This window comes from Dunckerocampus dactyliophorus, chromosome 10, assembly GCF_027744805.1.
Source record: "Dunckerocampus dactyliophorus isolate RoL2022-P2 chromosome 10, RoL_Ddac_1.1, whole genome shotgun sequence".
Classification (NCBI taxonomy): domain Eukaryota; kingdom Metazoa; phylum Chordata; class Actinopteri; order Syngnathiformes; family Syngnathidae; genus Dunckerocampus; species Dunckerocampus dactyliophorus.
Genome location: NC_072828.1, coordinates 869142 through 935000, shown reverse-complemented (window position 1 = coordinate 935000; position 65859 = coordinate 869142). Strand labels below are relative to the sequence as shown.

At 29.5% G+C, this 65859-nt stretch overlaps 1 protein-coding gene across 1 annotated transcript; it reads left to right on the top strand.

Annotated features, from left to right (window-relative positions):
• The first annotated feature begins 5348 nt into the window (after positions 1-5348).
• LOC129189054 (uncharacterized) lies at positions 5349-39644 on the top strand. Its single transcript, XM_054790329.1, has 7 exons — positions 5349-5622; positions 36465-36599; positions 36791-36997; positions 37161-37280; positions 37472-37657; positions 38077-38202; positions 38394-39644. Exons 1-7 carry the CDS (start codon positions 5574-5576, stop codon positions 38675-38677), a joined length of 1107 nt encoding a protein of 368 aa, XP_054646304.1. The 5' UTR covers positions 5349-5573; the 3' UTR covers positions 38678-39644.
• The last annotated feature ends 26215 nt before the right edge of the window (positions 39645-65859 follow it).

Genomic DNA, 65859 nt, shown 5'->3' with positions numbered 1-65859 from the left:
GGACCTAAGGGAATCAGGCACAAACAACTTGTCCTCCGGGCACCCGTCAGGGGGCATGGTCCCCGTGTTGGCTTCCGAGACCTTCCTCTCCACCTCCCACTGGAGAGCTCCAAGTACCCAGGCCACAGGCACAATGGTGTCCGGAGTCGTGTCAACCTCCGCCGGGCCGTAGACCCTGGAAAGTGCGTCAGGCTTCACGTTGCGGGACCCCGGCCTGTAGATGATGGTGAAATTAAATCTTGTAAGAAACAGTGCCCAGCGGGCTTGGCGAGAGTTGATTCTGTGGGCGGCTCTCATGTAGGCTAAGTTCTTATGGTCGGTGAGTACGATGAAAGGTGTGGCTGCGCCCTCCAGCCAATGTCTCCACTCCCTCAGCGCAAGAACGATACCTAGCAGCTCTCTGTTCCCCACATCATAGTTCCCCTCTGCTTTGGTGAGGCGACGCGAGAAGAATGCACATGGGTGGAGCTTCTGGTCGACCGGGGACTTCTGGGAAAGGGCCGCTCCCACTCCTGTATCCGAGGCGTCAACCTCGACAAAAAATTGAGCAGACGGGTCGGGGTGAGAAAGAACGGGAGCAGATGTGAACAATTGCTTAAGCTTAGTAAAGGTTCTTTCAGCCTCAGGGGACCAACTAAATCTTTGATTAATGGATGTTAGCCTTGTCAGAGGTTCCGCTATGGAAATAAAGTTCCGAATAAACCTTCTGTAAAAATTAGCGAAGCCCAGGAACCTCTGTAAAGGCTTTCTTGCTGTGGGAGTTGGCCACTCGACCACTGCCTGAATCTTGGCGGGGTCGGCCCTAAGTTTGCCACACTCCACAATGTATCCTAAGAATGAAACAGAACTGGTATGAAAGTCGCATTTCTCCGCCTTGACGTAAAGTCTATTCTCCAGAAGGCGTTGGAGTATCTGGCGGACTTGCTGAATATGTTCCTGTAGGTTGTGAGAAAAAATTAAAATGTCATCAAGGTAAACGAAACAATGCTTATTTATAAGGTCGCTAAGCACATCATTAATTAAATTCTGGAATACGGCAGGTGCGTTAGTTAACCCAAAGGGCATGACCAAGTACTCAAAGTGTCCCATGGGAGTACTGAAAGCAGTCTTCCACTCATCCCCATCCTTAATAAGAACCAGATGATATGCGCTCCTAAGATCTAATTTGGTAAAAAAAATTTGCGTTATGTAAAGAGGCAAACACTGAGTCCATGAGTGGCAATGGTAATCTCGTTGAGACCGCGGTAGTCGATACAAGGATGGAGCGATTTATCCTTTTTCTCGACAAAGAAAAAAACGGCCCCCAGTGGAGACGAGGAAGGTCTAATAAGTCCCGCTGCTAATGATGAAGAAATGTATTCTTGGAGTGCAGAGAACTCCGGTCCGGAAATATTATAAAGCCGAGAATTAGGGAGCGCAGCGTTGGGTACTAGATTGATCGAGCAATCGTAGGGGCGGTGCGGGGGCAGGGACTGAGCCTGGTCCTTGCTAAAAACCTCACTAAGATCATGATAACAGCTTGGCGCATTCCCGAGGTCAATCTTTTCAAGGGACTTAGCACAAATGGAATCACTGCTTATGGCGGAGCGCAAACAGACGTTATGGCATGATGAACTCCAATTAGATATGCGGCTGTTGACCCAGTCACTAGTGGGGTTGTGACGTTTAAGCCAAGTGAGGCCGAGGACGACTGGGGCGTCTTGTGAGGGAATAATAAAAAATCTGATTTCCTCATGGTGGTTACCAGATAATTGTAACGCAACTGCTTCAGTTTGGTGCGTGACGACAGCGAGTTGGTTCCCATCAAGGGAACGAACCTCCTTAGGGGCTGGCAGTCTGACGAATCTTAGACCTAATTTCTTAGCCAGGTCAGTGTCAATAAAGCTGTCGTCCGCGCCAGAGTCTACTAGAGCAGTAATGGAACGCTTAGTTCCCCCCCCAGATATAATTCCATTAATTTGGAGTCTCTGCTTAGCGTAGCAATCATCCATAGGAGTGTCCACATACTCACAGTCTGAGCTCGGGTTGCCCTTCTTCTCCATGGTATGAGACGGGGTGTCAGCGCGCTGCTCCTTGTGGTCACCGTCCGAACAGGGCGTGGGGCGACGAGAGGGACTTAATGGACATCTAGCGATGTGATGATCTGGTTCCCCACAGTAGAGGCAGAGGTGAAGGCGGCGCCGGCGAGCCCTTTCCGCGGCGTCCTCCTAGTTGCATAGGCACCTCTCCGGCGTCGGAGCCAGCATAGAAACTGGCGACGTGTGTAGAAACTGGAACTCCGGCTGGCTTGTCCTCCTCGTGGGACTCGCGGTCTCGCTCCCTCAAGCGATTATCCAGGCAGATTGTTAAATCAATTAAGTCATCCAGTGTCTTGGAGCGTTCGCGCACTGCTAGCTCGTTCTTTAATCATGGATGCAATGCTTTACGAAAAATCCCGCGTAATGCGGTGTCGTCATATCCACTCTCGGCCGCTAAGACTCGGAACTCCACCGAGAAGGCAGCTACAGAGCGTCCCCTTTGCCTTAAGTCCAGCAAGCGGTCAGCTGCTTCACTTCCCCTTATCGGACGATCAAAGACTTTACGTATTTCCGACAAAAAATAGGGGTACGAAAGACGTGCGGCGGGCTTAGCCGTGCTTATGGCAACCGTCCATGAAGCCGCTTGGTCGGTTAGCAAGCTCATAATAAAGGCTATTTTAGCTGCATCCGTCGAGTAGGTCGAAAGCTGTTGGTCAAATACTAAAGAACGCTGGTGTAAGAATTGGCTACAAGACATCGATTCACCCGAAAAGCGTGGAGGATGCTGAATGTTGGGTTCGCGAGCGGGAGGTGCGAGCGTCTCTACTGCTGCGGAACTCACCGGAGGAATAGCAGGGGAGAGTGGAGGAGGTGCTAGAGGGCCGACGGTAAGTGCTTGCTCTAAGCGTTGGTCAATTGAAACAACACTGGAGGCTAGCGCGGTAATAGCGTCCATCATCTCGCGTAAAGACTTGTCGTGGCTCCCCACTAGCTGTCCTTGATGATTCAGGGAGGAGCGCAGGTGCTCCAGATCTGCGGGTTCCATATTGGCCAGTTATTCTGTCACGATAGGCTGTAAGCCAAGTGTTGGAACCCAAAATGCAGAAGGAACAAGCGCTGGGTGAAAAAATGTACGTTTATTACCGCAGGTAATAAATATACAAAAATACAACGAAAGAAAAAAAACACAACTAAGAAGCTCAGGGCTAAGGCCAAAAAGACTAACAAAAAACACTGCAAGGCAGGAAGAAAAGACACACGCAATAACTCAGGAAGCTGTAGCAAAAATGGCATACAGAGCAGGAAAATACACGATACTAGAAATCACAATGGCAGCAAGGTAAAGAGTAATAAAGACCAGTTGGGAGCCAGGGAAGGAAGGTGCAGGAAGCAGGGTTGGCAAAGGAATAACTGGCAACTGGTTGTGGTCTGACAGCAGCTGATAAAGGCCCAGGTAATTGGTCACAGGTGATTCACATGAGTAATTTGGGGTATGGTATGCACTGCAACAGTATTTCTTTTATTGATGCAAATATATGCTGTATCATGTGGGATGTTTGTGTCATGAGATCCAATGTCAAACTGCACTGGCACCACATCATTAGGTACACCTGCACAATATGTGCTTCTTAAACAACAAGTGACTGATTGCAAAGAAAAAATGATCCTATTTTTGGATCGGGATGTTTCGCCAGTCACAAGACCCCCCATCTACTGAACTGGACTTTACAGTCACTGATCTCCTTCAGATGACAGCGTCTACACAAGATGTAGTCTACATGTGTGCTCCTACCTCCACTCTTATAGGTCACCCTATGTTCCTGCCTCTTCTGGAAGAAAGTATTCACTATAGCCATTTCCATCCTTTTTGCAAAGTCAACCACCATCTGTCCTTCTGCATTCCTCTCCTGGATACCAAACCTGCCCATGGCCTCCTCATCCCCTCTGTTTCCTGCACCAACATGTCCATTGAAGTCTGCACCAATGACAACTCTCTCTCTTCTAGGTATGCTCTGCATCACTTCATCCAAGTCCAACCAGCATTTCTTCTTCTCCTCCAGCTCACATCCTACCTGTGGAGCACACCCACTAACAACATCGACCATCACACCTTCCATTTCTAGCTTCAGACTCATCACTCTATCTGACACTCTTTTTACCTCCAGGACAAGACAATAAGATACTCATGACCTTTACACTGCTAGCTTATTGAGCTACTGGTGACCTCTGACACTGCTAGCTTATTGAGCTACTGGTGACCTCTGACACTGCTAGCTTATTGAGCTACTCATGACCTTTACACTGCTAGCTTATTGAGTTACTGGTGACCTCTGACACTGCTAGCTTATTGAGCTACTCATGACCTTTACACTGCTAGCTTATTGAGCTACGTGTTTCCTGGTGTTGACTTGAATTTCCTGGTGTGGATGTTTGATGTGATCGTGAGGACTTCTGATCCTGCAAACATTCATGGTTCAAATGTCTCCTGTTTGAATGGAATCACCAACTAAATGGAATATTTCATCTTTTTATGACTCATTTCTTCTTTCAGGACATTCTTCTCAGCCACGTCGGCCTTTTTGGATGTTTTGGAAGAGATCCATTTCAAAGTGGATTATTTTGGTTCTGATGCGGCCCACATCATTTTGAAGCGGAAGTGGAAATGATTGTTGTGAACGTGCAGGTTTCCTTCCATTGTCAATGATTGCAGTCCAGCTGTGGATGGATGGATGAGTTCATGTGCTAACATGTGGATGATTGATCTCATGGCATTTGTCTTCCACATTCACGTCAACAATCAATGACTTGGCTTCTCGACCACATGGACGCTAACGTCTTTGATGAAGCAAGTCATGTTTGTAGTTGCATCGCATAGAATGAAACATTAGAATTGGACAGGAAGAACAATCCAGCTAGCAAACATCCAACTTTGGAACAAACCTTTCTTATTCCTTCTTTGCGTTTGCTCTGAAAACACGGATGGAAAATAGGAGCGCTTCTTTTTCACTTTGGGCTTTCATGTCAAACACCGATAAACGAGTCACACGCCGAGTCGTCCGTGACCCCTTTTGTCCATTTTTACACAACATTGGAAAAATGATTTGTTGTCCGTTTCTTTGTTTTGCTCTGAAAAGAAGTCTTGAAAAAACAGGCCTTATTTTGTTTTTCTTTGTTTGCTTTTAATGTGAAAAGCCAATAAAGGAATGACGGGTGGATTCGTCCTTGATCCGTTTTGTCCGTTGTATAACCGTGCTTGTCCAGCGTTTCTTTGTCTTTGTGAGAAAAGCAAAGGAGTTTTTATTTGTGTGCTGGTGGCCAAGAAGCCTTCAAAGAGCATCTCAGCACTCAAAGCACTCGGCTGCCTTGTGATGGCATCACGTGGCGTTGCTGGAAATGATGCGGGACGATGAAGCCTATAAAAGGGACGTCACCGTCAGACACTCACTCTACTTCCGCCTGGAAGAGACCGACATCTCCGTTCTTCACGACCGATCATCCAACCGTCCTTCCTTCTTCCAGCCCGTTTGGTTCTGAGACGACTCTTCAGCGGACAAGATGAGAATGATCCTTCTGCTGGTGCAGCTGGCCACCTGCTGTGCCGTCGGTAAGACCAAGACGTCCTTTCAATGTCAGTAAGACTCGTCCAAAAGAATCCATCAGATCATAGTCACCTTGGATGAGTGCTAATGCTCGATTGCAGTGATCCACAACCCTCGGTACCGGGCCGTGGGCACTTGGTACCCGACAAACCATTTCCATGATTTATTGTGAAAAGTGGTTCTGGCACCTGACGCTTGTCCATTGTGGGTGTGCTAACTTTATCTCTACTGCTGCTGTCTTCTTTGCTTTGGTTGATTTGAACATGAAGGTTGCGATGGAAAACATCTCATCAATCATCCTTTCACACTCGTTCATTGTCATTCATACGTTTGTTGTTGAATAGCTTCTCCATCATTGGAGAGAATTGTGGTAACAAGGAAACTGGTTGATAGTTTGTAAATTGGTGTTTGTCTCCTTTTTTGAAAATTGGAACCACCCTGGCTGTTTTCATTTTGCTTGGAAATATTCCAGTCTGAAAAGATAAGTTACTAATCTGTTAACGGGTCTGCGATCTCATTGATGACCTTTTCATTGTTTCCATTTCCATTCCATGACAGTCAGTTGATGTTTTTGCCTTAAAATGGTTAACAATGTCAGTGATCTCCTTTTTGGTTCCAGCAGTGAGAAACATGGAATTAAGATTCCTATCAATGATATCATTCCCTTCATCAATTGGGTCTTGTTTTGGAATTTCTTCTTCCAGTTTTGGTCCAATATTTACAAAATAATGGTTGTAATGTTCCTTGTAAATATGAAGACTGGCAGATGATGACTGAGGCCACTGATGGTGTTGTTATCCAAGTCATTGGTGAATATATTATGGATGGGGGGGGGCACAGTGCTCTGGTATTCTACTTGCTCTGATGATTTTAGGATCCTAAACTCAAACTATACATTGTATCTGTGAAGTCGTCTATTTCCTTGCACTTGTTCAAGATTGAAGAGTTTTATTGTCATGTACATAGTAAAACAGCAGTTATACTATGTAATGAAAATCTTATTCTGTTCATTCTCCCAAGAAAAGAAAGAAAACACAAGAAAGAATAAGAACATAAGAAACATAAATACCAATAAATTAAGCAACAACAACAGAAGAGACATTAATACAATAAATAATACAAATAAATAAATAAATAAAGTGCTATGAGTGTGTGCGTGTGTGTTGCGTGTGGTGTGTGTGAGTGCTTCGTTGAGAAGCCTGATGGCCTGTGTGGGTTCAAAAGGTCAATATTGAAGTCTCCACATATGAAAATAGTTTTTGGACCTCCTGTATGTCTGTAAACGTTGTCTTAATCCAATCCTCAAACATTCCAATCTTTGACTTTGGAGTGCTGTACACACAACTTATTAACACATTTTTGCTTTTTTCTTTACAGATTTCCATTGTTATGCATTCTAAAATGTTATCAATAACAAATGACATATTCTTTACCATTTTGTAGTTCAAATGTTTGTCCACGTATACGGCCACACCTCCTCCATTTGCATTGTTCCTGTTTGCACACGTCATTTCATATCCTTCCAGCTCCAAGTCCATTCCTTTGTTGGCATTAATCCAAGTTTCTGAGATTGCTTTTACTTTGAAAGGTTCCTTGAATTGATTCAAATATTGTTTAATATTAGTAAAGCTAGCAGACATGCTTCTGCTGTTTATGTGGATGATGGATAACTTGTCGTTGTTGATGAAGCTGTTGTTGTATTGCTCCTCCGTATAATAACATATTTTATTATTAATTATATAACATAAACATGTTATATTATTATTATTATTATTATTATTAACTATATAACAACATAAACATGTTATATTATTATTATTAACTATATAACAACATAAACATGTTATATTATTATTATTAACTATATAACAACATAAACATGTTATATTATTATTATTATTAACTATTTAACAACATAAACATGTTATATTATTATTATTATTAACTATATAACAACATAAACATGCTATATTATTATTATTATTAACTATTTAACAACATAAACATGTTATATTATTATTATTAACTATATAACAACATAAACATGCTATATTATTATTAACTATATAACAACATTATCATGTTATATTATTATTATTATTAACTATATAACAACATAAACATGCTATATTATTATTATTATTAACTATATAACAACATAAACATGTAATATTATTATTATTATTAACTATATAACAACATAAACATGTTATATTATTATTATTAACTATATAACAACATAAACATGTTATATTATTATTATTATTATTATTAACTATATAACAACATAAACATGTTATATTATTATTATTATTATTATTAACTATATAACAACATAAACATGCTATATTATTATTATTATTATTATTAACTATATAACAACATAAACATGTTATATTATTATTATTATTAACTATATAACAACATAAACATGTTATATTATTATTATTATTATTATTAACTATATAACAACATAAACATGTTATATTATTATTATTATTATTATTAACTATATAACAACATAAACATGTTATATTATTATTATTAACTATATAACAACATAAACATGTTATATTATTATTATTAACTATATAACAACATAAACATGTTATATTATTATTATTATTAACTATATAACAACATAAACATGTTATATTATTATTATTATTATTATTAACTATATAACAACATAAACATGCTATATTATTATTATTATTAACTATTTAACAACATAAACATGTTATATTATTATTATTATTATTATTAACGATATAACAACATAAACATGTTATATTATTATTATTATTATTATTAACTATATAACAACATAAACATGTTATATTATTATTATTATTATTATTATTAACTATATAACAACATAAACATGTTATATTATTATTATTATTAACTATATAACAACATAAACATGTTATATTATTGTTATTATTAACTATATAACAACATAAACATGTTATATTATTATTATTATTATTATTATTAACTATATAACAACATAAACATGTTATATTATTATTATTATTATTAACTATATAACATAAACATGCTATATTATTATTATTATTAACTATATAACAACATAAACATGTTATATTATTATTATTATTATTATTAACTATATAACATAAACATGCTATATTATTATTATTATTAACTATATAACAACATAAACATGTTATATTATTATTATTATTAACTATATAACAACATAAACATGCTATATTATTATTATTATTAACTATATAACAACATAAACATGTTATATTATTATTATTATTAACTATATAACAACATAAACATGTAATATTATTATTATTATTAACTATATAACAACATAAACATGCTATATTATTATTATTATTATTATTAACTATATAACAACATAAACATGTTATATTATTATTATTATTAACTATATAACAACATAAACATGTTATATTATTATTATTATTATTATTAACTATATAACAACATAAACATGTTATATTATTATTATTATTATTATTAACTATATAACAACATAAACATGCTATATTATTATTATTATTATTATTATTAACTATATAACAACATAAACATGTTATATTATTATTATTATTAACTATATAACAACATAAACATGTTATATTATTATTATTATTATTATTAACTATATAACAACATAAACATGTTATATTATTATTATTATTATTATTAACTATATAACAACATAAACATGTTATATTATTATTATTATTATTATTAACTATATAACAACATAAACATGTTATATTATTATTATTAACTATATAACAACATAAACATGTTATATTATTATTATTATTAACTATATAACAACATAAACATGTTATATTATTATTATTATTATTATTAACTATATAACAACATAAACATGCTATATTATTATTATTATTAACTATTTAACAACATAAACATGTTATATTATTATTATTATTATTAACGATATAACAACATAAACATGTTATATTATTATTATTATTATTATTATTAACTATATAACAACATAAACATGTTATATTATTATTATTATTAACTATATAACAACATAAACATGTTATATTATTATTATTATTAACTATATAACAACATAAACATGTTATATTATTGTTATTATTAACTATATAACAACATAAACATGTTATATTATTATTATTATTATTATTATTAACTATATAACAACATAAACATGTTAGATTATTATTATTATTATTATTATTATTAACTATATAACAACATAAACATGTTAGATTATTATTATTATTAACTATATAACAACATAAACATGTTCTATTATTATTATTATTAACTATATAACAACATAAACATGTTATATTATTATTATTATTATTAACTATATAACATAAACATGCTATATTATTATTATTATTAACTATATAACAACATAAACATGTTATATTATTATTATTATTATTATTATTAACTATATAACAACATAAACATGTTATATTATTATTATTATTATTGTTATTATTAACTATATAACAACATAAACATGCTATATTATTATTATTAACTATATAACAACATAAACATGTTATATTATTATTATTATTAACTATATAACAACATAAACATGTTATATTATTATTATTATTATTAACTATATAACATAAACATGCTATATTATTATTATTATTAACTATATAACAACATAAACATGTTATATTATTATTATTATTATTATTATTAACTATATAACAACATAAACATGTTATATTATTATTATTATTATTATTATTATTATTATTAACTATATAACAACATAAACATGCTATATTATTATTATTAACTATATAACAACATAAACATGTTATATTATTATTATTATTAACTATATAACAACATAAACATGTTATATTATTATTATTATTATTATTATTATTATTATTAACTATATAACAACATAAACATGCTATATTATTATTATTAACTATATAACAACATAAACATGCTATATTATTATTATTAACTATATAACAACATAAACATGTTATATTATTATTATTAACTATATAACAACATAAACATGTTATATTATTATTATTATTAACTATATAACAACATAAACATGTTATATTATTATTATTAACTATTTAACAACATAAACATGTTATATTATTATTATTATTATTATTAACGATATAACAACATAAACATGTTATATTATTATTATTATTAACTATATAACAACATAAACATGTTATTTTATTATTATTATTAACTATATAACAACATAAACATGTTATATTATTATTATTATTATTATTATTAACTATATAACAACATAAACATGCTATATTATTATTATTATTAACTATATAACAACATAAACATGTTATGTTATTATTATTATTAACTATATAACAACATAAACATGTCATATTATTATTATTATTAACTATATAACAACATAAACATGCTATATTATTATTATTATTAACTATATAACAACATAAACATGTTATATTATTATTATTATTAACTATATAACAACATAAACATGTTATATTATTATTATTAACTATTTAACAACATAAACATGTTATATTATTATTATTATTATTATTAACGATATAACAACATAAACATGTTATATTATTATTATTATTAACTATATAACAACATAAACATGTCATATTATTATTATTATTAACTATATAACAACATAAACATGCTATATTATTATTATTATTAACTATATAACAACATAAACATGTTATATTATTATTATTATTAACTATATAACAACATAAACATGTTATTTTATTATTATTATTAACTATATAACAACATAAACATGTTCTATTATTATTATTATTATTATTATTAACTATATAACAACATAAACATGCTATATTATTATTATTATTAACTATATAACAACATAAACATGTTATATTATTATTATTAACTATATAACAACATAAACATGTTATATTATTATTATTATTATTATTAACGATATAACAACATAAACATGTTATATTATTATTATTATTATTATTAACGATATAACAACATAAACATGTTATATTATTATTATTATTAACTATATAACAACATAAACATGCTATATTATTATTATTATTAACTATATAACAACATAAACATGTTATATTATTATTATTATTAACTATATAACAACATAAACATGTTCTATTATTATTATTATTAACTATATAACAACATAAACATGCTATATTATTATTAACTATATAACAACATAAACATGTTATATTATTATTATTATTAACTATATAACAACATAAACATGTTATATTATTATTATTATTAACTATATAACAACATAAACATGCTATATTATTATTATTATTATTATTAACTATATAACAACATAAACATGCTATATTATTATTATTATTAACTATATAACAACATAAACATGTTATATTATTATTATTATTAACTATATAACAACATAAACATGTTATATTATTATTATTATTAACTATATAACAACATAAACATGTTATATTATTATTATTATTAACTATATAACAACATAAACATGTTTTATTATTATTATTATTAACTATATAACAACATAAACATGTTATATTATTATTATTAACTATATAACAACATAAACATGTTATATTATTATTATTAACTATATAACAACATAAACATGTTATATTATTATTATTATTAACTATATAACAACATAAACATGTTATATTATTATTATTAACTATTTAACAACATAAACATGTTATATTATTATTATTATTATTATTAACGATATAACAACATAAACATGTTATATTATTATTATTATTAACTATATAACAACATAAACATGTTATTTTATTATTATTATTAACTATATAACAACATAAACATGTTATATTATTATTATTATTATTATTATTAACTATATAACAACATAAACATGCTATATTATTATTATTATTAACTATATAACAACATAAACATGTTATGTTATTATTATTATTAACTATATAACAACATAAACATGTCATATTATTATTATTATTAACTATATAACAACATAAACATGCTATATTATTATTATTATTAACTATATAACAACATAAACATGTTATATTATTATTATTATTAACTATATAACAACATAAACATGTTATATTATTATTATTAACTATTTAACAACATAAACATGTTATATTATTATTATTATTATTATTAACGATATAACAACATAAACATGTTATATTATTATTATTATTAACTATATAACAACATAAACATGTCATATTATTATTATTATTAACTATATAACAACATAAACATGCTATATTATTATTATTATTAACTATATAACAACATAAACATGTTATATTATTATTATTATTAACTATATAACAACATAAACATGTTATTTTATTATTATTATTAACTATATAACAACATAAACATGTTCTATTATTATTATTATTATTATTATTAACTATATAACAACATAAACATGCTATATTATTATTATTATTAACTATATAACAACATAAACATGTTATATTATTATTATTAACTATATAACAACATAAACATGTTATATTATTATTATTATTATTATTAACGATATAACAACATAAACATGTTATATTATTATTATTATTATTATTAACGATATAACAACATAAACATGTTATATTATTATTATTATTAACTATATAACAACATAAACATGCTATATTATTATTATTATTAACTATATAACAACATAAACATGTTATATTATTATTATTATTAACTATATAACAACATAAACATGTTCTATTATTATTATTATTAACTATATAACAACATAAACATGCTATATTATTATTAACTATATAACAACATAAACATGTTATATTATTATTATTATTAACTATATAACAACATAAACATGTTATATTATTATTATTATTAACTATATAACAACATAAACATGCTATATTATTATTATTATTATTATTAACTATATAACAACATAAACATGCTATATTATTATTATTATTAACTATATAACAACATAAACATGTTATATTATTATTATTATTAACTATATAACAACATAAACATGTTATATTATTATTATTATTAACTATATAACAACATAAACATGTTATATTATTATTATTATTAACTATATAACAACATAAACATGTTTTATTATTATTATTATTAACTATATAACAACATAAACATGTTATATTATTATTATTATTAACTATATAACAACATAAACATGTTATATTATTATTATTATTAACTATATAACAACATAAACATGTAATATTATTATTATTATTAACTATATAACATAAACATGCTATATTATTATTATTATTATTAACTATATAACAACATAAACATGCTTTATTATTATTATTAACTATATAACAACATAAACATGTTCTATTATTATTATTATTAACTATATAACAACATAAACATGTTCTATTATTATTATTACCTATATAACAACATAAACATGCTATATTATTATTATTATTAACTATATAACAACATAAACATGTTATATTATTATTATTATTAACTATATAACATAAACATGCTATATTATTATTATTATTAACTATATAACAACATAAACATGCTTTATTATTATTATTAACTATATAACAACATAAACATGTTCTATTATTATTATTATTAACTATATAACAACATAAACATGTTCTATTATTATTATTACCTATATAACAACATAAACATGCTATATTATTATTATTATTAACTATATAACAACATAAACATGTTATATTATTATTATTATTAACTATATAACAACATAAACATGTTATATTATTATTATTATTAACTATATAACAACATAAACATGCTATATTATTATTATTAACTATATAACAACATAAACATGTTCTATTATTATTATTATTAACTATATAACAACATAAACATGTTCTATTATTATTATTATTAACTATATAACAACATAAACATGCTATATTATTATTATTATTAACTATATAACAACATAAACATGTTATATTATTATTATTATTAACTATATAACAACATAAACATGTAATATTATTATTATTATTAACTATATAACAACATAAACATGTTATATTATTATTATTAACTATATAACAACATAAACATGCTATATTATTATTATTATTAACTATATAACAACATAAACATGTTATATTATTATTATTATTAACTATATAACAACATAAACATGTTATATTATTATTATTATTATTAACTATATAACATAAACATGCTATATTATTATTATTATTAACTATATAACAACATAAACATGTTATATTATTATTATTATTAACTATATAACAACATAAACATGCTATATTATTATTATTATTAACTATATAACAACATAAACATGTTATATTATTATTATTAACTATATAACAACATAAACATGTTATATTATTATTATTATTAACTATATAACAACATAAACATGCTATATTATTATTATTATTAACTATATAACAACATAAACATGTTATATTATTATTATTATTAACTATATAACAACATAAACATGCTATATTATTATTATTATTAACTATATAACAATATAAACATGTTATATTATTATTATTAACTATTTAACAACATAAACATGTTATATTATTATTATTATTATTATTAACGATATAACAACATAAACATGTTATATTATTATTATTATTATTATTAACTATATAACAACATAAACATGTTATATTATTATTATTATTAACTATATAACAACATAAACATGTTATATTATTATTATTATTATTATTATTAACTATATAACAACATAAACATGTTATATTATTATTATTATTAACTATATAACAACATAAACATGTTCTATTATTATTATTAACTATATAACATAAAAATGTTATATTATTATTATTATTAACTATATAACAACATAAACATGTTATATTATTATTATTAACTATATAACAACATAAACATGTTCTATTATTATTATTATTAACTATATAACAACATAAACATGTTATATTATTATGAACTATATAACAACATAAACATGTTATATTATTATTATTATTAACTATATAACAACATAAACATGTTATATTATTATTATTATTAACTATATAACAACATAAAAATGTTATATTATTATTATTATTAACTATATAACAACATAAACATGCTATATTATTATTATTATTAACTATATAACAACATAAACATGTTCTATTATTATTATGAACTATATAACAACATAAACATGTTATATTATTATTATTATGAACTATATAACAACATAAACATGTTCTATTATTATTATTATTAACTATATAACAACATAAACATGTAATATTATTATTATTATTAACTATATAACAACATAAACATGTTATATTATTATTATTAACTATATAACAACATAAACATGCTATATTATTATTATTATTAACTATATAACAACATAAACATGTTATATTATTATTATTATTAACTATATAACAACATAAACATGTTATATTATTATTATTATTATTAACTATATAACATAAACATGCTATATTATTATTATTATTAACTATATAACAACATAAACATGTTATATTATTATTATTATTAACTATATAACAACATAAACATGCTATATTATTATTATTATTAACTATATAACAACATAAACATGTTATATTATTATTATTAACTATATAACAACATAAACATGTTATATTATTATTATTATTAACTATATAACAACATAAACATGTTATATTATTATTATTATTAACTATAAAACAACATAAACATGCTATATTATTATTATTATTAACTATATAACAACATAAACATGTTATATTATTATTATTATTAACTATATAACAACATAAACATGCTATATTATTATTAACGATATAACAACATAAACATGTTATATTATTATTATTATTATTATTAACTATATAACAACATAAACATGCTTTATTATTATTATTATTATTAACTATATAACAACATAAACATGCTATATTATAATTATTATTAACTATATAACAACATAAACATGTTATATTATTATTATTATTAACTATATAACAACATAAACATGTTATATTATTATTATTATTATTATTAACTATATAACAACATAAACATGTTATATTATTATTATTATTAACTATTTAACAACATAAACATGTTATATTATTATTATTATTATTATTAACGATATAACAACATAAACTATATAACATAAACATGCTATATTATTATTATTATTAACTATATAACAACATAAACATGTTATATTATTATTATTAACTATATAACAACATAAACATGCTATATTATTATTATTATTAACTATATAACAACATAAACATGTTATATTATTATTATTAACTATATAACAACATAAACATGCTATATTATTATTATTATTAACTATATAACAACATAAACATGCTATATTATTATTATTATTAACTATATAACAACATAAACATGCTATATTATTATTATTATTAACTATATAACAACATAAACATGTTATATTATTATTATTATTAACTATATAACAACATAAACATGCTATATTATTATTATTATTAACTATATAACTATATAACAACATAAACATGTTATATTATTATTATTATTATTATTATTATTATTATTATTAACTATATAACAACATAAACATGTTATATTATTATTATTATTATTAACTATATAACAACATAAACATGCTATATTATTATTATTAACTATATTAACTATTAACTATATTAACTATATAACAACATAAACATGTTCTATTATTATTATTATTATTAACTATATTATTAACTATATTATTATTATTATTAACTATATAACAACATAAACATGTAATATTATTATTATTATTAACTATATAACAACATAAACATGTTATATTATTATTATTAACTATATAACAACATAAACATGTTATATTATTATTATTATTAACTATATAACAACATAAACATGTTATATTATTATTATTATTATTAACTATATAACAACATAAACATGTAATATTATTATTATTATTAACTATATAACAACATAAACATGTAATATTATTATTATTATTAACTATATAACAACATAAACATGCTATATTATTATTATTATTAACTATATAACAACATAAACATGCTATATTATTATTATTATTAACTATACAACAACATAAACATGTTATATTATTATTATTATTATTATTAACTATATAACAACATAAACATGTTATATTATTATTATTATTAACGATATAACAACATAAACATGTTATATTATTATTATTATTATTATTAACGATATAACAACATAAACATGTTATATTATTATTATTATTATTATTATTAACGATATAACAACATAAACATGTTATATTATTATTATTATTATTATTATTAACTATATAACAACATAAACATGTTATATTATTATTATTATTAACTATATAATAACATAAACATGTTATATTATTATTATTAACTATATAACAACATAAAAATGTTATATTATTATTATTATTAACTATATAACAACATAAACATGTTATATTATTATTATTAACTATATAACAACATAAACATGTTCTATTATTATTATTATTAACTATATAACAACATAAACATGCTATATTATTATTATTATTAACTATATAACAACATAAACATGTTATATTATTATTATTATTATTATTAACGATATAACAACATAAACATGTTATATTATTATTATTATTAACGATATAACAACATAAACATGTTATATTATTATTATTATTAACTATATAACAACATAAACATGTTATATTATTATTATTATTAACTATATAACAACATAAACATGTTCTATTATTATTATTAACTATATAACAACATAAACATGTTATATTATTATTATTATTAACTATATAACAACATAAACATGTTATATTATTATTATTAACTATATAACAACATAAACATGTTCTATTATTATTATTATTAACTATATAACAACATAAACATGTTATATTATTATTATTATTAACTATATAACAACATAAACATGTTATATTATTATTATTATTAACTATATAACAACATAAACATGTTATATTATTATTATTAACTATATAACAACATAAACATGTTATATTATTATTATTAACTATATAACAACATAAAAATGCTATATTATTATTATTATTAACTATATAACAACATAAACATGTTATATTATTATTATTATTAACTATATAACAACATAAACATGTTATATTATTATTATTATTATTAACTATATAACATAAACATGCTATATTATTATTATTATTAACTATATAACAACATAAACATGTTATATTATTATTATTATTAACTATATAACAACATAAACATGCTATATTATTATTATTATTAACTATATAACAACATAAACATGTTATATTATTATTATTATTATTATTAACTATATAACAACATAAAAATGTTATATTATTATTATTATTATTATTAACTATATAACAACATAAACATGTTATATTATTATTATTATTAACTATATAACAACATAAACATGTTATATTATTATTATTATTATTATTAACTATATAACAACATAAAAATGTTATATTATTATTATTATTAACTATATAACAACATAAACATGTTATATTATTATTATTATTAACTATATAACAACATAAACATGTTATATTATTATTATTATTATTATTAACGATATAACAACATAAACATGTTATATTATTATTATTATTATTAACTATATAACAACATAAACATGTTATATTATTATTATTATTAACTATATAACAACATAAAAATGTTATATTATTATTATTATTAACTATATAACAACATAAACATGCTATATTATTATTATTATTAACTATATAACAACATAAACATGTTATATTATTATTATGAACTATATAACAACATAAAAATGTTATATTATTATTATTATTAACTATATAACAACATAAACATGTTCTATTATTATTATTATTAACTATATAACAACATAAACATGTTATATTATTATTATTATTATTATTAACGATATAACAACATAAACATGTTATATTATTATTATTATTATTATTAACTATATAACAACATAAACATGTTATATTATTATTATTATTAACTATATAACAACATAAACATGTTATATTATTATTATTATTATTATTAACGATATAACAACATAAACATGTTATACTATTATTATTATTATTATTAACTATATAACAACATAAACATGTTATATTATTATTATTATTAACTATATAACAACATAAACATGTTATATTATTATTATTATTATTATTAACTATATAACAACATAAACATGTTATATTATTATTATTATTAACTATATAACAACATAAACATGTTATATTATTATTATTATTAACTATATAACAACATAAACATGTTATATTATTATTATTAACTATATAACAACATAAACATGTTCTATTATTATTATTATTAACTATATAACAACATATAAATGTTATATTATTATTATTATTAACTATATAACAACATAAACATGTTATATTATTATTATTATTAACTATATAACAACATAAACATGTTATATTATTATTATTATTATTATTAACGATATAACAACATAAACATGTTATATTATTATTATTATTATTAACTATATAACAACATAAACATGTTATATTATTATTATTATTAACTATATAACAACATAAAAATGTTATATTATTATTATTATTAACTATATAACAACATAAACATGCTATATTATTATTATTATTAACTATATAACAACATAAACATGTTATATTATTATTATGAACTATATAACAACATAAAAATGTTATATTATTATTATTATTAACTATATAACAACATAAACATGTTCTATTATTATTATTATTAACTATATAACAACATAAACATGTTATATTATTATTATTATTATTATTAACTATATAACAACATAAACATGTTATATTATTATTATTATTAACTATATAACAACATAAACATGTTATATTATTATTATTATTATTATTAACTATATAACAACATAAACATGCTATATTATTATTATTATTAACTATATAACAACATAAACATGTTCTATTATTATTATTAACTATATAACAACATAAACATGCTATATTATTATTATTATTAACTATATAACAACATAAACATGTTATATTATTATTATTAACTATATAACAACATAAACATGTAATATTATTATTATTATTAACTATATAACAACATAAACATGTTATATTATTATTATTAACTATATAACAACATAAAAATGCTATATTATTATTATTATTAACTATATAACAACATAAACATGTTATATTATTATTATTATTAACTATATAACAACATAAACATGTTATATTATTATTATTATTATTAACTATATAACATAAACATGCTATATTATTATTATTATTAACTATATAACAACATAAACATGTTATATTATTATTATTATTAACTATATAACAACATAAACATGCTATATTATTATTATTATTAACTATATAACAACATAAACATGTTATATTATTATTATTATTAACTATATAACAACATAAACATGTTATATTATTATTATTATTATTATTAACTATATAACAACATAAAAATGTTATATTATTATTATTATTATTATTAACTATATAACAACATAAACATGCTATATTATTATTATTATTAACTATATAACAACATAAACATGTTATATTATTATTATTAACTATATAACAACATAAACATGCTATATTATTATTATTATTAACTATATAACAACATAAACATGTTATATTATTATTATTATTAACTATATAACAACATAAACATGCTATATTATTATTATTATTAACTATATAACAACATAAACATGTTATATTATTATTATTATTAACTATATAACAACATAAACATGTTATATTATTATTATTATTATTATTAACTATATAACAACATAAAAATGTTATATTATTATTATTATTATTATTAACTATATAACAACATAAACATGCTATATTATTATTATTATTAACTATATAACAACATAAACATGTTATATTATTATTATTAACTATATAACAACATAAACATGCTATATTATTATTATTATTAACTATATAACAACATAAACATGTTATATTATTGTTATTATTAACTATATAACAACATAAACATGCTATATTATTATTATTATTATTATTAACTATATAACAACATAAACATGCTATATTATTATTATTATTAACTATATAACAACATAAACATGTTATATTATTATTATTATTAACTATATAACAACATAAACATGTTTTATTATTATTATTATTAACTATATAACAACATAAACATGTTATATTATTATTATTATTAACTATATAACAACATAAACATGCTATATTATTATTATTATTAAGTATATAACAACATAAACATGTTATATTATTATTATTATTAACTATATAACAACATAAACATGTTATATTATTATTATTATTAACTATATAACAACATAAACATGTTATATTATTATTATTAACTATATAACAACATAAACATGCTATATTATTATTATTATTAACTATATAACAACATAAACATGCTATATTATTATTATTATTAACTATATAACAACATAAACATGCTATATTATTATTATTATTAACTATATAACAACATAAACATGTTATATTATTATTATTAACTATATAACAACATAAACATGTTATATTATTATTATTATTATTATTAACTATATAACAACATAAACATGTTATATTATTATTATTATTAACTATATAACAACATAAACATGTTATTTTATTATTATTATTAACTATATAACAACATAAACATGTTATATTATTATTATTATTATTATTATTAACTATATAACAACATAAACATGCTATATTATTATTATTATTAACTATATAACAACATAAACATGTTATGTTATTATTATTATTAACTATATAACAACATAAACATGTCATATTATTATTATTATTAACTATATAACAACATAAACATGCTATATTATTATTATTATTAACTATATAACAACATAAACATGTTATATTATTATTATTAACTATATAACAACATAAACATGCTATATTATTATTATTAACTATATAACAACATAAACATGTTATATTATTATTATTAACTATATAACAACATAAACATGTTATATTATTATTATTATTAAATATATAACAACATAAACATGTTATATTATTATTATTAACTATTTAACAACATAAACATGTTATATTATTATTATTATTATTATTAACTATATAACAACATAAACATGTCATATTATTATTATTATTAACTATATAACAACATAAACATGTCATATTATTATTATTATTAACTATATAACAACATAAACATGCTATATTATTATTATTATTAACTATATAACAACATAAACATGTTATATTATTATTATTATTAACTATATAACAACATAAACATGTTATTTTATTATTATTATTAACTATATAACAACATAAACATGTTATATTATTATTATTATTATTATTATTAACTATATAACAACATAAACATGCTATATTATTATTATTATTAACTATATAACAACATAAACATGTTATATTATTATTATTAACTATATAACAACATAAACATGTTATATTATTATTATTATTATTATTATTAACTATATAACAACATAAACATGCTATATTATTATTATTATTAACTATATAACAACATAAACATGTTATATTATTATTATTAACTATATAACAACATAAACATGTTATATTATTATTATTATTATTATTAACGATATAACAACATAAACATGTTATATTATTATTATTATTATTATTAACGATATAACAACATAAACATGTTATATTATTATTATTATTAACTATATAACAACATAAACATGCTATATTATTATTATTATTAACTATATAACAACATAAACATGTTATATTATTATTATTATTAACTATATAACAACATAAACATGTTCTATTATTATTATTATTAACTATATAACAACATAAACATGTTATATTATTATTATGAACTATATAACAACATAAAAATGTTATATTATTATTATTATTAACTATATAACAACATAAACATGTTCTATTATTATTATTATTAACTATATAACAACATAAACATGTTATATTATTATTATTATTATTATTAACTATATAACAACATAAACATGCTATATTATTATTATTATTAACTATATAACAACATAAACATGTTCTATTATTATTATGAACTATATAACAACATAAACATGTTATATTATTATTATTATGAACTATATAACAACATAAACATGTTCTATTATTATTATTATTAACTATATAACAACATAAACATGCTATATTATTATTATTATTAACTATATAACAACATAAACATGTTATATTATTATTATTATTAACTATATAACAACATAAACATGTAATATTATTATTATTATTAACTATATAACAACATAAACATGTTATATTATTATTATTAACTATATAACAACATAAACATGCTATATTATTATTATTATTAACTATATAACAACATAAACATGTTATATTATTATTATTAACTATATAACAACATAAACATGTTATATTATTATTATTATTATTAACTATATAACATAAACATGCTATATTATTATTATTATTAACTATATAACAACATAAACATGTTATATTATTATTATTATTAACTATATAACAACATAAACATGCTATATTATTATTATTATTAACTATATAACAACATAAACATGTTATATTATTATTATTAACTATATAACAACATAAACATGTTATATTATTATTATTATTAACTATATAACAACATAAACATGTTATATTATTATTATTATTAACTATAAAACAACATAAACATGCTATATTATTATTATTATTAACTATATAACAACATAAACATGTTATATTATTATTATTATTAACTATATAACAACATAAACATGCTATATTATTATTAACGATATAACAACATAAACATGTTATATTATTATTATTATTATTATTAACTATATAACAACATAAACATGCTATATTATTATTATTATTATTATTAACTATATAACAACATAAACATGCTATATTATAATTATTATTAACTATATAACAACATAAACATGTTATATTATTATTATTATTAACTATATAACAACATAAACATGTTATATTATTATTATTATTAACTATTTAACAACATAAACATGTTATATTATTATTATTATTATTATTAACGATATAACAACATAAACTATATAACATAAACATGCTATATTATTATTATTATTAACTATATAACAACATAAACATGTTATATTATTATTATTAACTATATAACAACATAAACATGTTATATTATTATTATTATTATTATTAACGATATAACAACATAAACATGTTATATTATTATTATTATTAACTATATAACAACATAAACATGTTATATTATTATTATTAACTATATAACAACATAAACATGCTATATTATTATTATTATTAACTATATAACAACATAAACATGCTATATTATTATTATTATTAACTATATAACAACATAAACATGCTATATTATTATTATTATTAACTATATAACAACATAAACATGTTATATTATTATTATTATTAACTATATAACAACATAAACATGCTATATTATTATTATTATTAACTATATAACAACATAAACATGTTATATTATTATTATTATTAACTATATAACAACATAAACATGTTATATTATTATTATTATTATTATTATTATTATTATTATTAACTATATAACAACATAAACATGTTATATTATTATTATTATTATTAACTATATAACAACATAAACATGCTATATTATTATTATTAACTATATTAACTATTAACTATATTAACTATATAACAACATAAACATGTTATATTATTATTATTATTAACTATATAACAACATAAACATGTTATATTATTATTATTAACTATATAACAACATAAACATGTTATATTATTATTATTATTAACTATATAACAACATAAACATGTTATATTATTATTATTATTATTATTAACGATATAACAACATAAATATGTTATATTATTATTATTATTATTAACTATATAACAACATAAACATGTTATATTATTATTATTATTAACTATATAACAACATAAAAATGTTATATTATTATTATTATTAACTATATAACAACATAAACATGCTATATTATTATTATTATTAACTATATAACAACATAAACATGCTATATTATTATTATTATTAACTATATAACAACATAAACATGTTATATTATTATTATGAACTATATAACAACATAAAAATGTTATATTATTATTATTATTAACTATATAACAACATAAACATGTTCTATTATTATTATTATTAACTATATAACAACATAAACATGTTATATTATTATTATTATTAACTATATAACAACATAAACATGTTATATTATTATTATTATTATTATTAACTATATAACAACATAAACATGCTATATTATTATTATTATTAACTATATAACAACATAAACATGTTATATTATTATTATTATTAACTATATAACAACATAAACATGTAATATTATTATTATTATTAACTATATAACAACATAAACATGCTATATTATTATTATTAACTATATAACAACATAAACATGTTCTATTATTATTATTATTAACTATATAACAACATAAACATGTTCTATTATTATTATTATTAACTATATAACAACATAAACATGCTATATTATTATTATTATTAACTATATAACAACATAAACATGTTATATTATTATTATTATTAACTATATAACAACATAAACATGTAATATTATTATTATTATTAACTATATAACAACATAAACATGTTATATTATTATTATTAACTATATAACAACATAAACATGCTATATTATTATTATTATTAACTATATAACAACATAAACATGTTATATTATTATTATTATTAACTATATAACAACATAAACATGTTATATTATTATTATTATTATTAACTATATAACATAAACATGCTATATTATTATTATTATTAACTATATAACAACATAAACATGTTATATTATTATTATTATTAACTATATAACAACATAAACATGCTATATTATTATTATTATTAACTATATAACAACATAAACATGTTATATTATTATTATTAACTATATAACAACATAAACATGTTATATTATTATTATTATTAACTATATAACAACATAAACATGCTATATTATTATTATTATTAACTATATAACAACATAAACATGTTATATTATTATTATTATTAACTATATAACAACATAAACATGCTATATTATTATTATTATTAACTATATAACAATATAAACATGTTATATTATTATTATTAACTATTTAACAACATAAACATGTTATATTATTATTATTATTATTATTAACGATATAACAACATAAACATGTTATATTATTATTATTATTATTATTAACTATATAACAACATAAACATGTTATATTATTATTATTATTAACTATATAACAACATAAACATGTTATATTATTATTATTATTATTATTATTAACTATATAACAACATAAACATGTTATATTATTATTATTATTAACTATATAACAACATAAACATGTTCTATTATTATTATTAACTATATAACATAAAAATGTTATATTATTATTATTATTAACTATATAACAACATAAACATGTTATATTATTATTATTAACTATATAACAACATAAACATGTTCTATTATTATTATTATTAACTATATAACAACATAAACATGTTATATTATTATGAACTATATAACAACATAAACATGTTATATTATTATTATTATTAACTATATAACAACATAAACATGTTATATTATTATTATTAACTATATAACAACATAAACATGTTATATTATTATTATTATTAACTATATAACAACATAAAAATGTTATATTATTATTATTATTAACTATATAACAACATAAACATGCTATATTATTATTATTATTAACTATATAACAACATAAACATGTTCTATTATTATTATGAACTATATAACAACATAAACATGTTATATTATTATTATTATGAACTATATAACAACATAAACATGTTCTATTATTATTATTATTAACTATATAACAACATAAACATGCTATATTATTATTATTATTAACTATATAACAACATAAACATGTTATATTATTATTATTATTAACTATATAACAACATAAACATGTAATATTATTATTATTATTAACTATATAACAACATAAACATGTTATATTATTATTATTAACTATATAACAACATAAACATGCTATATTATTATTATTATTAACTATATAACAACATAAACATGTTATATTATTATTATTATTAACTATATAACAACATAAACATGTTATATTATTATTATTATTATTAACTATATAACATAAACATGCTATATTATTATTATTATTAACTATATAACAACATAAACATGTTATATTATTATTATTATTAACTATATAACAACATAAACATGCTATATTATTATTATTATTAACTATATAACAACATAAACATGTTATATTATTATTATTAACTATATAACAACATAAACATGTTATATTATTATTATTATTAACTATATAACAACATAAACATGTTATATTATTATTATTATTAACTATAAAACAACATAAACATGCTATATTATTATTATTATTAACTATATAACAACATAAACATGTTATATTATTATTATTATTAACTATATAACAACATAAACATGCTATATTATTAACGATATAACAACATAAACATGTTATATTATTATTATTATTATTATTAACTATATAACAACATAAACATGCTATATTATTATTATTATTATTATTAACTATATAACAACATAAACATGCTATATTATAATTATTATTAACTATATAACAACATAAACATGTTATATTATTATTATTATTATTATTAACTATATAACAACATAAACATGTTATATTATTATTATTATTAACTATTTAACAACATAAACATGTTATATTATTATTATTATTATTATTAACGATATAACAACATAAACTATATAACATAAACATGCTATATTATTATTATTATTAACTATATAACAACATAAACATGTTATATTATTATTATTAACTATATAACAACATAAACATGCTATATTATTATTATTAACTATATAACAACATAAACATGTTATATTATTATTATTAACTATATAACAACATAAACATGCTATATTATTATTATTATTAACTATATAACAACATAAACATGCTATATTATTATTATTATTAACTATATAACAACATAAACATGCTATATTATTATTATTATTAACTATATAACAACATAAACATGTTATATTATTATTATTATTAACTATATAACAACATAAACATGCTATATTATTATTATTATTAACTATATAACTATATAACAACATAAACATGTTATATTATTATTATTATTATTATTATTATTATTATTATTAACTATATAACAACATAAACATGTTATATTATTATTATTATTATTAACTATATAACAACATAAACATGCTATATTATTATTATTAACTATATTAACTATTAACTATATTAACTATATAACAACATAAACATGTTCTATTATTATTATTATTATTAACTATATTATTAACTATATTATTATTATTATTAACTATATAACAACATAAACATGTAATATTATTATTATTATTAACTATATAACAACATAAACATGTTATATTATTATTATTAACTATATAACAACATAAACATGTTATATTATTATTATTATTAACTATATAACAACATAAACATGTTATATTATTATTATTATTATTAACTATATAACAACATAAACATGTAATATTATTATTATTATTAACTATATAACAACATAAACATGCTATATTATTATTATTATTAACTATATAACAACATAAACATGTTATATTATTATTATTATTATTATTAACTATATAACAACATAAACATGTTATATTATTATTATTATTAACGATATAACAACATAAACATGTTATGTTATTATTATTATTATTATTAACGATATAACAACATAAACATGTTATATTATTATTATTATTATTATTATTAACTATATAACAACATAAACATGTTCTATTATTATTATTAACTATATAACAACATAAAAATGTTATATTATTATTATTATTAACTATATAACAACATAAACATGTTATATTATTATTATTAACTATATAACAACATAAACATGTTCTATTATTATTATTATTAACTATATAACAACATAAACATGCTATATTATTATTATTATTAACTATATAACAACATAAACATGTTATATTATTATTATTATTAACTATATAACAACATAAACATGCTATATTATTATTATTATTAACTATATAACAACATAAACATGTTATATTATTATTATTATTATTATTAACTATATAACAACATAAACATGTTATATTATTATTATTATTAACGATATAACAACATAAACATGTTATATTATTATTATTATTATTATTAACGATATAACAACATAAACATGTTATATTATTATTATTATTATTATTAACTATATAACAACATAAACATGTTATATTATTATTATTATTAACTATATAACAACATAAACATGTTCTATTATTATTATTAACTATATAACAACATAAAAATGTTATATTATTATTATTATTAACTATATAACAACATAAACATGTTATATTATTATTATTAACTATATAACAACATAAACATGTTCTATTATTATTATTATTAACTATATAACAACATAAACATGCTATATTATTATTATTATTAACTATATAACAACATAAACATGTTATATTATTATTATTATTAACTATATAACAACATAAACATGTAATATTATTATTATTAACTATATAACAACATAAACATGTTATATTATTATTATTAACTATATAACAACATAAAAATGCTATATTATTATTATTATTAACTATATAACAACATAAACATGTTATATTATTATTATTATTAACTATATAACAACATAAACATGTTATATTATTATTATTATTATTAACTATATAACATAAACATGCTATATTATTATTATTATTAACTATATAACAACATAAACATGTTATATTATTATTATTATTAACTATATAACAACATAAACATGCTATATTATTATTATTATTAACTATATAACAACATAAACATGTTATATTATTATTATTATTATTATTAACTATATAACAACATAAAAATGTTATATTATTATTATTATTATTATTAACTATATAACAACATAAACATGTTATATTATTATTATTATTATTATTATTAACTATATAACAACATAAACATGTTATATTATTATTATTATTAACTATATAACAACATAAACATGTTATATTATTATTATTATTATTATTATTAACTATATAACAACATAAACATGTTATATTATTATTATTATTATTAACTATATAACATAAACATGCTATATTATTATTATTATTAACTATATAACAACATAAACATGTTATATTATTATTATTATTATTATTAACTATATAACATAAACATGCTATATTATTATTATTATTAACTATATAACAACATAAACATGTTATATTATTATTATTATTAACTATATAACAACATAAACATGCTATATTATTATTATTATTAACTATATAACAACATAAACATGTTATATTATTATTATTAACTATATAACAACATAAACATGTTATATTATTATTAACTATATAACAACATAAACATGTTATATTATTATTATTATTAACTATATAACAACATAAACATGTAATATTATTATTATTATTAACTATATAACAACATAAACATGCTATATTATTATTATTATTAACTATATAACAACATAAACATGTTATATTATTATTATTATTATTATTAACTATATAACAACATAAACATGTTATATTATTATTATTATTATTATTAACTATATAACAACATAAACATGCTATATTATTATTATTATTATTATTAACTATATAACAACATAAACATGTTATATTATTATTATTATTAACTATATAACAACATAAACATGTTATATTATTATTATTATTATTATTAACTATATAACAACATAAACATGTTATATTATTATTATTATTATTATTAACTATATAACAACATAAACATGTTATATTATTATTATTATTAACTATATAACAACATAAACATGTTATATTATTATTATTATTAACTATATAACAACATAAACATGTTATATTATTATTATTATTATTATTAACTATATAACAACATAAACATGTTATATTATTATTATTATTATTATTAACTATATAACAACATAAACATGCTATATTATTATTATTATTAACTATTTAACAACATAAACATGTTATATTATTATTATTATTATTAACGATATAACAACATAAACATGTTATATTATTATTATTATTATTATTAACTATATAACAACATAAACATGTTATATTATTATTATTATTATTATTATTAACTATATAACAACATAAACATGTTATATTATTATTATTATTAACTATATAACAACATAAACATGTTATATTATTATTATTATTAACTATATAACAACATAAACATGTTATATTATTGTTATTATTAACTATATAACAACATAAACATGTTATATTATTATTATTATTATTATTATTAACTATATAACAACATAAACATGTTAGATTATTATTATTATTATTATTATTATTAACTATATAACAACATAAACATGTTAGATTATTATTATTATTAACTATATAACAACATAAACATGTTCTATTATTATTATTATTAACTATATAACAACATAAACATGTTATATTATTATTATTATTATTAACTATATAACATAAACATGCTATATTATTATTATTATTAACTATATAACAACATAAACATGTTATATTATTATTATTATTATTATTATTAACTATATAACAACATAAACATGTTATATTATTATTATTATTATTGTTATTATTAACTATATAACAACATAAACATGCTATATTATTATTATTAACTATATAACAACATAAACATGTTATATTATTATTATTATTAACTATATAACAACATAAACATGTTATATTATTATTATTATTATTAACTATATAACATAAACATGCTATATTATTATTATTATTAACTATATAACAACATAAACATGTTATATTATTATTATTATTATTATTATTAACTATATAACAACATAAACATGTTATATTATTATTATTATTATTATTATTATTATTAACTATATAACAACATAAACATGCTATATTATTATTATTAACTATATAACAACATAAACATGTTATATTATTATTATTATTAACTATATAACAACATAAACATGTTATATTATTATTATTATTAACTATATAACAACATAAACATGCTATATTATTATTATTAACTATATAACAACATAAACATGTTATATTATTATTATTAACTATATAACAACATAAACATGTTATATTATTATTATTATTAACTATATAATAACATAAACATGTTATATTATTATTATTAACTATTTAACAACATAAACATGTTATATTATTATTATTATTATTATTAACGATATAACAACATAAACATGTTATATTATTATTATTATTAACTATATAACAACATAAACATGTTATTTTATTATTATTATTAACTATATAACAACATAAACATGTTATATTATTATTATTATTATTATTATTAACTATATAACAACATAAACATGCTATATTATTATTATTATTAACTATATAACAACATAAACATGCTATATTATTATTATTATTAACTATATAACAACATAAACATGTTATATTATTATTATTATTAACTATATAACAACATAAACATGTTATATTATTGTTATTATTAACTATATAACAACATAAACATGTTATATTATTATTATTATTATTATTATTAACTATATAACAACATAAACATGTTAGATTATTATTATTATTATTATTATTATTAACTATATAACAACATAAACATGTTAGATTATTATTATTATTAACTATATAACAACATAAACATGTTATATTATTATTATTATTAACTATATAACAACATAAACATGTTATATTATTATTATTATTATTAACTATATAACATAAACATGCTATATTATTATTATTATTAACTATATAACAACATAAACATGTTATATTATTATTATTATTATTATTATTAACTATATAACAACATAAACATGTTATATTATTATTATTATTATTATTATTATTATTAACTATATAACAACATAAACATGCTATATTATTATTATTAACTATATAACAACATAAACATGTTATATTATTATTATTATTAACTATATAACAACATAAACATGTTATATTATTATTATTATTAACTATATAACAACATAAACATGCTATATTATTATTATTAACTATATAACAACATAAACATGTTATATTATTATTATTAACTATATAACAACATAAACATGTTATATTATTATTATTATTAACTATATAACAACATAAACATGTTATATTATTATTATTAACTATTTAACAACATAAACATGTTATATTATTATTATTATTATTATTAACGATATAACAACATAAACATGTTATATTATTATTATTATTAACTATATAACAACATAAACATGTCATATTATTATTATTATTAACTATATAACAACATAAACATGCTATATTATTATTATTATTAACTATATAACAACATAAACATGTTATATTATTATTATTATTAACTATATAACAACATAAACATGTTATATTATTATTATTATTATTATTATTAACTATATAACAACATAAACATGTTATATTATTATTATTAACTATATAACAACATAAACATGTTATATTATTATTATTATTATTATTAACGATATAACAACATAAACATGTTATATTATTATTATTATTATTATTAACGATATAACATAAACATGTTATATTATTATTATTATTAACTATATAACAACATAAACATGCTATATTATTATTATTATTAACTATATAACAACATAAACATGTTATATTATTATTATTATTAACTATATAACAACATAAACATGTTCTATTATTATTATTATTAACTATATAACAACATAAACATGCTATATTATTATTAACTATATAACAACATAAACATGTTATATTATTATTATTATTAACTATATAACAACATAAACATGTTATATTATTATTATTATTAACTATATAACAACATAAACATGCTATATTATTATTATTATTATTATTAACTATATAACAACATAAACATGCTATATTATTATTATTATTAACTATATAACAACATAAACATGTTATATTATTATTATTATTAACTATATAACAACATAAACATGTTATATTATTATTATTATTAACTATATAACAACATAAACATGTTATATTATTATTATTATTAACTATATAACAACATAAACATGTTTTATTATTATTATTATTAACTATATAACAACATAAACATGTTATATTATTATTATTATTAACTATATAACAACATAAACATGTTATATTATTATTATTATTAACTATATAACAACATAAACATGTAATATTATTATTATTATTAACTATATAACATAAACATGCTATATTATTATTATTATTATTAACTATATAACAACATAAACATGCTTTATTATTATTATTAACTATATAACAACATAAACATGTTCTATTATTATTATTATTAACTATATAACAACATAAACATGTTCTATTATTATTATTACCTATATAACAACATAAACATGCTATATTATTATTATTATTAACTATATAACAACATAAACATGTTATATTATTATTATTATTAACTATATAACAACATAAACATGTTATATTATTATTATTATTAACTATATAACAACATAAACATGTTATATTATTATTATTATTAACTATATAACAACATAAACATGCTATATTATTATTATTAACTATATAACAACATAAACATGTTCTATTATTATTATTATTAACTATATAACAACATAAACATGTTCTATTATTATTATTATTAACTATATAACAACATAAACATGTTCTATTATTATTATTAACTATATAACAACATAAAAATGTTATATTATTATTATTATTAACTATATAACAACATAAACATGTTATATTATTATTATTAACTATATAACAACATAAACATGTTCTATTATTATTATTATTAACTATATAACAACATAAACATGTTCTATTATTATTATTATTAACTATATAACAACATAAACATGTTATATTATTATTATTATTATTATTAACGATATAACAACATAAACATGTTCTATTATTATTATTATTAACTATATAACAACATAAACATGTTATATTATTATTATTATTAACTATATAACAACATAAACATGTTATATTATTATTATTATGAACTATATAACAACATAAACATGTTATATTATCATGTGTTCATCCTGCCTTTTAGGCTCAGCTATCAACTGCTATCAATGTAAACTTGAAGTAGACTACTTCAGCAGCTGGGACTGGACTCCATGTTCCTCCAACCTCAACCCATGTCCAGCAGGAGATCAGTGCTCCGTCACCCAAGAGAAAGATCAGAGTAAGCAAGCTGAAAGGTGTTGCAGGTGTCAGCCATGATCTACATAGAATACAACACCTAGAGCACATACACTACATATCATACATACATCATAGACGTACAGCACATAGACATGATCACATCACCTTCCTCATTCATGTCTTTGTGAACACGACCACCACTCACCCCGTGTCCTTGTATGACCTCTACAGGTTCAGGCAAGGTCTCCTATAAGATGGAATGCAAGGCTGATTGTAAAGGTGATGCTAACACTAAGTGCTGTAACACTGATGGATGCAACAAGTGGCTGGATGTGGCTGATGCACCAGCATGGAAGAAGCTGGAGGTCATCAAGGCAGGTTGCAGCATCAGCCAGAAGGACCTGAAAGGCTGCGTGGAAGCCATCTCCTCCAGCAAGAGTAAGACCAGTGGTGTGGGGGGGCTGTTTGCAAGGTTTCACTTCCACAGTTCTACTTCTAACTGCTGACTAGAACATGACTTGGACCTGTTATGTCATGGCTTGTTGGCACCACTCATGTGTTCATGCTCACCTCATGTGTTCATCCTGCCTTTTATTCTCAGCTCTCAAGTGCTATCAATGTGACCTTGGAGCAGACTACTTCAGCAGCTGGGACTGGACTACTAAATGTAAACTCACCCCATGTAATGCAGGAGAGCAGTGCTTCATCACCAAAGATCAGAGTAAGCAAGCTGAAAGGTGTTGCAGGTGTCAGCCATGATCTACATAGAATACAACACCTAGAGCATATACACTACATATCATACATACATCATAGACGTACAGCACATAGACATGATCACATCACCTTCCTCATTCATGTCTTTGTGGACACGACCACCACTCACCCCGTGTCCTTGTATGACCTCTACAGACCAGGTCTCCTATAAGATGGGATGCAAGGCTCCTTGTACAGATGGTGCTGACACTAAGTGCTGTAACTCTGATGGATGCAACAACTGGCTGGACGTGGCTGATGATGGTGCAAACCATCGTACTACTGTCAGCACAGAATGTGCCAAGACTCTCACAAAGTGCCTGGATGCCATCAAGACCAAGAGTAAGAGCAGACCAGTGGTGGGGGGGCTGCGTGTGGGTCTTTGAAAAGGCCTAAGAAGGCAAGCAAACAATAAGAATGCAATGTAAGCATCAGTGATGAAGATGAAGATGAAGACAGTCTGATGACACCTTCATCTTAGCAGCTTGAAGGTCAAATGTTGACCTTTAAAAGCTGACATGGAGTTGTGCTTTTAGGGAAAAGTGCTAAGTTGATGTGATGACATCATTTCATTCAGGCAGTAGAAAGGTCGTAAAAGTGGTCCTATTGTAGCATGCTAGGCTAACAGCTCCTCAACGCAGACTGCTGCTGCTTTCTATGTGCTGACTCGAACATGACTTGGACCTGTTATGTCATGGCTTGTTGACACCACTCATGTGTTCATGCTCACCTCATGTGTTCATCCTGCCTTTTATTCTCAGCTATCAAGTGCTATCAATGTGAACTTGGAGCAGACTACTTCACCAGCTGGGACTGGACTACTAAATGTTCCTCCACCCTCAACCCATGTCCAGCAGGAGATCAGTGCTCCGTCACTAAAGAGCAGAGTAAGCAAGCTGAAAGGTGTTGCAGGTGTCAGCCATGATCTACATAGAATACAACACCTAGAGCACATACACTACATATCATACATACATCATAGACGTACAGCACATAGACATGATCACATCACCTTCCTCATTCATGTCTTTGTGAACACGACCACCACTCACCCCGTGTCCTTGTATGACCTCTACAGACAAGGTCTCCTATAAGATGGAATGCAAGTCTCCTTGTACAGATGGTGATGACACTAAGTGCTGTGACTCTAATGGATGCAACAACTGGCTGGACGTGGCTGATGCTGATGCATTAAAGAAGCTGGAGGCCATCAAGGCAGCTTGCAGCCCCTCCAACAAGGACCTGAAAGGCTGCCTGAAAGCCATCGACCCAACCATCAGTGGTGGGGGGGGGCTGGCTGGTGGTTTGGGCCTGCCTTTGGTCTTGGCCATCAGCGTGATTGTGTTGGTGGTACTGGGCTAACCCCCCCATGCAGCCCCCCCTTCCCCCCCAGCCATCAGCGTGATTGTGTTGGTGGTACTGGGCTAACCCCCCCCCCCCCCCCCCCCCTTTTCCTCGTTCACATGAAAAGGCTAAAAAAAGAAAAGAAATAATCCAACAAAGCAACTTTCCATCAACCTGACCTGATGTGATGTTTGCACCCCCCCACATGACCAGCCCCTCCCTTGCTGTTACACTCGGGGGTGTCGCATGTGCGGCCCCGGGGCCCATGAAGGTCTTAATATGAGCAAAGTGTCATTCATTGTCATCAAATTGGGGGGGGCACAAGAAATTGTTAGACGGGAAGAAAATGTCAGAAGAAAGTTGAAGTGGTTGGAAAATAAAAATAAAACCAATAAAAAGCTGTGATGTGCAAATGAACGAGTTGTTAAACGTCATGAATGCATGATTGTACAATGAATGCATGGTTGTACAATGAATGCATGGTTGTACAATGAATGCATGATTGTACAATGAATGCATGGTTGTACAATGAATGCATGGTTGTACAATGAATGCATGGTTGTACAATGAATGCATGGTTGTACAATGAATGCATGGTTGTACAATGAATGCATGGTTGTACAATGAATGCATGATTGTACAATGAATGCATGATTGTACAATGAATGCATGGTTGTACAATGAATGCATGGTTGTACAATGAATGCATGATTGTACAATGAATGCATGGTTGTACAATGAATGCATGGTTGTACAATGAATGCATGGTTGTACAATGAATGCATGGTTGTACAATGAATGCATGATTGTACAATGAATGCATGGTTGTACAATGAATGCATGATTGTACAATGAATGCATGATTGTACAATGAATGAAACCACAAGTATCATTCTTGTCCAAAAGGATGGAAAAGGCAACATGAGAAGGAAATGAACAAGATGACTTTAATGACTGGAAAACATCATTTTCATCAATAAACTCACATTGCAGCACATTTGATGGAGTGGAGCCTTTTTCTCTTTAGCCTAAATGAAACATGCTAATGCTACATCCCATCTTTCCAGCATCAGTAACATGCTAACGCTACATCCCATCTTTCCAGCATCAGTGACATGCTAACGCTACATCCCATTGTTCCAGCATCGGTGACATGCTAATGCTACATCCCATCTTTCCAGCATCGGTGACATGCTAACGCTACATCCCATCTTTCCAGCATCGGTGACATGCTAACGCTACATCCCATCTTTCCAGCATCGGTGACATGCTAACGCTACATCCCATCTTTCCAGCATCGGTGACATGCTAACGCTACATCCCATCTTTCCAGCATCAGTGACATGCTAACGCTACATTCCATCGTTCCAGCATCGGTGACATGCTAACGCTACATCCCATCTTTCCAGCATCCGTGACATGCTAACGCTACATCCCATCTTTTCAGCTTCCGTGACATGCTAATGCTACATCCCATCTTTCCAGCATCGGTGACATGCTAACGCTACATCCCATCTTTCCAGCATCAGTGACATGCTAACGCTACATCCCATCGTTCCAGCATCGGTGACATGCTAACGCTACATCCCATCTTTCCAGCATCCGTGACATGCTAATGCTACAGCCCATCTTTCCAGCATCCTTGACATGCTAATGCTACATCCCATCTTTCCAGCATCGTTGACATGCTAATGCTACATCCCATTTTTCCAGCATCGTTGACATGCTAATGCTACATCCCATCTTTCCAGCATCGGTGACATGCTAATGCTACATCCATCTTTCCAGCATCGGTGACATGCTAATGCTACATCCCAACTTTCAGCATCCGTGACATGCTAACGCTACATCCCATCTTTCCAGCATCCGTGACATGCTAATGCTACATCACATCTTTCCAGCATCCGTGACATGCTAATGCTACATCCCATCTTTCCAGCATCCGTGACATGCTAACGCTACATCCCATCTTTCCAGCATCCGTGACATGCTAATGCTACATCCCATCTTTCCAGCATCCGTGACATGCTAATGCTATGTCCCATCTTTCCAGCATCTGTGACATGCTAATGCTACGTCCCATCTTTCGTAGTGTAAGAATAAAGTGTAAATATTAAAGAATAAAGTGTAAATATTACAGAATAAAGTGTAAATATTAAGATAATAAAGTGTAAATATTACAGAATAAAGTGTAAATATTAAGATAATAAAGTGTAAATATTACAGAATAAAGTGTAAATATTAAGAGAATAAAGTTAAGATAATAAAGTGTAAATATTAGGAGTCACACGGGCTGAAAAGGGCTGATTGGACTCCTTCAGCGTGATGTCATCCCTCCCCTCTGGTTTCCACCAACCAGTGTGGGATTACCACCACGACAGGCACCAACCACCTTCCAGCCACAGCTCTGATCATCTCCCAGACAATGGAGGAACAGAACATGGCCGATTCGGACTCAATGTCCGCCGCCTCCCTGTGAACATGGCCAAAGCTCTCCTGGAGGTGGGAGTTGAAACTCGTGAGAGGGACACTGCCAGTTGTTGACCCTCGCAAAGCGTTTGGCCCGCCAGGTCCTGCCAGGTCCTGCCAGTTTGACATCTCCGCCTCTCTCTTCAAGTGTCCAAAATGTGGGCGCAAGTCAATCATCAAACTGCGGCCCAGGGTGTCCTGGTGCCAAGTGCACATGTGGACACCCTCATGCATGAACATGTGCTCGTCATGGACATATGCAGACATGTATGCACACAAGTCCAATAACAAAGCACCGCTCAGGACCCCCCCCCACCCAAAGGCGAAGGGAAACTACTAGTGATGTTAGGAGACGTGCCGAGGCTTCCAAGCTTGTGTCGAGTAATGGAGGGGGCGTTTCCACGAAGCGCGTATCGAGGCTTGGTTCATTTAGGGGAGGAGCTGAAATGATGACGTCTGAAGCCTTGCTGCCCGACTGTACCACGTGACTGCTTCGGGCAGTGGTTCAGGTTTTGGCACGAGGTTTGACAGCAATATAAACCCCTCAGGCTCCATTCAAGATGGGGCTTTTTGATGAGGAGTTGTAGTCTTTTCAGTGTTTGGATAGAGTTATAGAGTTTAAATACTAGAGTTTAGATAGAGGTTATAGAGTTTAGATACTAGAGTTTGGATAGAGGTTATAGAGTTTAGATACTAGAGTTTGGATAGAGGTTATAGAGTTTAGATACTAGAGTTTGGATAGAGGTTATAGAGTTTGGATACTAGAGTTTGGATAGCATAGTTTGGATAGAGTTATAGAGTTTGGATACTAGAGTTTGGATCGAGGTTATAGAGTTTAGATACTAGAGTTTGGATAGAGGTTATAGAGTTTGAATACTAGAGTTTGGATAGCATAGTTTGGATAGAGGTTATAGAGTTTGGATACTAGAGTTTTGATAGAGGTTATAGAGTTTGGATACTTGAGTTTAGATAGAGGTTATAGAGTTTGGATACTAGAGTTTGGATAGAGGTTATAGAGTTTGGATACTAGAGTTTGGAGACTAGAGTTAGGATAGCATAGTTTGGATAGAGGTTATAGAGTTTGGATACTAGAGTTTGGATAGAGGTTATAGAGTTTGGATACTAGAGTTTGGATAGAGGTTATAGAGTTTAGATACTAGAGTTCATATAGCATTGTTTGGATAGAGGTTATAGAGTTTGGATACTCGAGTTTGGATAGAGTTTATAGAGTTTGGATACTAGAGTTTGGATAGAGGTTATAGAGTTTGGATACTAGAGTTTGGATAGCATAGTTTGGATTGAGGTTATAGAGTTTAGATACTAGAGTTCGGATAGGGGTTATAGAGTTTGGATACTAGAGTTTGGATAGAAGTTATAGAGTTTGGATACTAGAGTTTGGATAGCATAGTTTGGATAGAGGTTATAGAGTTTGGATACTAGAGTTTGGATAGAGGTTATAGAGTTTGGATACTAGAGTTTTGATAGCATAGTTTGGATAGCACAGTTTGGATAGACGTTATAGAGTTTGGATACTAGAGTTTGGATAGAGGTTATAGAGTTTGGATACTAGAGTTTTGATAGAGGTTATAGAGTTTGGATACTTGAGTTTAGATAGAGGTTATAGAGTTTGGATACTAGAGTTTGGATAGAGGTTATAGAGTTTGGATACTAGAGTTTGGAGACTAGAGTAAGGATAGCATAGTTTGGATAGAGGTTATAGAGTTTGGATACTAGAGTTTGGATAGAGGTTATAGAGTTTGGATACTAGAGTTTGGATAGAGGTTATAGAGTTTAGATACTAGAGTTCATATAGCATTGTTTGGATAGAGGTTATAGAGTTTGGATACTCGAGTTTGGATAGAGTTTATAGAGTTTGGATACTAGAGTTTGGATAGAGGTTATAGAGTTTGGATACTAGAGTTTGGATAGCATAGTTTGGATTGAGGTTATAGAGTTTAGATACTAGAGTTCGGATAGGGGTTATAGAGTTTGGATACTAGAGTTTGGATAGAAGTTATAGAGTTTGGATACTAGAGTTTGGATAGCATAGTTTGGATAGAGGTTATAGAGTTTGGATACTAGAGTTTGGATAGAGGTTATAGAGTTTGGATACTAGAGTTTGGATAGAGGTTATAGAGTTTGAATACTAGAGTTTGGATAGAGGATATAGAGTTTAGATACTAGAGTTTGGATAGCATAGTTTGGATAGAGGTTATAGAGTTTAGATACTCTATCCAAACTCTAGTATCCAAACTCTATATTTTTTGCTATTTTATTGTTCATTTTGGACATTCAACACACTCACGCAGTACATTACAACAGAGAGACACTTTTGAACATTGTCAGGGTTCACCATAAACTTTCATTTAGCCTCTCAGACTTTGCCTTTCTTCTGCGCCGGGAGAACGCAGCAGCCTGCGGGCCCGGTGAGCTGAATACCCGGCGAGCAAAGCATCCGAGGCGTAAACGAGGCAAGCGGGCCGGCCTGCATGCTAGGCTAAAAGCTAGAGCGACGAGGCCACCGCTACGAAGTCTGCTGCTAGCCAACGTCCGCTCTCTTGAAAACAAGATGGACGAACTACGAGCAAGGATTACAGCTCAACGTGAGATCAGGGAATGCTGTGTCCTCACCTTCACAGAAACCTGGCTGACGGAGGATATACCGGACTCGGCGATCCAGTTGGAATCATTTGCTGCTTACCGGGGAGATCGGACTTTAGCGTCTGGTAAACACAGAGGTGGCGGCGTCTGTGTTTACGTAAACAAACGGTGGTGCACAGACGTACAGACGATGGAAAAGCACTGCTCGCAGGACATTGAGCTGCTGATGGTGAAATGCAGACCTTTTTATTTGCCTCGTGAGTTTAGCGCTGTGTATTTAACTGCTGTTTACATCCCACCACGAGCTAACTCTGCTAACGCACTAGGCCTCCTGCATGACATCATCGATAAACACGAGACCAAACACCCAGACGCTGTATTCATTATATCTGGCGATTTCAACCACTGTAACCTCAGGACTGTCCTCCCCAAATATTACCAGCATGTGAGCTTTCCCACAAGGGAAAATAACATCCTGGACCAAGTCTACAGCAACATGAAAGGTGCTTTGAAGGCTGTTTCTAAGACCCCACTTTGGAAAGGCTGACCACATCTCTATATTCCTTTATCCAACATACAGACAACTTCTTAAACAAGCTCCCCCTGTAAGTACAGCAGTTAAAGTGTGGAATGAAGAAACTGATCAAGTACTTCAGGACTGCTTTGGCTGCACAAACTGGGATGTGTTTAAAACTGCAGCGGGGAGGGAAGATTGTACTGTTGATTTGGATGAATATGCTTCTGCTGTTACTGGCTACATTAGCACATGCATAGAGACTGTTAGCACCACCAAGTATTACAGAAAATACCCTAACCAAAAACAGTGGATGAACTGTGATGTAAGGGCTAAGCTACGTGCTCGTTCAACTGCATTTGTCATGGGCACCGCTGATGACTACAAAAAGGCCAGATATGACCTGAGGAGGTCCATACGGGAGGCCAAAAGACAGTACAGACAGAAGCTGGAGGGCTACTATTCCACCTCAGACCCTCGGCGCATGTGGGCGGGGCTCCAGCACATCACAGACTATCGACAGCAGAGTAGCGTAGCCACGTCCAGCCATACCACACTTCCAGATGAGCTGAATGAGTTCTATGCCCGCTTTGACACCCAAACTCCTGATGAGCAGAGAGGGTGGCTGGACTTGGGGAGCACACAGGACTCACCTCTCATGGTGACATCAGCTGATGTGCGCAGGGTTCTGAACAAAACAAACCCACGAAAAGCAGCAGGGCCAGACAACATCTCAGGACGTGAACTTCGAGTTTGCTCATCAGAGCTAGCTGATGTGCTTGCTGACATATTTAACCTGTCGCTTGCACAAGCATCTGTACCGACCTGTTTTAAGTCCACCACCATAGTGCCCGTACCCAAGAAGAGCAACGTGACCTGCTTGAATGACTATCGCCCTATAGCACTCACTCCTATTGTTATGAAGTGCTTTGAAAGAATAGTCATGACCCACATCAAAAAGAGCATCCCGGCGGCAACTGTGGACCCTCTACAGTTTGCATATCGCCAGAACCGGTCCACGGATGATGCAGTCAACACTGCCATCCACACAGCCCTTTCTCACCTACAGGGCCAGGACACATACGTCAGAATGCTATTTATAGACTATAGCTCTGCTTTTAATACAGTCAGCCCCCACAAACTCACAAATAAGCTCCTCACACTTGGCCTGTCTCCCTCCCTCTGTAACTGGGTGTTTAACTTTCTAACAGGCAGACCCCAGTCGGTCAGAGTCCACAATCACACATCCAGCTCAAGAATTGTGAGCACTGGGACCCCCCAGGGGTGTGTGCTGAGTCCGCTCCTCTACACGCTCTTCACCTACGATTGCGTGGCCTCCCAGAACAACACCAGCATCATTAAATTTGCGGATGACACTACAGTCATCGGACTGATCACTGGTGGTGTTGAAACATCATACAGAAGAGAGGTGGCGGACCTCATAGCTTGGTGTCGTGATAACAATCTCCTTCTCAATACAGATAAGACTAAAGAGATGATCATCGACCCAAGAACAAGGGAAAAGGAGCCGCATAGACCCCTGTTTATTGATGAGACTGAGGTGGAGAGGGTGAAAACCTTCAAGTTCCTTGGCACACACATCAGCCAGGACCTCACCTGGTCTCAAAACCCCCAACAAATTTTGAAGTCCCAAAGGAGACTGTACTTCCTGAGAAGACTGAGGAAATTTGGCATGTCCACCACAATCCTGAGTTGCTTCTACAGATGCACTATGGAAAGTGTCCTTACCGCCTCCATCACTGTTTGGTACGGTAACTGTACAACACGTGATAGGAAGGCACTCCAGCGGGTGATCAAGACCTCACAGAACATTGTTGGGGCAGCCCTCCCCTCACTGCAAGACATTTATACATCTAGAGTCCTACGCAGAACACACAACCTCATCAAGGACAGCACACATCCACAACACTCATTATTCACACTCCTACCGTCAGGCAGACGCTACAGGAGTTTGAAGTCCAGGACCACAAGGCTGGCAAACAGCTTTTACCCACAGGCCATCAGGCTTCTCAACGAAGCACTCACACACGCCACACGCAACACACACTCACAGCACTTTATTTATTTATTTATTTATTTGTATTATTTACTTGTATTAATGTCTCTTCTGTTGTTGTTGCTTAATTTATTGGTATATATGTTTATGTGTTTATGTTTCTTATGTTCTTATTCTTTCTTGTGTTTTCTTTCTTTTCTTGGGAGAATGAACAGAATAAGATTTTCATTGCATAGTATAACTGCTGTTTTACCATGCACATGACAATAAAACTCTCTTGAATCTTGAATCTTGAATACTAGAGTTCAGATAGAGGTTATAGAGTTTGGATACTAGAGTTTTGATAGCATATTTTGGATAGAAGTTATAGAGTTTGGATACTAGAGTTTGGATAATAGAGTTTGGATAGAGGATATAGAGTTTAGATACTAGAGTTTGGATAGCATAGTTTGGATAGAGGTTATAGAGTTTAGATACTAGAGTTCAGATAGAGGTTATAGAGTTTGGATACTAGAGTTTTGATAGCATAGTTTGGATAGAGGTGATAGAGTTTGGATACTAGAGTTTGGATAGCATAGTTTGGATAGAAGTTATAGAGTTTGAATACTAGAATTGGGATAGAGGTTATAGAGTTTGGATACTAGAGTTTGGATAGCATAGTTTGGATAGAGGATATAGAGTTTGGAAACTAGAGTTTGGATAAAGGTTATAGAGTTTGGATACTAGAGTTTGGAGACTAGAGTTTGGATAGAGGTTATAGAGTTTGGATACTAGAGTTTGGACAGCATAATTTGGATAGAGGTTATAGAGTTTAGATACTAGAGTTCGGATAGAGGTTATAGAGTTTGGATACTAGAGTTTGGATAGCATAATTTGGATTGAGGTTATAGAGTTTAGATACTAGAGTTCGGATAGAGGTTATAGAGTTTGGATACTAGAGTTGTGATAGCATAGTTTGGATAGAAGTTAAAGAGTTTGGATACGAGAGTTTGGATAGCATAGTTTGGATAGAGGTTATAGAGTTTGGATACTAGAGTTTGGATAGAGGTTATAGAGTTTAGATACTAGAGTTCGGATAGAGGTTATATAGTTTGAATACTAGAGTTTGGATAGCATAGTTTGGATAGAAGTTATAGAGTTTGGATACTAGAGTTTGGATAACAGAGTTTGGATAGAGGATATAGAGTTTAGATACTAGAGTTTGGATAGCATAGTTTGGATAGAGGTTATAGAGTTTAGATACTAGAGTTCAGATAGAGGTTATAGAGTTTTAATACTGGAGTTTTGATAGCATAGTTTGGAAAGAGGTTATAGAGTTTGGATACTAGAGTTTGGATAGCATAGTTTGGATAGAAGTTATAGAGTTTGGATCCTAGAGTTTGGATACTAGAGTTTGGATAGAGGATATAGAGATTAGATACGAGAGTTTGGATAGAGGTTATAGATTTTAGATACTAGAGTTTGGATAGCATAGTTTGGATAGAGTTATAGAGTTTGGATACTAGAGTTTGGATAGAGGTTATAGAGTTTGGATACTAGAGTTTGGATAGCATAGTTTGGATAGAGGTGATAGAGTTTGGATACTAGAGTTTGGATAGCATAGTTTGGATAGAGGTTATAGAGTTTGGATACTAGAGTTTGGATACAGATTATAGAGTTTGGATACTAGAGTTTGGTAGCATAGTTTGGATAGAGGTTATAGAGTTTGGATACTAGAGTTCAGATAGAGGTTATAGAGTTTGGATACTAGAGTTTGGATAGCATAGTTTGGATAGAGGATATAGAGTTTGGAAACTAGAGTTTGGATAAAGGTTATAGAGTTTGGATACTAGAGTTTGGAGACTAGAGTTTGGATAGAGGTTATAGAGTTTGGATACTAGAGTTTGGACAGCATAATTTCAATAGAGGTTATAGAGTTTAGATACTAGAGTTCGGATAGAGGTTATAGAGTTTGGATACTAGAGTTGTGATAGCATAGTTTGGATAGAAGTTAAAGAGTTTGGATACGAGAGTTTGGATAGCATAGTTTGGATAGAGGTTATAGAGTCTGCATACTAGAGTTTGGATAGAGGTTATAGTGTTTGAATACTAGAGTTTGGATAGCATAGTTTGGATAGAAGTTATAGAGTTTGGATACTAGAGTTTGGATTGAGGTTATAGAGTTTGGATACAAGAGTTTGGATAGAGGATATAGAGTTTAGACACTAGAGTTTGGATAGCATTAATTGGATAGAGGTTATAGAGTTTGGATACTAGAGTTTTGATAGCATAGTTTGGATAGAGGTTATAGAGTGTGGATACTAGAGTTTGGACAGAGGTTATAGAGTTTGGATACTAGAGTTTGGATAGCATAGTTTGGATAGAGGTTATAGAGTTTGGATACTAGAGTTTGGATAGCATAGTTTGGATAGAAGTTATAGAGTTTGGATACTAGAGGATACTAGAGTTTGGATAGAGGATATAGAGATTAGATACTAGAGTTTGAATAGAGGTTATAGATTTTAGATACTAGAGTTTGGATAGCATAGTTTGGATAGAAGTTATAGAGTTTGGATACTAGAGGATACTAGAGTTTGGATAGAGGATATAGAGATTAGATACTAGAGTTTGAATAGAAGTTATAGAGTTTGGATACTAGAGTTTGGATAATAGAGTTTGGATAGAGGTTATAGAGTTTGAATACTAGAGTTTGGATAGAGGATATAGAGTTTAGATACTAGAGTTTTGATAGCATAGTTTGGATAGAGGTTATAGAGTTTAGATACTAGAGTTCAGATAGAGGTTATAGAGTTTGGATACTAGAGTTTTGATAGCATAGTTTGGATAGAGGTTATAGAGTTTGGATACTAGAGTTTGGATAGCATAGTTTGGATAGAAGTTATAGAGTTTGGATACTAGAGGATACTAGAGTTTGGATAGAGGATATAGAGATTAGATACTAGAGTTTGAATAGAGGTTATAGATTTTAGATACTAGAGTTTGGATAGCATAGTTTGGATAGAGTTATAGAGTTTGCATACTAGAGTTTGGATAGAGGTTATAGAATTTGGATACTTGAGTTTGGATAGCATAGTTTGGATAGAGGTTATAGAGTTTGGATACTAGAGTTTGGATAGAGGTTATAGAGTTTGGATACTAGAGTTTGGATAGAGATTATAGAGTTTGGACACTAGAGTTTGGTAGCATAGTTTGGATAGAGGTTATAGAGTTTGGATACTAGAGTTTGGTAGCATAGTTTGGATAGAGGTTGTAGAGTTTGGATACTAGAGTTCGGATAGAGGTTATAGAGTTTGGATACTAGAGTTTGGATAGCATAGTTTCGATAGAGGTTATAGAGTTTGGAAACTAGAGTTTGGATAAAGGTTATAGAGTTTGGATACTAGAGTTTGGATACTAGAGTTTGGATAGAGGTTATAGAGTTTGGATACTAGAGTTTGGATACCATAATTTGGATAGAGGTTATAGAGTTTAGTTACTAGAGTTCGGATAGAGGTTATAGAGTTTGGATACTAGAGTTTGGATAGCATAATTTGGATTGAGGTTATAGAGTTTAGATACTAGAGTTCGGATAGAGGTTATAGAGTTTGAATACTAGAGTTTGGACAGCATAGTTTGGATAGAGGTTATATAGTTTGAATACTAGAGTTTGGATAGAGGTTATAGAGTTTGGATACTAGAGTTTGGATAGCATAGTTTGGATAGAGATTATAGAGTTTGGATACTAGAGTTTTGGATAGCATAGTTTGGATAGAGGTTATAGAGTTTGGATACTAGAGTTTGCATAGAGGTTATAGAGTTTGAATACTAGAGTTTGGATAGCATAGTTTGGATAGAGGTTATAGAGTTTGGATACTAGGGTTTGGATAGAGGTTATAGAGTTTGGATACTAGAGTTTGGATAGAGGATATAGAGTTTAGACACTAGAGTTTGGATAGCATAGATTGGATAGAGGTTATAGAGTTTGGATACTAGAGTTCGGATAGAGGTTATAGAGTTTGGATACTAGAGTTTGGATAGCATAGTTTGGATTGAGGTTATAGAGTTTGGATACTAGAGTTTGGATAGAGGTTATAGAGTTTAGATACTAGAATTTGGATAGAGGTTATAGAGTTTGAATACTAGACTTTGGATAGCATAGTTTGGATAGAGGTTATAGAGTTTGGATACTAGAGTTTGGATCGAGGTTATAGAATTTTGATACTAGAGTTTGGATAGAGGTGATAGAGTTTAGATACTAGAGTTCGGACAGCATAGTTTGGATAGAGGTTATAGAGTTTAGATACTACAGTTTGGATAGCATAGTTTGGATGGAGGTTATAGAGTTTGGATACTAGAGTTTGGATAGCATAGTTTGGATAGAGGTTATAGGGTTTGGATACTAGAATTTGGATAGAGGTTATAGAGTTTGGATACTCGAGTTTTGATAGCATAGTTTGGATAGCATAATTTGGATAGAGGTTATAGAGTTTGGATACTAGAGTTTCGATAGCATAGTTTGGATAGCATAGTTTGGATAGCATAGTTTGGATAGATGTGATAGAGTTTGGATACTAGAGTTTGGATAGAGTTTATAGAGTTTGGATACAAGAGTTTGGATAGAGGTTATAGAGTTTGGATACTTGAGTTTTGATAGCATAGTTTGGATAGCATAGTTTGGATAGACGAATAGAGTTTGGATACTAGAGTTCGGATAGCATAGTTTGGATAGAGGTTATAGAGTTTGGATACTAGAGTTTGGATAGAGGTTACAGAGTTTGGATACTAGAGTTTGGATAGCATAGTTTGGATTGAGGTTATAGAGTTTGGATACTAGAGTTTGGATAGCGGTTATAGAGTTTAGATACTAGAGTTCGGATAGAGGTTATAGAGTTTGGATACTAGAGTTTGGATAGCATAGTTTTGATAGAAGTTATAGAGTTTGGATACTAGAGTTTGGATAGAGGTTATAGAGTTTGGATACTAGAGTTTGGATAGAGGTGATAGAGTTTGAATACTCGAGTTTGGATAGCATAGTTTGGATAGAGGTTATAGGGTTTGGATACTAGAATTTGGATAGAGGTTATAGAGTTTAGATACTAGAGTTCGGATAGCATAGTTTGGATAGAGGTTATAGAGTTTGGATACTAGAATTCGGATAGAGGTTATAGAGTTTGGATACTAGAGTTTGGATAGCATAGTTTCGATAGAGGTTATAGAGTTTGGAAACTAGAGTTTGGATAAAGGTTATAGAGTTTGGATACTAGAGTTTGGATACTAGAGTTTGGATAGAGGTTATAGAGTTTGGATACTAGAGTTTGGATAGCATAATTTGGATAGAGGTTATAGAGTTTAGTTACTAGAGTTCGGATAGAGGTTATAGAGTTTGGATACTAGAGTTTGGATAGCATAATTTGGATTGAGGTTATAGAGTTTAGATACTAGAGTTCGGATAGAGGTTTTAGAGTTTGGATACTAGAGTTGTGATAGCATAGTTTGGATAGAAGTTAAAGAGTTTGGATACGAGAGTTTGGATAGAGGTTATAGAGTTTGGATATTCGAGTTTGGCTTGAGGTTATAGAGTTTAGATACTAGAGTTCGGATAGAGGTTATAGAGTTTGAATACTAGAGTTTGGATAGCATAGTTTGGATAGAGGTTATATAGTTTGAATACTAGAGTTTGGATAGAGGTTATAGAGTTTGGATACTAGAGTTTGGATAGAGGTTATAGAGTTTGGATACTAGAGTTTGGATAGCATAGTTTGGATAGAGATTATAGAGTTTGGATACTAGAGTTTGGATAGCATCGTTTGGATAGAGGTTATATAGTTTGAATACTAGAGTTTGGATAGAGGTTATAGAGTTTGGATACTAGAGTTTGGATAGAGGTTATAGAGTTTGGATACTAGAGTTTGGATAGCATAGTTTGGATAGAGATTATAGAGTTTGGATACTAGAGTTTGGATAGCATCGTTTGGATAGAGGTTATAGAGTTTGGATACTAGGGTTTGGATAGAGGTTATAGAGTTTGGATACTAGAGTTTGGATAGAGGATATAGAGTTTAGACACTAGAGTTTGGATAGCATAGATTGGATAGAGGTTATAGAGTTTGGATACTAGAGTTCGGATAGAGGTTATAGAGTTTGGATACTAGAGTTTGGATAGCATAGTTTGGATTGAGGTTATAGAGTTTGGATACTAGAGTTTGGATCGAGGTTATAGAATTTTGATACTAGAGTTTGGATAGAGGTGATAGAGTTTAGATACTAGAGTTCGGACAGCATAGTTTGGATAGAGGTTATAGAGTTTAGATACTAGAGTTCGGATAGAGGTGATAGAGTTTGGATACTACAGTTTGGATAGCATAGTTTGGATGGAGGTTATAGAGTTTGGATACTAGAGTTTGGATAGCATAGTTTGGATAGAGGTTATAGGGTTTGGATACTAGAATTTGGATAGAGGTTATAGAGTTTGGATACTCGAGTTTTGATAGCATAGTTTGGATAGCATAATTTGGATAGAGGTTATAGAGTTTGGATACTAGAGTTTCGATAGCATAATTTGGATAGCATAGTTTGGATAGCATAGTTTGGATAGATGTGATAGAGTTTGGATACTAGAGTTTGGATAGAGTTTATAGAGTTTGGATACAAGAGTTTGGATAGAGGTTATAGAGTTTGGATACTTGAGTTTTGATAGCATAGTTTGGATAGCATAGTTTGGATAGACGAATAGAGTTTGGATACTAGAGTTCGGATAGCATAGTTTGGATAGAGGTTATAGAGTTTGGATACTAGAGTTTGGATAGCATAGTTTGAATAGAGGTTATAGGGTTTGGATACAAGAGTTTGGATACTAGAGTTTGGATACTAGAGTTTGGATAGACGTCATAGAGTTTGGATACTAGAGTTTGGATAGATGTTATCGAGTTTGGATACTAGAGTTTGGATAGAGGTTATAGAGTTTGGATACTAGAGTTCAGATAGCATAGTTTGGATAGAGGTTATAGAGTTTGGATACTAGAGTTTGGATAGAGGTTATAGAGTTTGGATACTAGAGTTTGGATAGCATAGTTTGGATAGACGTTATAGAGTTTAGATACTAGAGTTTGGATAGAGGTTATAGAGTTTGGATACTAAAGTTTGGATAGAGGTTATTGGGTTTGGATAGCATAGTTTGGATAGACGTTATAGAGTTTAGATACTAGAGTTCGGATAGCATAGTCTGGATAGAGGTTATAGAGTTTAGATACTAGAGTTCGGATAGAGGTTATAGAGTTTGGATACTAGAGTTTGGATAGCAAGGTTTGGATAGACATTATAGAGTTTGGATGCTAGAGTTTGGATGCTAGAGTTTGGATAGCATAGTTTGGATAGAGGTTATAGAGTTTAGATACTCGAGTTCGGATAGAGGTTATAGAGTTTGGATACTAAAGTTTGGATAGAGGTTATAGAGTTTGGATACTAGAGTTTGGATAGCATAGTTTTGATAGACGTTATAGAGTTTAGATACTAGAGTTCGGATAGCATAGTTTGGATAGAGGTTATAGAGTTTAGATACTAGAGTTCGGATAGAGGTTATAGAGTTTGGATACTAGAGTTTGGATAGCAAGGTTTGGATAGACATTATAGAGTTTGGATGCTAGAGTTTGGATGCTAGAGTTTGGATAGCATAGTTTGGATAGAGGTTATAGAGTTTAGATACTCGAGTTCGGATAGAGGTTATAGAGTTTGGATACTAAAGTTTGGATAGAGGTTATAGAGTTTGGATACTAGAGTTTGGATAGCATAGTTTTGATAGACGTTATAGAGTTTAGATACTAGAGTTCGGATAGCATAGTTTGGATAGAGGTTATAGAGTTTGGATACTAGAGTTTGGATAGAGGTTATAGAGTTTGGATAGCATAGTTTGGATAGAGGTTATAGAGTTTGGATAGCATAGTTTGGATAGAAGTTATAGAGTTTGGATACTAGAGTTTGGATAGAGGTTATAGAGTTTAGATACTAGAGTTTGGATAGCATAGTTTGGATAGAGGTTATAGAGTTTGGATACTAGAGTTTGGATAGCATAGTTTGGATACTAGAGTTTGGATACTAGAGTTTGGATAGAGGTTATAGAGTTTGGATACTAGAGTTTGGATAGCATAGTTTGGATACTAGAGTTTGGATACTAGAGTTTGGATAGAGGTTATAGAGTTTGGATACTAGAGTTTGGATAGTATAGTTAAGATTGAGGTTATAGAGTTTAGATACTAGAGTTTGGATAGAGGTTATAGAGTTTGGATACTAGAGTTTGGATAGAGGTTATAGAGTTTGGATAGAGGTTTCGAGTGGGGATAGAGGTTATAGAGTTTGGATAGCATAGTTTGGATCGAGGTTATAGAGTTTGGATAGCATAGTTTGGATCGAGGTTATAGAGTTTGGATACTAGAGTTTGGATAGCATAGTTTGTATAGAGGTTATAGAGTTTGGATTCTAGAGTTTGGATAGCATAGTTTGGAGATAGCTTGGAGAGACTAGGTAAGAGGACGGAGCCAGTGAGGAAGAGGAGGATGTCCCCTTTTGTGGGAACACTTTGATTTGATATATCCTAATAATGGAAGCTAAATGTAACATTATTCCTGACACATGAGGTTTGTTGATGGAGAACAGTATTTTTATCTGATTTTTCAAAGGTGAAGTGTTTGTTGTGTTCCAAGGAGTTGGGGTCCAATCACAACACCTCATCCATGCTGAGGCACTACCGTGCCTTGCATGAGAATAAGGAGGGAAGTGGAGCTTCAGCCAGCCAAGGTAGGTCATTCCAGGCTATCAGCATGTTTCCATGTTGACTGTTTATCATGTAAATAAAGATGCTTAACATGAACATGAACTTCATTCATTCTCTTTTAACCAGCCAGCAGAAAACAAGAGCTGGATGAAGCCCTTGTCTGCCCTCCAGTATTGTGGATGATGTTGGATTCAGGACATTTGTGTCCAAATTGGATCCAAGCTGTCACTATTCAGGTGACACGTATGGTCACTGATGTGCTCCCAATATGGTTGCCTGTGTGAGAGAGCTGATGCTTATATTTGCATCGCCCACACACTCAACCTGCTTGTCTGCCTGCTTCAAAGGCTGGAGAGGTTGTGTAAAAAATGAAATGGTTTAAAACCAAAAACTGTTGAAAGTGTTATTTGTGTATGAAAATGAATGAAATCTCCCCTGTCCCATACATCATTGTCCTCGTTTCATGAGCATATTCAGTACTTCTTCATAGTTCCCAAGCACTTCCAATGTCCTCTGCCTGCCATCTTTCTGAAGTGGCAGAGAAACGATTACACAACCCGCCATGTCATATGATAGTACCATCTGGAACACAAAATGTACACAAACACAACACATTCAACAACTGTTTTATTGTACACACATGGGGTCATTTATGTAGAGACATGATTTGGTCATACAGTTTTTGTTATTCATGGACACAACAATTCAATGAATCCTACACATTGTGGTTCAGATACAGCTGCCTGTATTATACACCTGGCCAGTAGGGGGGTTCGTGTGCATATGAAGCTTCGACAAATGAACTCTTTCTAGAACCAGTTGGCTCACGCTCACGTGGTTCGATGCCTCATGAGGCTTCATCTCACCATCACTAGAAGCTACCCTCTCATTCACCGCTTTACACTCCAATGTACATGCCAAGATTTTCATTGCATGGTATAACTGCTGTTTTACTATGCACATGACAATAAAACTCTCTTGAATCTTGAACTTACTCTTCATGTTTAGGCTTGTGACTATTAGCTTCAGAAGCACATGTTTCAAGCTGGGCATGTGCGTTTAAGATAACTTAGCAAAAAGTACTATACAGTCAAACCTGTCTATAGCGGCCACGAAAGGGAAACGGCAAAAGTGGCCGCTATCGGCAGGTGGCCGTTATAGACAGGTTGGTGGCCATTTTGAAATTGTGCGCACACATATTAACATGTCTGTGATTAGAAGCTTGTTGTGTTTGAAGATACATATAATTATACTGTTACATGTTGACCAGTAGAGGGCACTGTGGGACTGCGGATGGGACCAACAGTAGAGAGAGTGAATGACAGAAAAGGAAGGTTGAAGTTGGAATGATGTGATGCAACTGAGCCGAGCTGGCGATTAAAAGTTGTAAAGAAATACTAGGCTTGTTATTCTACACCACCCTCAGAACAAAGCTGTGCTAGTGTAACAGGGTCAATGAAGTCATTGTAAATATGCTATATAAATGTTTGATATAATTACACAAAATGTATGTTCAAGTAATACCTGATGTGTTTGTATTGTCATGTTATTCATGTGGAACGTCAATAACGTCTGTCGCTGTGTACCCCTACTGCTCTAATTAGTGTGACACCTTTCATTATAAGTTTGGGCTACGCCTCTCTACTTCCCTTTTTGTTCGTCATCTCCAAGTGAGAGGTAGTCGTCCGTATGGCTCCCGAAATTTGTGTTTTAATTTAATTTAGAACTTTATTTCTTATCATTTTCTTGTGTTGTAATCTGTGTAGGGGGCACGTTATTCGGCCACATTGTGACTATATACAGTATGTGTGTTTTACTTCCATCAGTAAAACGAAGTGCAACTCCGCAGCAACCCTGTGTCTGTCGTCACTCCATCAGCCCCAACGCAGAGAGACAAACACCACCGGTTACACTTGGTGCCGTGACGACCCGTTGCATCGCCGACTAGCGCTTGACTGGTCCACGGGGTGTGCTGCTCGAGTGGTCGCAGTCCGCTGCTCCTCGCTCCCTGTCTTGTCTACTGAGCTCACCTGTCCCGACCAACAACATGTGACACTGCGTCGCAATGCAAAGATTGCCGATGTGTTTCCGTGTGTCGCTATGGAAGACCTCCCATTGTCACAGAGTGTGTGGAGGCCGCAGGCCAGTGAAGGAGGTGACCCTGCCCCCAAGTCAGATGCTACCTCTGGCCCCTTTCAGCAACTTAAGGAGTGAGGACTGGCAGATGTCGACCTTGAAGGCTGTGAAGTATCAGAGGAATGGAAACGGTGGCTGGCTGAAATTGTTCGCGCTTACCAAGATGTCTTCTCCAAGGACAAGCTGGACTGCGGGGAAGCGAAGGAGTTTGTCCATCGAATTCACCTCACTGATGATCGCCCCTTCCGACTTCCCTATCCCCGTGTCCCTCCAGCACACTACCATAAACTGAGAGAGGTTCTGTCAGAGATGGTCATTGCTCACCGCTGGTCCTTGTCTGGAAGAAGTCAGGAGAGCTAAGGATCTGCACTGACTTCCGTTGGCTTAACGCCAAGACCATGAAAGACGCTCACCCGCTTCACCACCAGGCTGACTGTCTTGCCGCTCTTGGCGGAAATGTTTTTTTTAGCACCATAGATCTCACATCGGGGTTTTACAACATCCCCCTTCATGAGTCTGACAGACGGTACACAGCCTTCACAACACCCTTAGGGCTGTACGAGTACAACAGACTTCCCCAAGGCTTGTGCAACAGCCCCGCATCCTTTATAAGGATGATGATGAGCATCTTTAGTGACTTGAACTTCTCCAGCCTCCTCTGTTATTTGGATGACCTCCTCATCTTTTCTCCATCCGAAGAGGAAGCCTTGAAACGGTTGGAGACAGTCTTCTCGCATCTTCGGGCTAACAACCTGAAGCTGGCGCAAAAGAAGTGCTACTTTTTGCGCAGGTCTGTGAGGTTTCTCGGTCATGTGGTGGACAGCAGTGGTGTCTCAGTCGACCAGGAGAAAGTGAAGGTCATTTCCGCTTTACAGAAGACAGACCTCATGGAAAACGACGGCTTCACCCCGTCACAGCAGAAAGTCAAGTCTTTTCTTGGCATGGTGCTCTACTACCAGCATTTCATTCCTCGTTGTGCTTCCATTGCAAAACCTCTCTACTCCTTGACAGCTGGACAGAAGAGGAGTGCCAAGGGCTGCTTTGGGCCGAGGCGAGCGGGCACTTTCAGAAAATTGTCTCCTTATGATTGGATTCCTGTTTGTGACAAAGCATTCAAAGACCTAAAGAGTGCACTTCTCAAAAGTGTGGTGCTGGCACACTCAGACTTTGACAGGCCCTTTATCCTCTGCACCGATGCTTCCCTTGATGGCTTGGGTGCAGTCTTGTCCCAAGTACCTGATGGTGAGGAGAGAGCAAGACCCATCGCTTTCGCAAGCAAAACTCTCAGCTGCAGTCAAGCCAACTATCCAGCCCACAGGCTGGAGTTTTTGGTTCTTAAATGGGCTGTTTGCGATAAGTTTAGCCATTGGCTCAAAGGCCACAGATTTACTGTCTGGTCAGACAACAATCCCCTCACTCACATTCTGACTAAGCCAAAACTGGATGCCTGTGAGCAACGTTGGGTCTCAAAATTGGCTCCATATTCCTTTGAAATCAAGCACATTCCTGGCAGGCAGAATGTGGTTGCAAATGCTCTCAGCAGAGACCCGTTTGTAAGACCTTTGAGGGAGCAGCTGTTGTGCGTGCCCAACTCTGAGCTGCTAAGTCGGGTCAGTGATGTCAGTGATGGACGTGTGCAAGATGCCTTCTGCCTCACTTGCCAGCCACAATCACTGAGATGTTCCTCTCGCCTTGCTGCGATAGAGTGTTCAATGTCCGAAGAGGATGTTGCTTCTCTTCTTTCCTCTTTGGACGAGTGGGACAACGCTCCTCAGCAGCGTGCAACATCCCTCGCAGACCATCTCACTGCCTTGAAGCCTCTTGGCCAGGATGCATTGCCTTCCATGTCCCTTGCTGACCTGCAATCACACCAGCAGCAGGACCCTGTCATCTCTAGAGCTGCTTATTATGTTGACAGGAAACGCAGGCCTTCCAGACGTGAACGCTGCAAGGAAAGTCGTCAAACTTTGCGAGTTTTGAAACAGTGGGACAGGCTGACATTTCTGGACGGAGTCCTTTATAGAGTCATAAAAGATCCCTTGTCCAAGAAGAAGAAGTTCCAGTTTGTTGTGCCATACAATAATTATCTGAGGCTTTTGAGCAGGCCATAGTCTTTCTTGGGTAGCACCTCTATCGGTCCTCTTCCAGTCGGTTTTCCTTTGGTCCGTTTTCATGCCTCTTTTATGAATAAGGGCATCATTGTCGATCACCAGTGGGTGGCCGTTTGTACCACATCCACCACTTCTTTTCGTCTTCCGCTGTCCGCTTCTTGGGTATTTGTTGTTTTCTCACCAGGTTTCTCACATTCCCGATGTCTTGGTCGGGAGGACTGAGAGGTCGCATTAAGCTTGGTCCGCTCCATACGGTTGGTAACTCTTTCTCAGTTCCACAGATGGCACAGTCGGCTTTGTACCATCTCACTCTCTCCACCGAATCCGTCAGGTATCCTCTTCTACCGTTTTCCTACAAGGTAAATGCTCGTCCGGCCCAAATGCCGTTCATGGTTCTTCTGGTGATAACCAGTCCTTTGATGATGGCCAGTTCAAAAAAGGGTGGTTCTGCAGTGTGTTTGCTGGCCATTTCTTCCTCTAGTTATTCCTTGGTATGAGTTGCAGTCCTGGATATGGGCTTCAACAGCTCTACTCCTTTTTCTTCAACCGTACTGTGTTACGGTCTAACACTTCCTCCACTATGTCGGTCCTCTCGTACTTGGCTTTCACTGCAGTGTTGTCAAGTGTTTCTCTTGCCTATAGAGGAAGGAAGTTTGGAGGAGGAGGAGGATGATAGATATGTTGCCGCGGTTCGCCGCAAGGGTAAGAAGGAGAAGAAAGGGAAGAAGAGGCGAGTTAAGTTTGAGGAGGAGGATGAATAGGAGGAAGGCCAAGCCCAAGTCCTTAAGACTACCTGGTCCGCCACGGATATACGGCTTCATGTAGAATTAGAAATTTATTGGAAGAAATCTGTACAAAAGGTAACAGCGTTGGTGGACACAGGGGCTGAAGCCTCGTTAATTAGTGGAAATCCGGACAAAATTAAAGGACAAATCGTGCCCCTAACGGGAATTGGGGGGCAAGTAGTGTACGGGAAAAGTATAACACTACCACTAAAAATCGGACAAACGCCCATTAAAAAGTATACCGTTGTAGTCACTCCCATAAAGGAGTGGATAGTGGGAATGGACATTTTGACAGGAATGACTTTGCATTTAAGACACGGGAAGTTTGTGTTTGGAGATCTTAGGAAAATAAAGTCTGTTTTGGTGGGAAAAGTGCACATGGCACCATTTCCCATACCTGCAGTGACGAAGTTAATCTCCATGAAACAATATAGAATCCCTGGGGGTCAGGAGGAGATTACTAAAACAAAAGACAAGGAGAAATTGGGGTAATTTGTAGATTATGGGGGGAACAACCCTTGGTTGTACAGAAAGATGACAAAATTGCACAGTTAATAATTAAACCATGCAATATGACCTCAGTACAGGAGACTACTCCACCTGAGGTTGTTACTTTTAGAAGTACTAGAGGTTTTGGTCCAACAGATAAGGTGGGAGCTAAAGTGTGGGTGAAGCAGCGGGATGGTCCTCCACAACCCGCTGAAATTATAGCACAGGGAAATGATGCTACCGTGAGTGTCATGTATTCAGGACAGGAAAAGTGGGTCAATGTACCTGCTAAACAATGTTATTTGAGAGAAAACTAATCCAATGTTTTCTCTTCTTAGCGTTAACCCTTTATGTGTGCAGGATGTTTGATGAGTGAGTGGAAGCGAGTGTTTGGTGCCAAGTCACAAGGAGGGCAGGAACCAGGACCCGTTCAGAGGTCTTCTGAAGATGGCCGGGCTCCTAGGAGATGGTGGTGCCGGTTGCTGGGTCATACTCCTCCTTGTCGCTGGTGCCTGGGTTACCAAAAGCTGGAGTCTGGAGACGGAGGGGTGGAAGGTCGCCCGGTTGAATAGCTCACAGCTATTCATAACCTGGAAAAACACCACCACTAACCGTAGCCAGGATGACTTCGCTTGCTCGGCACGCCATTCATGCCGAGTGGCCAACATCACCAGTGACTGTAACATCTACGTCTGTTACACATGCCTGGCACAAACTCTTCACGTGCCTATTGTTAGTCGCGGATGCAATCTGACACTAGATTCCAAGGTGGGTCTCTGTGATGAATATCTCACACAGAGGGTGTAGCCAGCCTAGCGGGAAGAATTGGACGTGGAAGGCGGAGAGAGATATATGGGTCATAAATTCTTCGCAAATTACAGGACGATATGCTTATGCATATCCAATTTGGGTAAGGGATGAGAAACCAAAGGCTATCCAAACTCAGATTGCACCCATAATACCCACTTGTACCCGAATGGCCCGAGCTACTCAGAGGACTGTGGTGTCATGGACAATCAAGTTTCCAGATCTCCCAACATGTCATCGACGACGTCGAGAGTGGTATGACACGCTGCTTGGAGGGACTGGAACGGTGTTGGGGGTGTCCAACACCATCGACGGGGAGGTCACGCGTACAATGCTGTTGACCACTGGACAGTATACATCACGGGTGTTACACCAAGTTGGGGAGTGGTTACCTAACGGGATAGGTACACAATTGAGTAATGTCAATTTATGGACGCATCAGTACAATTGGCAATTGACTATGTTTAACGAAACTTATCGCTCCTTAATGAATCTGACCCAAATTGCCAATTGGACTGCTTGTAATATGCAAATGTTACATGCACGCATTCAGAAGGAAAGGTTTATAACTGGAGTTTATACAGGGAATTATCATCAGTGGAGAAATACTTGGAATATTAGTCAAAAACTATGGCTCCAACTATTTCCGGAACAAACTGTTTGCACTAACACCCAATGCAAAGGTTATTGGTATCAATACAATGTAACTCAAGTGAAAACTGTATGCCGATATGAAGTACTTCCGGTAATATCAATACATGGATATCATTATCTGCATATGATTGGAGAGTGGTTTGAAGCCGCAACAAATACGACTTATGACACTGATTTATGTGATAAAACTGATCAAGGGATGGTATGTACTTTACAGATGGGTCACGCTAATCCATGTTTGAGTGATAGTCAGGTAACATTATGTGATTGGAGTGTTGAGACACCACGAGACATGCTATGGCAGGTAGGGCCACAATACCTATGCGTAGCTACCATGAGACAACACCCACAGTTACCTTCAGCTCCATTCGTTGGCTGTCTTAATGATGTACACCTGTGGCATTGGAATAATCAAACGTACTATCTCACCAATTACTCCCAGGAGTCCAGATTGTCAGCGGTGCAGTGGGAGGTTTTGCGCCACCCCTGGACTGTGTCTCTGGACCGGTTCCAATGCGCATTGGACCGGTCCACAGAATTGAAGGATCTGATACAAAGACATAGGTACAATGTCACACGTTTGTGGGTGTCCACATTAATAGCCGGGGATGAAGTGAAACATGTAGCGAGGCTAGTGCAGCAGAGTTCCGCCCATCATTGGTGGGATATTTTATCTGGAATGTCTGTAACTGCCAGGAAAACCATACTGCTACCCTTGTTTATTTTGGCGGGATGCTTAATCATATTGACCTTATGTAACGCATTCACTTGAGGGCCTTTGGGTTCAGCGACAACTTGATACACGTGGTCGGCCACCTTGGCTCCCCGTTCCTTCTTCTCGTGAGCCTCGCTCAGAGCACTCACTCGAACACGTTGTCTTGCTCTTTGCTCCTACAATGTTGTCTTGACTGTGTCCTTTCACCGGAGAGTCCCCCTCAAGGGAAGCGTCCTTGAATCCAGCAGTACACGAACACGATGAGCCCCAGTAGTATCATGAGTCACTCAGCCCTGCTCCTGCAATGGTCCTTGGGCACACTCTCTCCTTCAGTCCGTCTCTGTTCCACCCGTGACTGTGCGTCCTCCTGGATGCTCAGGTAAGGGTGCTAGATCTCTTTGTGACAATCACAGTCCTTAGCGGGAAATAGTCCTTGTCCTTCTACCGTTGCCACTTTTGGCCACACCGGTAAGAATGTTCTTTTCCAGGGGACTCTTCTCCTCAAAGATCAATTGTTTCACGCCATTCTCAGGGTTGTACTAAAAACAAAAATATTTAAGTGGAGCTCACAATCGTTTGGAAGAAAACTAAATTATAAGACAACCACTCAGGTTCTTCTGAAGCTTGACTCCTGTACTAAACAGACAAATCGAGCCCCACGTTGGGCGCCACGTGTTTAATCCCTTGTTACCTAAGCAGTGCAAGACCCTTGCTCCCTCGTGTAAGAAGCAGGCACACCTGCCTACCTGACTACTCCGTTTAAAGGGTTATGGTCTCTCCCGTAGAGGGAAGAAAAAGAAAAAGGCTGGAGACCGCTGCTGTGACTGGTTCCGTGCTCACTGAGGCTCAGCTCTTTTCTCGGTAGCGCCGCAGACAGAGTCTTTAGTTGGTGTCACACGTTCATCTGACAGATGGAGTCTTCTCTCCTTCTGGGAAGACGAGTTGTGTCCAATCTTCCTTCAGCAGTCCCAGAGCTGTGCTGAGAGCCTTGGAGCTTCGAAGATGCTACCTCTTGTTAGGTAGCCTGGAACCAGCCAAGAGTGTTGAGAGTGTCCTCTTTTTCTGCAGTGTTCAGTACCCGCCTGCTCGGGGGAGTGTTCATTACCTCATTCTAAGACCTCCCAGAGGAGTGTCTTTCCCAGAATAGCCTGTACTTTCCCCAACCACGCTGACTCAGCCCCTTGGTTGAACTCGTGTCCTTGTTTGACCCGTCCCGGACTGCCATATTTGGTCATTATCCTGTCCTGAGATGAACTCAGTGGGTGACCGAAGATGACTCCTTAGTTGTCCTCAGTTGAACTCCTAAGGACGTCCTTATATGAGTTGCCTGGCTTTGCCATTGTACTGCAATGCCTGTGACTCATAGTGCGTTTCTACTAGACTACCGAGACTCAATGTTCCACTTTGTGGTTTTTACTTTGCTTACTTATAGTGGAGCTCACATTGGCGACAGTTATCATGTAATCATTACCATGTTAACATCAAAACATGTTATTTTGACATTTTAGTTCAGCACCAACATTCTACTTGTAACACATTAACACTTGTTTTCATATAACCTTAGACATCAACATGTTGTTGTGTTCGACATAGGACTACATACTTCTATTGAATCATGTTGCTGAATAATAGTGATTAGTACTTTTTATACTAAAAGTGCTTGGCTGTGCAATACTTATGCAAGTATCCCTAATGTTGTGTATTGCAATGGTGTATGTGTGAATGTCCCTATAAATGCACATGTTCATTGACATGAGGTACCAACTAACCTGTGTATTGTATGTGTCACGTCGGGGGTTGCTGCTGTCGAAGACTTGACCCCTGGTATGCAGAGACGAGGCGGTGAACTGCAAAATTAAAAGTAATTTAATTGCACAAGACAACAACAACAAAACCAAAAGCGACAGAGGCAAAGCTCTGTGGGAAAAATGATACAAAAATAATATCAACAGGTAAGTCTAGGTGACAGCACTGGAAAGGCAACGAAGTTCATCAACAATGAACATGACAATGAACAATGAACCAGCGCTGCGCATTTGACGGCGCTGGTCTTTTTACTGTCACTGATTAATATTGACAGCAGGTGTGCGGCCACCAGGCGTGGAGTGGCAGTCCCTTCCACCACACCGGAAGCACCGCTTGCCAGAATAATGGCGCAGAACAGGAAGTACACGCTCCTGTCCTGCATAGCGTGACAATATGGTTACATTTCTAAAAGCGACCAAGTGTTTGAGCATGCCAGACTGTGCTCTGTTCCTTGACTATTACTAGTACTTTGGTTAAAAGTTGGCCTTTAAGAGGTGTTGTATCTAGGTCACTTGACACTATTTTTATCAAACCATCTTTTTGGGATGGCCATTTCATCTGTCTGTGACTTCATGAATTAGCTCTTGTGTGCTTTCCCCCCCCAAAAAAGCAGTATTATCTGCAAATAATACTAACTTGAAGTCTTTTGTCACTTTACAGATATCATTAACAGACAAGTACTCAGTAATGACGCCTGGGCTCAATACCGAGTTGTCATTTCATGAAGATTAAGATAGATTTCCATTTTAGATCCTGCTCAGTAAAACAGGACGAGATCTCCACTATGCAGTGTGCAGTGGCTGACGGCTGCACAGGCGGCTTTTGAGTGCTTTGAGGGCGGGCGGACCTCACAGGAGCATCCCCTGCCGCTCAGTGACAACACACAAACTGCACAACAACACATACTTTCACTTTTAAATCCCCAAATAGCAGAAAACTCTCCAAGGACGCCAGAAAAAGTAGGTAGATTGATGGACGGAGGAAGGCGAGGCTCATGGGAGTGAGAACAGCTTAAATCCAGTCTATATTGATATGAACAATATGTTTGTTTTTGATATTGATTGACATGAAAAGAAATATTGGCATTGTAATAATATGGATGTATGGCCCAGCTCTAGTATACTGTATATCTATACTGTACAAGTTGATGAATATGCTTTTTTTCTAACTTGCGTGTACAATCAAAAGGTGTAGAGGGAAACAGTATAGCAAACCTTTCCCCACATGAATAAACACATCCACTACCAATGCATGTTCAGGTATTTACCACATCATCAGAGTCAGACAACACTTGAGCACAAACTGCTGGGTCTACAGATGGTGTGGGTGTTGACCAGGGGGGTGCATGTG

Coding starts and splice junctions, on each gene's coding strand:
- LOC129189054 (XM_054790329.1), top strand. CDS start 5,574: ATGAGAATGATCCTTCTGCTGGTGCAGCTGGCCACCTGCTGTGCCGTC. Junction 36,998..37,160: donor AGCCATCTCCTCCAGCAAGA/GTAAGACCAGTG, acceptor TTTTATTCTCAG/CTCTCAAGTGCTATCAATGT. Junction 37,281..37,471: donor CTTCATCACCAAAGATCAGA/GTAAGCAAGCTG, acceptor TGACCTCTACAG/ACCAGGTCTCCTATAAGATG.